This window comes from Homarus americanus, unplaced genomic scaffold, assembly GCF_018991925.1.
Source record: "Homarus americanus isolate GMGI-L3 unplaced genomic scaffold, GMGI_Hamer_2.0 scaffold50924, whole genome shotgun sequence".
NCBI lineage: Eukaryota > Metazoa > Arthropoda > Malacostraca > Decapoda > Nephropidae > Homarus > Homarus americanus.
This window is the reverse complement of record NW_024718094.1, coordinates 5,897,050-5,969,138: the sequence shown is the minus strand read 5'-3', so window position 1 is coordinate 5,969,138 and position 72,089 is coordinate 5,897,050. Positions and strand designations below refer to the sequence as shown.

The following is a 72,089-nucleotide window of genomic DNA, read 5'->3' as shown; positions in this document are numbered from 1 at the left end:
TGAAGACGATGGCTTAAATATATGAGCACGGTGGTTTAATGCTTTGAGCACAATGGTTTAAATTTAAAGTGTCATAGTCAAAGGGTTAAACCATCGTCCTCAGAGTTGACACTGTGATGGAGAGGTGGTCAGGCGGGGACGACCTCTACCTTTTCAAGCCCGACTCTCCACCGCCTCTGTTGACCTGCTCGCTTCTACGCCCTCAACTCATGAGACATAAAGGCAAGCATGAACTTAGCATGCTTCCCTGTTGGGCGCTGTAAACGCTTCTGCGCTTCACCTTACACAAGGATGTAGGGGGGTGCCCAATAAAAAAAAAAAAATGCTCGACTCGCCTCACCCTGTATGTAACCCCGTGATTTATGGTGAATATCTTGATACCAGATTTTCCGGGTTATCTTGTGAATACGTATAATGCTTTCGGACTAAAATAAAATTAATCATAAGATCTTCAAGAATTTGTATGTTCGACTCTAAATTGATTCCATACAAAGAGGCCCAACAAACATAAATATTTTCCCTCTGAGCACCTTAAGACCCTGGAGATTTAGTGGGCTCTACTGACTGCTGGATATAAGAGAACCAGCAAATACTGTGGGCGTCTGAGTGAGAACAACTAGCTTGGGAGCAGAGCAGTTCATCACAGTGAACAAGAAGCCTTCAACCTGCAGGGGAGGAGGGTGGTTAGAGGGTCACCCGTCTTGAAGAGGAGCACTCTATTGTCGGCGCAACACTCCTGGAGAGAGAGAGAGAGAGGCTCTTCACTCCTCAGTAATACTTCAGTGTCTTGGTGTTCCCCTCTAAGGACTCAGGGAGTGTCTCCCACGGACCTGTGTTGAGGTCACCGGACAAACTGGCCCTGACCTACTTGTTCACTGGTTGGCTACATGAGAAGACGATAAACTTTACTACCTCGCGTCTCCTCAGGGTAAACATACAACAAAAACAGATTACTCTTTACCTCAGTGTGTTTTGTGCCGTCTTCAATACTGAGTGAGGAAGAACTTAGGTACAGCGCCTCATTGAATTTAACAAGAACTCTGCTACTTGGTCTTGACAATAATAATAATTAACAAGAATAATGGTACTTATAAGATATGTATCTTCTGATAAACATCCACAAAATAAATGTCCGGGCTGCACCTGACACATCCTCACTACTTGAACTCATACTTCCACATGGAGACGAAAAAAAAAATCCCATTGCAATTAATATCTAATTTGACTAGAAACATTTACGCTTGTCCGTGAAATTACTAAATCCCTTACACGTCTCATTACCTTGTGAACTTGTGAGACCCGAGAACCGGTTTGCCCTGGATGCTGGTGGTAGCAGGTCCTCCTCACAGCCTTGGCAGACTCAAACCATACAGTAATTCTTTCCCAGGGCAGAGAGCGACGCGGGGATAGAGGGTGCTGGTGGGGGGTGTAGATTGTGGGGATGGAACGGGTAGGGGTGGATTGCCTCACGGATATTGCTCACCAGTTTAACTTGACAAATTGGATGAGCTCGACTGAGGGAGGTTGTCAGTTTGAACGCCTTTGACTTGAATGACTTGACAAACGCATTTTTGGGGCTGTTGACTTGAGAAATTTAGCCAGCTACTGAATTATATGAGACGAAAGATAATTGACTTTAAATTTCTCAATCCTCATACGAGAATGACTAATGTTGATACTGGTTAGATAAGAGGAGGTCTTTCTTGTGGCGCGTTGGTGTGTGTTGAGACGGCGTCACCCAGGAGCAAAAACATAATCCTCTCTCATTAAGTTGTCAAAATAATTCGACCGTCTTATTTATTCTCACCAGCGGTTTGACTTGGGATTTACAGGTAGTTAATGATGAAGCTCTTGATTTTGTTGAGAAGGCTGTTGTAGTTGTTGGTGGACACACGGAACACTGACACACGGAACACTGACACACGGAACAGTAACACAGAAGGTGAGAAGGTAGGGGGTGGAGGCCACGAATTAAAAGGTGAATGAGTCCATCTGTACGTGTTATCATCATCGTCATTATTATTATCATTATTATTATTATCATCATCATCATCATCATCAATCAACTTCATCATTATTATCATCGTCAATCAGTTTTTATTATTATTATTATCTTTATTATTATTATCATCATCACTCAACCAACCAACCATCATTATCATCATCATCATCATCATCATCATTCATTTTTCGTCGTCATAATCATCGCCAATCATATAACTAAAAAGATTTTAAGTAAATTTGAAGAAGTTTAAGTAGTTTTCTGCCTCGGTGAGAGAGAGATACCTGGTATGGACATGAAATCCATTGAGGATGCGAGTCACGGCAACGTCTGTGTGTTTTGTGAGTCTCCACATGTAAATATAATCTCAGTAACTGTCGTACAATAAAAGTGCACACACACACACACACACACACACACAGACACACACACACACACAGACACACACACACACACACACACACACTGTACTCTCAAGCTTACCTCCTCGCCTTGTGAGTATGAAGGGAATGAACCATTACTATCCTGTGGGTTATGGTAATACATAAACTACCTGTACAAGCAACACATTATTTTTTTACACCATTTTCTTTCACCTCTTGTGTTGAAACGCTGTTGCTAAGACTAAAATATATATAGCAAATTTTGAGTGTATGTTGTATTCATGACACATCCTACCACATTGTGAGCTGATGCAGGTAATGGGTTTTTTTTTTTATGCACAGGTAAAAGTTGATACGATTTAGAAAACGAAATAAAATAAATAAAATATTGTGTGTAGGAGAGAGACCATGTGTAAGTGACTCGCCCGGGAAATGAAGTTACAGAAGAAGGTTTAATATATGTATGTATACAGTTTGGTGTGTGTGTGTGTGTGTGTGTGTGTGTGTGTGTGTGTGTGTGTGTGTGTGTGTGTGTGTGTGTTTTGTTAGTCTAATGAAGAAATGAATTGTTTATAGGACATACAAATTTTTTACAAATTCTGTATTTTATTTCTGTACCAGATGAATTATATTGTTGCGTATTATCAGCGTTGTACTCATTTTCATAGGAGTACATTAATTGTATGTGGTGTTTGTACTCAGTGTGTAGCCTAACAGGATTTATCTTCTGTGGATGGGTAATGTACTCACCCGTCTCTGTTTACTTGGAATATGTACTGATTGTACTCATCATCCAGTAACTTGAGTACAATGTGTGTTGAGGATAGTCATGATTCGTAGTGTAATCGATCACTTTACTAACGACGTGAGAATGTACTTAGCAATTTCCCTTAAGTTCGCATTACAATGTAGTTTCTAATAGATTTTAAGGGTATTTTTTTTCTCGCAATTACAGGAACGATAACTCATAAATTGCGTTAATTTTTCCCCTATATAGTATATGTTTAAAATATATCGTAAGTAACCTCGCTGAAGCAACGACCTTGTGATAACTTCTCCAAGGCTCGTAAGTTATCTCTCTCTCTCTCTCTCTCTCTCTCTCTCTCTCTCTCTCTCTCAATACTGTCGTAACACTATTAATTCATTCGTTTAACATGACTAATTATTATAAATTCCTAAGTTAATTTTTACTCCGACATGATATAAGAGAATTTAACTAACTGGGTCACTGTACTTAACTAATTCACTACAGCTAACGGATTCACTACAGCTAACTAGCTCACTACAGCTAACTAGTTCACTACAGCCCGAGGGAAGGTCAGTGAGGAGCATTACGGATAAAAGGTATGTTACTTTATCCTCTCTTCTTCCTCCTCCTCCTCGTCCTCCTCCTCCTTCTCCTCTTCTTCTTCTTCTCCTCCTCCTTCCTTCCTCCTCCTCCTCCTCCTCCTCCTCCTCCTCCTCCTCCTCCTCCTCCTCCTCCTCCTCCTCCCCTCCTCCTCCTCCTCCTCCTCCTCCTCCTCCTCCTCCTCCTCCTCTTCTTCTTCCTTCCCCCCCTCCTTCCTCCTCCTCCTCCTCCTCCTCCTCCTCCTCCTCCTCCTCCTCTTCTTCTTCCTCTCCTCCTCCTTCCTCCTCCTCCTCCTCCTCCCTCCTCCTCCTCCTCCTCCTCCTCCTCCTCCTCCTCCTCCCCACAGTTGACATATAATGATTATAATGATACATAAACCATTAGATCTGTGTGTGTGTGTGTCTGTGTAATTGGCACTTCACATAATTAGGATGTAGTGATGGGTTTTAAGGCTCTAAGTAACATAAGAGCCCATCAGAGCTACACACTGCTTGATTGATAGTCTGATTACCACTTTTAATGGTCTGATTGTCACCGTGATTGATCTAAATGGCGCTCTGATTGGCGTGGTCTTATTGACGCTCTTGATGACATTGATTGGCGTTCAGATTGATGTGATTTGCCGCAATTTTTTTTTTTTTACGGGGATTAGCCCACCCGGGCACAGGTCACTGACCCACATCGGGGGGTGTAATAATAATAAATAATAATAATAATAATAATAAATAATAGTCATAATAATTCATAATAAATAAAATTTATGATAAAACAAACAAAATAAAATAATAAAATAATGATAATAATAATACAGTAACTGTAATAATAATAATATTAATAATAAAGAACTATAAATACAAAAATGAAAAAAAAAGATCAAAACCGAGAAACAATATATGTATGTTGTGTTGTCAATGGTAAGAGAAACAATTGAGACCCTGCAATTGTGTGTAAATGAAGCAGAAAATCAATCATCAACCTGGGACTTGGTCACATATGGCAGCAGTGCTACCATTAGACAACACATTATGCCTAATATCTTCCCAGGCGGTAGTACCTCCCTGAGTGGTAGCTGCCTATTACCTACTACCAATATTGATGACCTGATTGGCAACTTGATTGACATTAATTCGCTCTGATTGGCGTTCTTGTTGATCTGACTTCATGGATCTGATTGTCATCCTGACTGACCATAATGGCGCTGTGATTTAAGTTTATTAGATGTAAGATTAAATGAATTTCTGATTGGCGTTCTCGTTGATCTGATTGCCACCTTCAGTGATCTAATTGGCGTTTTTATACTGATTGGCGCTGATTGGTGGTCTGATGGGCTCTTCGTGATGGCTGGCCGAACAGTGGATAAAATACTGACTAGGCGAGAATATTTTCCCGCGTACAAAATGCCTCTGTACTTGCATTTATGACTAGTTAATAAAGTGTTTGTGGTAGATGTATAGTTAACTTAATAAAGTGTTTGTGGTAGGTGTTAGTTAACTTAATAAAGTGTTCGTGGTAGGTGTATAGTTAACTTAATAAAGTGTTTGTGGTAGATGTTTAGTTAACTTAATAAAGTGTTGTGGTAGATGTATAGTTAACTTAATAAAGTGTTGTGGTAGATGAATAGTCACTTATTTAATAAAATGCTTGTATCTTATTCACTTTTATTTACCGTTTCATTGAGCCAAAGAAAGACAACATTATTAGCGAGGACTGGGACACGAGGCGCCCCTCCACAGTAACTCGGCCGTCGGTGTCAGTAGCCGTCGGTGTCAGTAGCCGTCGGTGTCACCAGACGTCGGTCTCACCAGCTGTTGGTGTCAGTAGCCGTCGGTGTCAGCAACCGTCGGTGTCACCAGCCGTCGGTGTCACCAGCAGTCGGTGTCACCAGCCGTCGGAGCCTCTAGCGATCTGAAGGAGAGTTGTGAACCCTTGTATGGTAAAGGCAGTGACGTGACCATGTAATAATAATATAGTGTCGTAGCTTCACTATTGAACCATATCTAGGGGTCCGGACGTGGGAACCTCCACTGTATGAACTTTCCAGAATCCGTTATTATTTTGGTAATTGAACTAATTAACCGCGTTATCATATCTCAACCGGGGATTCATTGGAGAGGCTTAAAAGCTCGCCGGACATGGTGTAACTATGTCGCTCTTTCAACACCAAGAGGGCGGGTACCTAGCGCTGAGACTCTACACTAACGTTATGATATAGTGTTTTGAGGTGAAAGATTAACGTAGGAAACTTTGAGACGAGATTAGGGTGTTTGAACAGTGGGGGAGGGGGTGTGAGTCGCTATGTGTGGGGTCATGACAAAGCAACCGGAAGTAAACCCAACCCAACCCATCTTTAGGAAATGATACTTTTCCTTAAATTTTGTCTGGAGTTAATAAACGTGTCGAGTTAAGGTATAGCTTCAGTTATAATGTTATTTTTGGAAGTTATTATATTATTATTATTATTATTATTATTATTATATTATTATTATTATTATTTTTATTATTATTATTTTGTTACTGTTAATTATATTATTGTTTTTATTATTTTTTTTAGTTCAGGCCAGTCAGTTATTTTTGGATATTAATTTGGGTCAGGTTACCAGTCAGTGAATCTTAACCCTGGACTGTTCTTTATTGCCTGACGTACGTGTGTGTGTGTGTTTTTTTTTTATGGAGGAAGAGTGGCGATGAAAAATGGGAGTAAAAGCAACAGTAAACCGAGAGAGAGAGAGAGAGAGAGAGAGAGAGAGAGAGAGAGATGAATGCAGGAACCGAACAAGAGAAAAAAGTCTCGTGTTATCAAACAAGGGGGAGGGAGAGGGGGAGATATAAACGTTATAACACTAGACAGGATGTAGGAGGTGGTGGTGGTAGAGCCATATCATAAGACACACAAAACAGGAGTCCATCCCACGGTGGAGGACAGTGCCGGAAAAATATCAGTCATCATCTTCTTGTTTGCGTTATAGGAGGCCTTGGTATGTATAGTAAGTAAATATAATACTAAAGACAAATTATTCTTAACTCGGCCGGAAAATCAGTATAATTTAAATCATACTTAAACAACATAATATTTTTGCATCTATACTGATTTGAGATTAAAGTATGATGATTATAAGGAAAAACAGTTTAATATCTTTCAATTTTAAGTATAATTTAATTTTAATAATTTAGAGAATGCTAATTTAATCTTAGGAACGTATTTTTCTCGTGGGTTATAAACTGTAAATAAAGGGACAACGAGGCTAAAGATATCCTTAGGTGTGTGGTGTGTGTGTGTGTGTGTGTGTGTGTTGGTCGACGTGGAGGTATCTGTATATATAATGGTAATTGTTTGTTTTCTGGGAAATTAGTTATTTTTGTTAAAATTCGTCGTTTTTCATAAAAAAATAATAAAATAATTAGAATTTGCTTATTTTGTGGAAAACGCCTATTTGATAAAAAACGCGATTTTAAAGAAAATTAGCGCACACACACACACACACACACACACACACACACACACACACACACACACACACTCACACACACACACACACACTCACACACACACACCTCCACTTTGTGAAGGACGACACTAATTACTCGTGGTGCCAGGCCAGGTAACACCCTCATTGTCAACAGGGAGGATGGACAGGTGTCTTTTAAATCGATACCACCTGATGACAGAAACGCTGGTCGATGAGTGTTTATCTGCACCTCATCCATCCAACCTCTGTGTGAGAGAGTTACTAATATTTAACTAATAACAGACGGTAATATAAAAGGTTTACTTAGACTTATCGTCAATGACTAAGGAATTTATTTATTTTATGTTATTTCCTGTCAATTTTTTTTGACCTTGGATCCGAATCTGCGCGGGTACTGAACCATGAAATTATGTCTGCTCAGGCTTGGTTGTGGATGGACTTGGGGCGTGAGTTTCAATAACCAGCTAAAAATAATATGTATCCAAGCTGAAGGCACCATTTTGGAAATTGAAAGACACCAAACTTTAAATATATAATAATTTAACACATTTTAATTCTATGTAAATCACTTTTAATTTCAAATACTCTTAAGTTCCGTCACCATTGGGCATCAGTCCCTTGCTCAGAAAACATTTTTAACTGGAAATAACCTAATAAATAAACTCACGGAACACCCTGTGTGTATATGGGTCAATGAGTAGGTCGTGGCAGGGAGTGTTGATGGAGTGTCTACTGTATATAATTATGATTATGTCGGAATAAACTGGGTGATGGGGATGTTTGTATGATTGTTTATGGTGAAGGGAATAGTGAATGATGGTGATTGTGAAACAGTAAAGATCGTATATGTGGAACAGTAAGATGGTTAAACAAAGGGGACATTACAAAGGTACTCAAACTATCCAACCAGGAGCGAACTCGTAACAATGGTTTTAAATTAGACAAATTTAGATTTCGGCGTGAAATAGGTAAACACTGGTTTGGAAACAGTAGTGGATGAATGGAACAAGTTACCAAATATCATCATTAACTCGAATACGCTGAATAGCTTCAAACATAGGTTGGATGCTTATATGAGCAATAGGGGTTGGGTATAAACGGGACTGCCCAGTATGGGTCAATAGGCCCGCTGCAGTTTCCTCCATTCTTATGTTCTTATGTTATGTTCTTATTTGTGGAACAGTAAGATTTATGGAACATTTAAGATAGCATCGTAGGAACGTTATAATCAGTCGGGTCCACTTAGCGCACGGCCGAGAGAGCATCAGGGCGACCTTGTCCTTTCACTGATATGGATCAAAACACAAGAGGTGGAGTACTGTCCCTCAGCCCGGTGTAGTGGAGGAGGAGGGGAGTTAAAGATGATGAACCACCTTGTAGGCTGACGGGGCGGGCGCCTAGCAACAGCGGGAACGACGTAAGATTCGACACCTCATATGACGGGTTTTTCTTTGACCAGTTGTAATAGAATTTTGTTTGTGTTCCGTAATGAATTACTTCAGTATAGCACGAATATGGAAAAATAATCTATATGGTTTAGTACATATATGCAAAACACTTTTAGTAACTTATTTATTAAAACTATATAAAATGTTCCAAGACTCATTAATTCAGTAAAAAAAAATACATATATATGTAGGTGTTCAGTAACGAATTGGTTCAGTATTCTCGGCACTAGCACCACATGTCCGCTAAATAATAATATGTATTGAAGATAGCGACCGTTATTTATGATAAAATTATAAATAAATCACTGACTACCCTGTGATTAATGCCATTTTAGTCCGGGAGTCTCACAAGTGTCGGGCAATTCGTTTAATGAAACATTACGAGCGCCACCACCACCTGCCTTTGCACCTGTAAACTATAATTTTTCCAAACACTGCCATTACGAATTCAGGTTGAAGATTCGAGATTCTTCACCTATTTTTAGCTGTTAAATGCAGGTAATTTCTTGGCAGTAATAAAAAAAATGAATACTTGTTTTGTTGTTGTTATTAGAAGGGACTAAACTTTCATAAAAAACGTTTGTGTGGTGACGCAACTTAAAAACGTTTGTGTGGTGACGCAACTTAAAAACGTTTGTGTGGTGAAGCAACTTTTGACAGACCAGCAGAAAACTCAGTGACCGACCTACAGTAATTTGGTTCTACCACCCACCACGAGGGACAGTTGCTCCGTGTTGACCTTATCCCACCTCTCTCACCCTCACCCGTGACCTAGCTCATAGTGTGGGTTTCATGTCGTTAGTTGGGGGAAGGGAAGGGGGTGTGGGTGATGGTTCTCTATAAAGACTATTAATTATAGGGTTATATTAAATTGTATGTCTGGGTGAATTAAGTACTCTCCCAAAAGCATCCCATTTCTCATCTCTTCTCATGTCTCTGTATTTCTGTCTATGTTCATTAAGGCCAGGATACATATTTCCATGTTTCTTTGTTTTATAGTTTGAGGTTTATGTATCATTTGAGGATTTAATCACCGTCTTCCTTCATCCACGGGTCAGCACTTGTGTTTTGAGACAGTGGATAGATAGATATAAGCGGCATATACAAATTTACAATGAATCCGCGTGTATATAGACAATGCTGCAGATATACATAGATAATACAGTCATTCTGTAATATACCGTATACTGTATTTATGCACTGTAACTATTGATACACTAACTCTTGTTTGTATAAGATTTTTTTTCGCTACCAGAAGCAGTCGTCCTTAATGTGTGTGTTGCTCGACATAGTTCAGTGTTGAATGAGAAGTAGTGAGTCTATTGAACCTTCATTTAGTTCATTTTCTCTTGCTTACCTCGTTCATCCTTTCTTGCCCAGGTGTTATATGGTGATGATGATGATGATGGTGATGATGATGATGATGATGATGATGATGATGATGATGATGATGATAAATAAATTAAGAGCATTCGACGACCTGAAGATTCGCCCCGTTCAAGTTATTTCACCTGGAGATTATACACGCTAGCCTAACCTAACCAGCCCCAGGTAGCGTTAGGGTAGTTAATCTTCAGGTGAAATAAACTATGGGGAGGCAAATCTTAAGTTGATTCGAAACTTCTTCCAATAAAAACGATCTTTGGCGCAGTGACGTCATCTTAGTGTTATCTTTTTATATGTTTCGAGTATTTGGGCTTTATGTACCGTACCTGTAGGGTTGTAAGTCGCATACCTAGGTACAATAGAGTCTCATTAGCTCTATTCAGTGTGGCAGTCTTCCCAAAAACAGCTACAACAAAACAGGCGCAGTAATTAACAACTCAAAGTCTCTCTCAGTAAGGGCTTTTAGTTTAACAAATTTATTGACAAAGCTTCGAGTACAGTTTGCCTAGTCTGAGTAATTCAGTCAGGTCTTGACACTGAGGGTATCACTTCTCACTGCCACGCAGGACAGAGGTTCATACACAAAGAAATGCATCATATTCATGAACAGTTAATATATATATATATATATATATATATATATATATATATATATATATATATATATATATATATATATATATATTAAGGGCGAGTCGAAACACGGTATAATTGTTTACATTCACTGCATCCCTACCATACTTTCTGGACCATTTACAAGTGAGATGTGGCAACAGTGTGATGTCTGCTCTGTGTATGTTCTCATAGTTGGGTAAAAATGAAGTTGTTTGGGGGTCGGTGTTATCATCAGTATTTTTGTGGTAATTTTACGTGTGTAGTTCCAACGAGACTTGATTAGTTTATGATATTTGAATAGACCTTCTTCGTTATTGATGTTAGTGGAATATTTTTATTCTCAATAATCTGTCGGTACTTTTTTCCCTTTCATTATGTTGTCGGGTCACCTGAAGATTAGTCACCCTTGCTTACTTCACCCGACTCTAACACGAGGGGTATACTAACCTCTCTTCATTGATGCTGTTGTGTGTATAAATCAGGCCTTTTGAGGCAATATCGGGTGTCCATAGTTTACCTTACATGCTCACCCGTGTATGAGTGTAGTATAAAGTACAGGGTATATCAAAAGGAATTAATCTCGTCTCTGTGGTTGGATGATGAGGCACATTGTACAGTATCTTGGTGGATCTGTTCTGGTCCCTTGAGTATTAAGTCAAGCTGGCTAACACGACAGCTTGTTCACCTTCAGCCTTAGGTTCCCCTGGCCATCTACCCAGTCAACTTACACGTTTGGTCTATACCTTAGTATCAACCTACACACCTGGTCTATACCTTAGTGTCAACCGACACACCTGGTCTATACCTTAGTGTCAATCTTCACACCTGGTCTATACCTTAGTGTCAATCTTCACACCTGGTCTATACCTTAGTGTCAATCTTCACACCTGGTCTATACCTTAGTGTCAATCTGGTCTACACCTGGTCTATACCTTAATGTCAACTCTACACACCTGGTCTATACCTTAGTGTCAACTGTCTAGACCTTAGTGTCAACCCACTACCTGGTCTATACCTTAGTGTCAATCTTCACACCTGGGTCTATACCTTAGTGTCAACCGACACACCTGGTCTATACCTTAGTGTCAATCTTCACACCTGGTCTATACCTTAGTGTCAATCTTCACACCTGGTCTATACCTTAGTGTCAATCTTCACACCTGGTCTATACCTTAGTGTCAATCTTCACACCTGGTCTATACCTTAATGTCAATCTTCACACCTGGTCTATACCTTAGTGTCAATCTTCACACCTGGTCTATACCTTAGTGTCAATCTTCACACCTGGTCTATACCTTAATGTCAACCTCCACACCCCATAACACATTTGGGTTACCTTCTTACCAGTTGTGATTTTTCTTTAAGATTTTCACGATGGAATACAACTAGGTGGTCTCCGTGTCGTTATTTACACTTACGGTAGTTACGTTTACAAACTTCTCACACTTAGGGAAAAGACTGAACGTTCACAGGTTTAAGAATCCATAATTTTTATGGTATATGCGAGCCAGTTACACACACTCACTTCGCCGGCTATGAGGCATATATACCCTGTGAGACTTTAACGTAACCTAACCTGACAGTTATACACAACACACCCACAGTGACACACTTACAACACACCTTACAGAGATACATGACACATCTACACAGCACAGTCAGCTACACGATTTACCTACGAGTTATAACACACCACACCTGACCAAGTGATATAATTCCCAGCTCCAGATGGTGTTCTCAAGGTGGAGCACCTCTCCACCTCCTACACCACCAGGTTGTTACTCAACTCGTCCCTCGATTATGCGGTTCAGTTCTGGTGCCCTTATTATAGAATGGATATCTATTCACTAGAGTCGGTGCAGCGAAGAATGACGAAAATGATTCCGGGACTTAGAAACCTTCCATATCAGGATAGGTTAAAGACACTAAACTTGCATTCCCTAGAAAGACGAAGAGTGCGGGGAGATATGATAGAAGTATTCAAGTGGGTGAAAGAAATCAATAAATGTGATATAGATAAAGTTCTTATAATATCCGAGCAGGATAGGACTCGGAGCAACGGATTCAAGTTGGATAAGTTTAGGTTTAGGAGGGAGAGAGGAAGGAACTGGTTTACAAATAGGGTGGTGGACGAGTGGAACAAGCTTAGCAACTTTGTAGTAAGTGCTGGAACGCTGGAAAGTTTCAAAGGGATGCTGGATAGATTCATGGATGATAGAGAGTGGTAGTAACTCTCGACAGGAGCTGCCATGCACAGGCCAACCGGCCTATTGCAGACTCTTTATTTTCTTATGTTCTTATGTTCTCAGCCCAGCCCATTTAGTCTTAAGTTGACTAAGGTCAAGGTCTATGGCCGAGGTCTACTGCCTCTGGCCTGCGTCGTCACTGAGAACACGTTTCCTCCCAATCACCTGGATTACGCAGTTCAGTTCTGGTCACCGTATTACAGAATGGATATAGAATCCTTGGAAAGAATCCAGAGGAGAATGACAAGATTAATCCCGGGCATTAGGAACGTTGAGTATAGAGACAGGTTAAAGCATCTTAATTTGCACTCCCTCGAGAGACGTAGAGTGAGGGGCGACCTGATAGAGGTGTATAAATGGAAGTCAAGGCTAAACAAAGGGGACATTACAAAGATACTCAAACTATCCGACCAGGAGCGAACTCGTAACAACGGTTTTAAATTAGACAAATTTAGATTTCGGCGTGAAATAGGTAAACACTGGTTTGGAAACAGAGCAGTGGATGATTGGAACAAGTTACCAAATATCATCATTAACTCGAATACGCTGAATAGCTTCAAACATAGGTTGGATTCTTATATGAGCAATAGGGGTTGGGTGTAAACGGGACTGCCCAGTATGGGTCAATAGGCCCGCTGCAGTTTCCTCCATTCTTATGTTCTGAAGTTGTTGTTGTTGTTTGCACGAGAGAGTCCTTTCCCTTATTTGTGAGGGAAGGAAAACTTAAATACATAGTTTAGTTTTTAGTTAAAATAGTTCGTGTCTCGTAAGTCTCACACCAAAGGGGAAATACGTTGCTTCAAAACACAGGTTGATTCTGGATGAAACTGAACACGTTGCCTTAACTTTCATTAGCACGTCATGAATTATCTTGTGTTGCATTGGTTCTTGGATTATATTTGTATTTATTCATTTCCACCACTTGTCATCTTACTACTCGTTCAGGTCGTCGATCTGTGTTTTGTTACGTATTATGTTATTTTACGACTTTTATTGTCAGTGTTAGTACAGTAGTAAACCGGGGTACCGGGGGAAAACTGGTGATGCTTGGTTCATACTGGATAACACCTTTCTCACATCCGACCCGGGGATCGAACCCTTGGTAAGAGGCAACGACAGTGAATTTGCTTCTGTTTTTTCATACATAAATAGTAAACTAACTTAGATTGTGTGTATTGTACACTCCCAGAGGGCGTATGATATACTCTGGAGGAGGGTGTTGGTGACAAATATATACTCGGGTTACTTGTGTATGCCTGTGTGGGCTGGCACAGTATTGGCAGTATAATTAGTTAACGCTGTTGACCGTTCACCAGCAGTTGGGACAGCGACTAGGACAATCTGCTCAACCTGTATTGATTGTCCTGTTAACTCGGGGTTGTGATAGCTGTTATTATTATTGTTATTATTATTATTATTATTATTATTATTATTATTATTATTATTTATTATTGTTGTTGTTGCCATTGTATTTTTAGTATTATTATTATTATTACCGTATTATTATTAATTTTATTATTATTATTATTATTATTATTATTATTATTATTATTATTTTGCTTATAAATTTTATCATTATTATTATCATCACCATTATTAATTACTGTCTTGTAATTAGTGTATTTAACTAATTACTTAATTATCCTTCCTTAATCCATCAATTATACATTAATTATTACTGTTCGTTAAGTTAGGTTGTTACAGAGTGTTATATCAAGGTTATTAATCCATTACAAAACACTGTAACAATTTGGTTTATTTGGGATATATAGATAGCATATATAGATAGCATCACCTTACCTAAAACTGAGATAGATTCGTTTGTTTTAGGATTACATGAACTTATAGTCGATTTAATTAATTTGTGTTATATTCAATACATTAAGTTACAGTGTATAATGTTGAGCTGCTAAGAAAACATAAAGTTCTTATTCTTATCCTAGCAAGTATGCCAATAGCTTAGTGGGTCAGCTGTTGCCAGGTGGAGTGTGGGAGTGGTCACCCGACTACTGTGTGGCGGAGAGTGTTTATTTATTTGCCATAATATAATAAATAAAACCCAGCATATTGGTGTTGTAGACCCGGTGTATAAGTAATGAAGGACCTGGTGTATAAGTAATGAAGGCCTTGGTATGTAAGTAATGAAGAACCTGGTGTATAATTGTATATCCAGTGAGCGTTAGGATCCAACGTGTAACACTGACTCCACCTGCCACTCTCCCGACAGATTCTAATGCCGTATCATTTGCCAGTGAATTATTAGTTACAATCCCGTAAGTGGTAACACGTTTTAGATAGTTGCTGTGTGATTGATGGTGGTTGTTGTTCAATTGTTGGTGGTTGTTGTGTAATTGATGGTAGTTGTGTTATTGATGGTAGTTGTTGTTTAATTGATGGTGGTTGTTGTGTAATTGATGGTAGTTGTGTTATTGATGGTAGTTGTTGTTTAATTGACGGTGGTTGTTGTGTAATTGATGGTAGTTGTGTTATTGATGGTAGTTGTTGTTTATTGACGGTGGTTGTTGTGTAATTGATGGTAGTTGTGTTATTGATGGTAGTTGTTGTTTAATTGATGGTGGTTGTTGTGTAATTGATGGTAGTTGTGTTATTGATGGTAGTTGTTGTTTAATTGATGGTGGTTGTTGTGTAATTGATGGTAGTTGTGTTATTGATGGTAGTTGTTGTTTAATTGACGGTGGTTGTTGTGTAATTAATGGTAGTTGTGTCATTAATGGTGGTAGTTTGCAGGTAGGTGTACGTGTCAGGAGGCTGGCAAGTGGATGAATGTCTTCGCCAATAGAGAACACTTCATACACGTCGACACAGACAAGGGACTCCATGAATCGGGTTCTGGGCGCGAACTAGGCAACGGAAACCAATATCCCGGCTTCCGTTTACTCACCTCAACTAACTTCGTTATCTGACCTAACTAATGGATGTGCTTTTTTCACACTTATAACCATTTAGTTTAAACCTTGTATATGACCCTCCCCCCACCCCGTACTGTGTGTAAAGGAATGTTTGTTTACCTGTTACTTGCCTCATCTTTGTCGTGCAGAAAATATCCACCAAAGGGGAGTGAAATTTCTTAGGCTTCTGTTTTAAGCGTCCTTGAATTGCTTTATGATAATGTCCACCTGTTAATAGATTTTAGGCACCAGTGGGGGAAGAGGCGTTACGTATTACATGGTCACGGCAGTTGTCACCTATGTTTGGGTTCTGATCACGGTGCAGTACTGGCGTCCCCCCCCCCCCCACACGGTGACGCCAGTGAGTCCGTGAACATATTATCACTTTAATGTTAATATATGACAGAGTTAAGTTTGTGTGTGTGGGGGAATAAGTGCCATGTATCTGACAAGTTGCTATCATTATTCAGACAAAACCCTACCTGATATCTGCACCATTTGAGAGTAACATTACCCGTAGGCCTACTTTACAACTAAACCTTTATTTGTATCATAGCTTAAGGTAGCCCTAAACTAACCTAACCTAACCTCTATGAAACTGTCGCTAACGTAGGAATTGCTGTCATTTATACACATATATGTTCGATGAGAATCACAGGTGTCGTGACTTAGTTTGTGGTGCCATTCACTGTAATTTCAGTACCACACAAACTGTGTTTATTATAAGTTATACTGACACTGATGTTAACTTGTGGTTGTTCACTGTGTTGCTTGGGGGGGGGACGGGCTGGTTGGTGTACAACTGTATATTGTATGTGAATAAGTTTTATGTGTCTGCTGTGTGCGTATGTGCTTGACTATGTAATAATAATAATAAAAAAAAACGGTTTATTAATAGAGTTGCAGCCGGTGACTGAAAATATACAAACTTACATGTGTGCGTGTGTATTCGTGTGTGTGTGTGGTTGTATGTACAGTATGTTTATTGTGTGTGACCGTGTGTGCACGTAGATGTACTGTACTTGCGTTTGGCTGTGTGCATTATAAATTTGTTACTGTATGAACGTACATATATTTGTGGAGTCTTGTGTGTATGTGCGTGGACGTACACTCATGATCGTGCGGTAGCGACAGATGTGGGGAGAGAACAAAAAAATATATATTGGTCCAGAATGAAAATTATTAATACAGACTCAGGAAACACATGATAAGACTGACAGACAGACTCGATAAATCTACCAGGATATGAAGTTTGGCAGTGGCAGGAAGCATTGATATTATTGTTATTACGTGTTATCCTCAGCATTAGATAGTTTCCGTGTCTTGAGGCTGCTGCTAGTATTTAGTTTGTTGGTAATTGCTTGTATCCACCCCGCAACCCCCATCACTTCTCCCTCATTAACTCCCCCCGCATGTTAAGTAAATTTTTAATTTTATTTATAGTATACTTGCAATTTTAAGTAAAAAAAACATGTACAGATAAATGTATTGATTATTAACTCGTATTTCTCACGCTGATGTATAAAGTGACGTCATAGATCACGCGAGGGGTTATATTGGACAGATCTCTGCCAAGTTGCCCAATGATACGATCTCTTGTGGAAAAAAAATATACATACGAGTATTCTAATAGATTACTGTACTTGTAATCCATGGGGTATCATTAACTCGTATCAGAACACAGGGTGAGACGGGTTATATACTGTACATTAGATTGCAGGAATAAGCTGCAACGGTTAGAGGTCGACTACACACACTAGACTTCATTTTATTCAATATTATATACAATTTGGTAAATATTAAATGTACAAAGAAAATATAAAGCGTTGAATCTCACGGACATCAACAGTATTCTAAAATGCGTGTATATAATTATGATAGATTTATATTTTTTTCTCCTTATAATCAAATCGTCATCCAAGTTTCATCATAGGCATACAAACTCTAGTACAGTACACGGCGCAGTGAGTCAGCTCTCTTGATGGTAACATAAGAAAACCGTCAAAACCTTATTTCATTTAGAGCAGTTTGAACAGATATTTACCAAATGTTGTTGACAATATATATACAAAGGTAAAGTGCTAATTTCAGTGACCAGGAGAGTATAAGGAGTTAGAATCCTTGTACAGTAGTGGGTGTTACGTGAAGGCATTCCGGGGAGTTCAGTGTCAAGCCTAGGAATGATATACTTTATTTATTTGATTTGTAATTTTCTTCCCTATAGTTTATTAGCATTTTGTCTGCAGGAGTAAATTAAATCAGGATAGACATAATATTTAGAGTAGACAAAATAAGGAGTATATATAATGGTGAGTTGACATAATGGGAAGTAGACATAATGGTGAGTTGACATAATGGGAAGTAGACATAATGGGGAGTAGACTTAATTAGGAGTAGGGTAAATTTTTCTTGTAGCAAGTTAAAAATATATTTTTCTAGTGTATTTGTGTGTGCTGAGACCGAATATGACCTTCCTTTTAACCACCTGAATAATATGTGAGGTAAGAAGCTTCACCGCTAATGCTATTTGAACGCATGATGTGTTTTAGGCGAGTGCTAAGAATAAGGTACACTGACAGTAAAACAAATGAAGAAATACTAAGATTAGCAAAAAAAAATAAAAAATAAATTAATACTTGAAATGTACAGAAAACGAAAGATTAGATATTTTGGTAATATAATTAAGGATGGAGGAATAATGAAAGAAATATTAATGGACAAAGTTGAGGGTAGGAGGGCCAGGGGAAGGCAGAGACTGGGATGGATGATTGAAACTAAAAACTGGGTCCTCAGAGAGATACAAAACGTTAGAGGATTGGTGAAAACAGCCCGAGAACGTTTAGAGTGAAGGACTGTGGTCGGCAACCCTCAGCTACAGTATGTGGACGGTACTCTGGTTGATCTTATTTCACGTAATCCCAGAATATCCCACTGCAGTCTCTTCATTTCCCTACAAACTTTTGCATATTTACTAACCTCATAATGTCATCACATTGCATGTTTCAATCTTTATTTTGTGTTTGTTCATTTTTAAACTTTCCTTCGTGTTTAATGTTTAAGGCTTTGTTTTGCTCGGACAGTACCTGCTAGCTCTCGATGGAACACTGCCCGAGAGCACTGGAGGCAATGTGGTTGGACCTTTTGGTGACAAGAATCCAGCAGGGACGCCCGAGAATGGTTTATTTTGTCTTTCCATGGTTTTTCAAAAGCAAGAGATGAAGTACATGCTACTGAAACGTGTCTAACGAAGACACCGTTCCACGTCCCTCGTAAACAGCGTGAAAGAATTAAGTTTAAGTACAAAAAGAAAATTATAAATGGCTGCCGTCGAATTTGACTTTACTGTGAAGATGCAATCACTATTTCCTTCGCTTGGCTGAGACCTGTGTGTCATCTCGCCCTTATGATCTCTTATTACCGTCTCTCTGATCTCTATAATATCTTCACATAAAAAAATAAAACATTTCCTTTCAAAGACAAGTGTATCTCTCCACATCTTCCATTTTTTTTATGAACCAGTTCAAAGAAACACGATCAAAGAAAATTGGTATAAATAAATAATATCAGACGCTGCTACAAAAAAAAATCGTCAAGGAGGCGAATCTAACCAGAGGCTGCCGAAAATACCTTTGATCCTACTGCACTAACATCCAGCAACCTCGACGAAAAAATAGCAGTTTGTAAGGGATTTCCTTCAAGAATCAACTCTATAAATGTAGAGTGAATGGCTCACATTGTTATGGTAGATATATCGGTTCTTATTCGTAACTTAAAACCGTAAAAAAAAAATTACGAAACGCTAAGGTAAATACTGTACGGACAAAATGGGTTCGCCTGGAGAGTAACACCGCAGATTATTTCATTTCAACATTAACCACTTTATACTAACCTTATCTAATTTAACCTACCCCCCCCCCCTCCCCTGTAACATAAGGGTGTTTAATCAGGTGATCAAAAAATAAATTAGGACTACATACCGGGTACATATATACAGTGACAAAACATCTTATTTATTGGATCGCGACAGTTTCGGAGCAACCCATCGATATCATCAGGCACTCTACAAAACAAAGCAATATATGGTTTAAAAACCCAGTGCAAGACATCAGTATACGTAAGATTAAATAAACCTAACGTTGAGACTAAACTGTGCGACATCAGTAAACCCAGACCCGCGATCATACATCCATACATGAGAAGAATTTTGTGAAAATAAACTATAAAGATTTACTCAAAAACTAGACGGTTTAAGGAAGTCTTGTTGCTTACTAAGGAGGGGACGGCGTTTATAGTGTGGTCATACAACTAACTAACTAACTAAATACCTAACTAGCTAACATAACAATCCTGACGTATTTCAGTGTGGGTTAAGCTGTAACTCAATCATAACTTAGCCTCATCTGTTCCCGAATTCACTCAAGCTCTTTGGGTTAATATTCCTGTTACCTGAAGACTGTACGGATCACCTCATGGTGATCCGTACAGTCTTCTGTACTCTGATTGATTAACAAAGAGGGGCCATTATATAGATGTACGCAAGTTACAATTGAATAACTTTACGTATTCCCCAGTGGCGTACCTGGAGGGGGGATCATCCTCTATCAAGTCCAAGAAAAGATTTATTTGGCAAATTTAATGTGAGAGTGAAAGGTTTACTGCATATGATGACCCAGCATATTAACCCTGCGAAGCTGGGTGATATGAAAATCGCTCGGTAGGTTCGCCCTTACCGCACGGGGTGGTGAGCGTGACCGTCTGTCAGTCTGTCTGTCGTCTGTCTGGCCTGCATCATCAAATATGAGATGAAAAGCCAATTTGAGAGTATTGTTACAGTGATTGAGATTGCATTGACCTTGCCCTTTTCTTCTCCTCATGATGAGAGAACTTTCTGCAGTTTGAAGAGTCAAGACCTTACGGAGTACAATGACTGTAAAACGGCTGTCACACTTGGCCTGTACAGCATCTCGGTTATTCTCGAAATTGTAGAAAACCTTTCTGAAGACTCCCGAACAACCTTTAAATTACATATCTACTAGCCTCTTTACTTTGCGAGGAAATATGTCTATGACTAAAGAAACAAACTTGTAGTCATCTGTTAAGACACGATAAATATACAACTTTGTAGGGCCGTTGTTGATCTTGTGTAATTCTTTACGTGATGAAATAAATTAATGATTAAGAAAAGCTAATTACCACATTAAGGATGAGGGCCACACAATGAGCCTAACTTGGTGCAGGGCGGATGGCTCTTGCCTCATCTCTCTGACTTTATTTTCATCTAGATAACGTGAGCTGACATTTGTTCTTTCTTGGCTGTCTAACTCGCTCGGAATATATTAACATCACCAATAACAATAATAAGTTAAATTATATCAAACGATGTCTGTCTCCCATAACCAAATCTTGACAAGGTAAATTAGAATGTAGAACTAGTAGAATAAATTAAACTGGAGGGAAAGGACCTTGAAATATTCCGATGGTTTAACTGAGGGAGAGGAGTTTGTCATTTCACAGGTCATGTGGCGGGGTTGACGCTGCAGTCTGTTGATCACGTGCACCAGTCAAGTATTTTTTAAGGAAGAAAAGGTGCAAGAATATTAATTGTCCAGGTTTTAATAAGTTTTGTGTAGGTTTGATATTTCCAGATTTTTTTAAATTATTTATTATAGATTTCTATCACCACCGATACTAAAAGGGGTTCCTGTTAAATTTTAAGATTAAATTTGAAGCCATGACCAAGCATATGGATACAGTCTACTTCATAATATGGTTAACTTATAAACACTACTGTGTATCTTGAAGTCATGTACCCAGAAGAAAAACTAATTCTCAAGTATTTTAATGCTCCTACCAGTCCTATCTTCTGCTTTGTCAAATATGTTCAGCTCCTACTGCTTGCTGTTTTTCGCCACTGCCACTGTTCTCAACCTTTTGGGGTAATTTATTGTTACTGTATATATTCTCTTTAAGTGTGGTCTGTCACCTTTCTTTTAACATCTAATAGTTATTGTTTATAAACAGAGACCAGTCTTGTGTTATCATTAGCAAGAATTTTCAACTGTATCAATAATTTTGTATGTTGCATGGCAATATTTATATTAAGAAGGGTAACTTATAATTGAATAAATAATAAAAATCCTTTAATCAATTATAATTTATTGGATAAATAAATGTATTCGTGTATTTTTAGTAGTAAAATTACACTGGTACTGTTTATTGGAACAGATTTCATTCAAATTTTCATTTATCTTTTCCTTTTATTTATTAAAACCAACACAATTAAAACAAAAAAAAACAATTGTTTTTTTTAAACAAAGGTTTTTCCTTTTGTTAAAAAATATATTTTTTTCTAACCGTGGGATATACTATACAGTGAGGGAAATCAATAAATGTAAAGACGCCGTAGTTAGCGGGCTGACCACCTCGTTACTATCTGACTATGTGGTGTTGGAAATGTATTATGTAATTTTAGTTGTTGTTGTTTTGTGTTTGTGTTTTGACTGGCTGCTCACATTATGGTTGTGACACATACCCTGTTCCATATTCAGTGGTTGGTTTTGAGAACAGTTGTGTAAAAGTAAAAGTAAAAATATATTCTGACGACCTGACTCCTGGATTCTGGTCCAGAAAGGTTGTCTATGGTCCGGTCGTGAATATTTGGGGGTGGAGTGTTCCTTTATGCACCTCCCACTTTCCCCCTCCCCCCATCCTCTTCTCCCTTCCCCCTCCCTCTCTACCCCCCACCCCCTCAAGTGAGCCTGGTGTGTCGTCACACCGGCAGTTTTTCTTCTGAGTCTGATGAAAAGAGGAGCGAGAAAAGAGAGGAATTATGAACAAGGAAGAAAAAAAAAAGAAATATGAAGGAGGAAAGAGAAGAGATGAAATGTGAACGAGAAATAGAGAAGAGAGATAAAGCCTCGTGGGTAAGTTAAAAGGTGACAGGAAGGAAAGCTTTATAGATCAGGAAGGGAAGGTTTGAGTGATAACAGATAGACGGACTGAAAGAGAGAGAGAGTAGTGGTGGTGGTAGATATTAATGCATATCCTTAACTCCTGATCCCGTGTGTAGGAGAACACTTTTCACACTAAGCTGGCCTGTAAGCCCCGCCCTTCGTCTATAGCTACAAATAGCCGATTGGTTCCCCTGAGCGTTTTACCTCCCCCCGGAATGCCCGTATATAAGTGCGTATTTATATCGACCTTTTATAGTAAATATTTAAAATTGTCTAACATCCTCTCTGAAGTGCTAATGCCTTGTAATGATTTGCATTTTGATAGCCTGTCACTGGTCTTTAGCTACTCTGGTTATCCTGTCTGTCAGTGGTCTTTAGCTACTCTGGTTATCCTGTCTGTCAGTGGTCTTTAGCTACTCTGGTTATCCTGTCTGTCAGTGGTCTTTAGCTACTCTGGTTATCCTGTCTGTCAGTGGTCTTTAGCTACTCTGGTTATCCTGTCTGTCAGTGGTCTTTAGCTACTCTGGTTATCCTGTCTGTCAGTGGTCTTTAGCTACTCTGGTTATCCTGTCTGTCAGTGGTCTTTAGCTACTCTGTCTGTCACTACATTTTATCCCTTTGTTTTCATTCGCCGACGAACCCACCCATCTCGTAACCCCCGCCGGCCCTTGTCGCTCGTATCTTCATAAGACCATATCATTAAATTTATTTGTATCCCCGTTTCGAAATGTTGGGTGGTAAAATAAATCTCCAGATACGTGTGTGTGTGTGTGTGTGTGTGTGTGTGTGTGTGTGTGTGTGTGTGTAATAATAATAATAATAATAATAATAATAATAATAATAATAATAATAATAATAATAATAATAAACGGTTTATTAATAGAGTTGCAGCCGGTGACTGAAAATATACAAACTTACATGTGATTTAGACATAATGATATGCGTTCAATACATTTACAGGTCTGTACAGTACATAAATCAGTTGTTTATTATTTTAACAATCGATGGGATGGTGCTGTTCTTATATCTTATCAGTGCGGGCTCTTATGGGCTGAATTTTGTTGTAGTAGCGAGGTGGGTGGGGGACTGCCGGTGGCAGGAGGTGGCGATGACGAAGATGGTGCAGTAGTCCACTGCTAAACCTTGCTAGTGCTTGGTGGTGGAGGTCACTGAGGGATGGCATTTCCAGGGTGGAGAGCGTTGTTGTAGCCGGAGTAGTCTGCGTCGAACATGATTCTGCAGGCCCTTTTCTGTACCTTCTCTAGCTGACGTTGTTGGGTAGAGTTGAGAGAAGACGACCAGGCTGGTGACGCATACGTTAATTTGGGGAGAATAAAGGCGTTGTATATAGTCCTCAGCTCTGGCGTGGGTGCCCCAAGTGACCTGAGTCGTCGTAGCATGTAGAGTCGGTACGAGGCTGCTTTGATTGTGTTGTTTACATGGGCCTCCCAGTTCAGTTTGTGGTCTATGGTAACACCCAGGAGTTTGGAAGACTGCAGTAACTGGAGAGGATGGGCACCCACTGTGACTGCTGGAGCTTGCACTGGAGTGGTGACGATGTTGATGTGCATGACTACGGTTTTGGTGTGGTTGATGGTGACCTTGTTCTCCGTAGTCCATGCCTGTAGCCTGTTCAAGGTGCCTTGTAGCGATGAGTAGTCCAGTGGTGTTGTCCACTGTAACCCCCACAGTGCAGTCATCCACGTACTTCCACCTGTGAGGAGTGTCCGACAGAGCGTCGTGTGTAATAATAATAAATAATAATAATTAACGGTTTATTGAAAAAATTCTGCAGCCCGAAGGCTGAAAATATACATTGGACATAAATGACTTATTACATACATTGGTGGTTTAACAAAAGCCTTCATTAGAGAAAGGTAAAGGAACATACAGTGAACATACAGATTAATGTAGGTGTTGAACAGCAAACATGTGGTGTAGTAACTCCCTCCCAGCTGGTGTTAGGAGGAACTCACGTGGTGTAGTAGTTCCCTCAGATGGTGTTATGAGGGACCTCCCGTGGTGTAGTAATTACCTCACAGATGGTGTTATGAGGGGCCTCACGTGGTGTAGTAACTCCCTCACAGATGGTGTTATGAGGGGCATCACGTGGTGTAGTAATTCCCTCACATATGGTGTTATGAGGGGCATCACGTGGTGTAGTAATTCCCTCACATATGGTGTTATGAGGGACATGTGGTGTAGTAATTCCCTCGCAGATGGTGTTATGAGGGGCCTCACGTGGTGTAGTAATTCCCTCACAGATGGTGTTATGAGGGACCTTACGTGGTGTAGTAATTACCTCACAGATGGTGTTATGAGGGGCCTCACGTGGTGTAGTAACTCCTCACAGATGGTGCTATGAGGGGCATCACGTGGTGTAGTAATTCCCTCACAGATGGTGTTATGAGGGGCCTGACGTGGTGTAGTAATTTCCCTCACAGATGGTGTTATGAGGGACCTCACATGGTGTAGTAATTCCCTCACAGATGGTGTGATGAGGGACTTGACGTGGTGTAGTAATTCCCTCTTTATGGTGTTATGAGGGACATGTGGTGTAGTAATTCCCTCACATATGGTGTTATGAGGGACATGTGGTGTAGTAATTCCCTCACAGATGGTGTTATGAGGGACATGTGGTGTAGTAATTCCCTCACATATGGTGTTATGAGGGCATGTGGTGTAGTAATTCCTCGCAAATGGTGTTATGAGGGGTGGTGTAGTAATTCCCTCACAGATGGTGTTATGAGGGACCTCACCTCACAGATGCCTGTCACAGATGGTGTTATGTCACCCTCACAGATGGTGTTATGAGGGGCCTCACGTGGTGTAGTAACTCCCTCACAGATGGTGTTATGAGGGACCTCACGTGGTGTAGTAATCCCTCACAGATGGTGTTATGAGGCCTCACGTGGTGTAATTCCCTCACAGATGGTGTTATGAGGGACCTCACGTGGTGTAGTAATCCTCACAGATGGTGTTATGAGGGACCTCACGTGGTGTAGTAATCCCTCACAGATGGTGTTATGAGGGGCCTCACGTGGTGTAGTAACTCCCTCACATGGTGTTATGAGGGACCTCACGTGGTGTAGTAACTCCCTCACAGATGGTGTTATGTCACGTCACGTGGTGTAGTAATCCTCACAGATGGTGTTGTAGTAACTCCTCACAGATGGTGTTATGAGGGACCTCACGTGGTGTAGTAATTCCCTCACAGATGGTGTTATGAGGGGCCTCACGTGGTGTAATAATTCCCTCAGATGGTGTTATGAGGGGCCTCACGTGGTGTAGTAATTCCCTCACAGATGGTGTTATGAGGGGCCTCACGTGGTGTAGTAATTCCCTCACAGATGGTGTTATGTGCGGCCTCACGTGGTGTAGTAATTCCCTCACAGATGGTGTTATGAGGGACCTCACGTGGTGTAGTAATTCCTCACATATGGTGTTATGAGGGGCCTCACGTGGTGTAGTAATTCCCTCACAGATGGTGTTATGAGGGACCTCACGTGGTGTAGTAACTCCCTCACAGATGGTGTTATGAGGGGCCTCACGTGGTGTACTCCCTCACAGATGGTGTTATGAGGGATCACGTGGTGTAGTTCCCTCACAGATGGTGTTATGAGGGACCTCACGTGGTGTAGTAACTCCCTCACAGATGGTGTTATGAGGGACCTCACGTGGTGTAGTAATTACCTCACAGATGGTGTTATGAGGGACCTCACGTGGTGTAGTAACTCCCTCACAGATGGTGCTATGAGGGGCATCACGTGGTGTAGTGTGTGTGTGTGTGTGTGTTTTCCTCAGCCTCTCCATATATTAAAGGCGGCCATGTACCATTCAGGAATTACGGTCTTCCGGAGTGGCAAAAAGTCCACGTTCAACTTTGTGACTAGAGAATTTGCGGCCGTTCGTGGTGGTCATATTTATATCCAGCGATCACTCTTGGTCGAGTCTTACTGGACCTTTACCCGGTTTGGGCGGGCCAGGTTCTTTTATCTCACTGACCTGCCTTCTACTCTAACATTTTGAAGCCCCTTCTTTACTTTTCTCCTCCCCCAACTCTTCCTTCTATCTTTCCTGCTCTCCCATTAGTCTCTCTCCCTTGCTTGCCTTCCCTCCTCCGTTTACCTCTTCCTTCGTCTACAGTATTCTCCTTTTTCCTTTCTCCTACCCTACCTATATCTCCGCTTTATGCACCTAATATTTCACCTCCTTTTTCTGGCCCTTCTACTCCTTTGCTTCTTCTTCAACTTCCTTCTTTATTCATCTCCTCCCTCCCCTAGCCACCTTCACCCCTCATCTCCCCGTTCTCCCGCCACATACGCATCTCCACCCCCTCCCCTCATCCCCATTGCTCGGGTTATTTCAGGCCTGAATGGGATCCCCGCCGCTGGGGCCAATCATGGGCTATTCACATTGGTCAATTTATATACCTCATTAAGGAACACCCAACCACTTAATCACTAGTCCAATTTCCCCCCTGGGACAGCTACACTATACCCCCGCCCTGTCTTCCAAGGCAGTAACTTGCTAAACCACAGAAGAATATAAGACTTCATATCTCTTCTTACTGTAACTTATAGCACGACCTTGTAGACGCCAAAGTGCGAGTTGTTCTCCGTGTGGGCGTTTACCTGTGGGTTTTCTTATTTACCACAAAAAGAGAGAGAAACGCATAATTTTATAAAATTATATAATTATTAATTGAAAGTCTCTTTGATATGTAATATTCAGCTGTAATTTATATTAGGCTTAATTATTGTCAAAACTACAACAGTTTACTGTACAGTATATACTTTATCAGGGGCTTGTTCATGACTAAAATGATGATATTAGTAAGTTAATCCTGCAACGTTGGTCAAGTTCTTATGATAATTTTAGGGGTTAACTACAGTAGGTTGAAGGTGAACAGATTTAGTTAAGTTGATGCTATAACTAATGCATTTTGTCGAGCCATCTCCCTAACATTCAGGTTCTACTTCTAGTTCTATTTCTTTCCTTATACATTACCTGTAGTTACACGAAGTAAGTATATTATTTGTCAAGATACTTCAAGTAGTTGTTTTATTTTGTCCATTATATAATATTTCATGTTATTTATTTCTACCAATTCTAAAGTCCTTTTCACTAGTCTTACTTCCTGAAAAATTATATTCAATCTCCATCACTATTGTATTACCATGTATTCTTCAACATCAGGCGTGGTGTAAATAGATAGAAAGATACAGTAAATAGAAGCAGTGAACGAGATGCCAGTTAATTTGGTCATTGATGGAAGATACTTATACGTCAAGTCATAATCCTCTCATCTTAGCCTCGACGTCTGTAAATGAGGCAGAAAGTCAGATCAGCAACCTGGGACTTGGTCACAACTTTTATGATGCCATATGGCAGAGAAGCCATGATGGAACATCTACTACGAAACAACCTTATAAATGACTGCCAACACTATTTTATGCCAGGAGCCTCCTACTTAACACAATTACTCAAGGTACTGGATGTTAGAACCTAAATTCTGCAACAGGGTGGGGGTAGCGGGGGCAATAGTGACAGTATATGCCTAGATTTTGCCAAGGTTATCGACAGCATACTCCATGGAAGGCTGAAAATTAAACTGGAAGGGTCAGGGATTCAGGAAAGTGTCCTCGCGTGGATCAGAAACTTTTTGCTAGATCACAAGCAGTGAGGTGGTGATTAATGGTACGAAATCGTCATGTGTATCCGTGACACCCCGCCCCTTACAAATGTTTGCGGACGATGCTACGTTATACAAAAAAGTTAGGAACAAAACAGACTGTGAAGAGCTGCAGAAAGATCTCTGTGAGCTTCAAATGGTCGAAGAAATGGCTGCTAAGATTCCATGTCACGAAGTGTAAGAGGATGCACCTGGGTCATACCAACAGTAAGGAGGCTTATTAATTATATGTCCCAACGGGACGAAGAAACTGCATTAATAGAGAATGAATACGAAAGGGATCTCAGGCCATTGTGAGAAGAAGGTGAATCATGCAACTAGATTAGTAGGTCTTATAAGGTCGTTGTTCAGATATCTAGACAGTCTGTCCCTTGTAACGATCTTCAAGAGTGAGGTGCTTCCCCACCTGGAGTACTGTTACCTTGTCTGGTCCCCAAGATATGCTAGAGACTGTCAGTTGATTGAAAATGTCCGAAGGAAAGCCATAAGACTGGTGACTACACTCCAGCACCTAAGTTATCCAGAGGATTAGAGCGCCTGCATCTCCCTAGCAGCCTAGCCTATACTACAGACGGGCAAGGGGTGACCTAATTGGGATGTTAAGCATCTCAAAGAGCACTACTCAGTCGAGTTTCCATACCTGGAGCTGGCAGACGCCCGCCCCACAAGGGGACACAACTTAAGGTTGAAAACGCTACTAGTCCAGAAAACTGCGAGGACAAACTTTTTCGGAGTGAGAGTTGTGAACTCTTCAAACAACCTGCCAAGAGGGTGTTGTAATGGCACCATGTGACTTCTTTGAAGACCAGACTTGACCAACACTGGAGAAGGTTCATATACATTGAGGAGCCAGTGCAAGACCAGTACTTGCCAATAGTGCCTAAGAGAGACGTGACCGACCGCCCAAGCGGCAAACAAGCCGATCAATGGTGAAGAGGATAAAAGTAAAAGTGAAACTTTATGCTTCCGGTATCTTCTCAGGCAGTAGTACCTCCTGTTTGATAGCTGCCTACTACATACACGTGAAAACAGTAACTATGATTAACCTGTGACTATTTACACTTGAGTTTAAGACAGCAAACATAAGGTAAATTCAGAAAGAGCGGTTACACAAATAGTTAACATGAAGCATAATAACATATGAAAGTAAACCAGTTCACAGTAGAGGTTATACAAACAACAAATATGAAAAGCACAGGAGTCACTTCACGAACATTCACAAGAGCACAAAGAAAAATATTAACCACTTGTCACTTACGAAAGTGAGAGGTTAGACCAGGGCTAGAATAATGGCTGAAATTACATTACTTGATACAGTACAGTATATGAAAAAAACAAATACGGCTAGGTAGTAGGCAGCTACCAAACAGGGAGGTACTACCGCCTGGAGAAATACTGGTAACATAATGTGTTGTCTAATGGTAGACCCTGCTGCCATATGTGACCAAGTCCCAGGTTGATGATCTGACTTTCTGCCTCATTTACACACAATTGCAGGGTCTCGATTGTTTATCTATAATTTATAACACAACATACGTACTTATATTGTTTCTCACTTGATTTTTTTCATTGTTTTTATTTCTTTATGGTTCTTTATTATTATTATTATTATTATTAGTATTATTATTAGTGTTGCTATTATTATTATTTTATTGTTTTATTTTCAATTTTGTATTATTTATTACAAATTTTATTTACTATGAATTATTATTATTATTATTATTATTATTATTATTGTTATTATTATTATTATTATTATTATTATTATTATTATTATTATTATTATTATTATTATTATTATTATTATTATTATTATTATTATTATTATTATTATTATTATTATTATTATTATTGTTGTTACTACATTTCCGCCCCCCCCGGCCCCGGTGTGGGTCAGAGTGACCTGTGCCCGGGTGGGATAATCCTTGTAAAAAAGAAAAGAAAAAAAAGAGAACAGTAAATAAGGTCATGTAATGCGAAGAGTAAATCAAATTACTGCAATATGTGAACACAGGAGGTGGTAAGGTGAGTTTCTTGGTGTGTTACTTTTACTTTTACTTTTATCCTTTACTTTTATCCTCTTCACCAAAAGGTCGGCTCGCTAGCCACCCGGGCGATCGGTCACGTCTCTGTCATGCACTGTTGGCAAATACTGGGCATGCACCAGCTCCTGAATGTACCTGAACCTGCTCCAGTGTTGGTCAAGTCTGGCCTTGAAAGAGCTCACACTCGGTGCCGTCACAACACTCTCTGGTAGATTGTTCCAAGAGTTTACAACCCTCACTCCGAAAAAGTTTGTCCTCACAGTTTTCTGGACTTGCGGCTTCTTCAATCTTGAGCTGTGACCCCTTGTGGGGCGAGCGTCCGCCAGCTCCAAGTAAGGACACTCAACTGAGTAGTGCCCTCTGAGATGCTTATACACCTCAACTAGGTCCCCCCCTTGCCCGTCTGTAGTATAAGCTAGGTAAGTTCAGGCGCTCCAATCTCTCAGGGTAGCTGAGGTGCCGAAGTGCAGGCACCAGTCTGGTGGCCCTCCTTTGAACATTTTCAACCAACTGACAGTCCCTAGCATATCTCGGAGACCAGACGGGGTGACAGTACTCCAGATGGGGAAGCACTTCACTCCTGAAGATCGTTACGAGGGACTGACCGTCTAGATATCTGAACGACCTTCTTATAAGACCCAATAATTTATTTGCCTGATTTACCTTCTTCTCGCAATGGCTCGAGAACTTCAGCTCATTGTCAACATACACACCTAGGTCCTTCTCACACAGTCTCAACTAGTGCAGTGTCTTCATCCCGTTGGGACATATGATACGCTTCCTTACCGTTGGTACGCCCCAGGTGCATCCTCTTAAACTTCGTGACATTGAATCTCAGCAGCCATTTCTTCGACCATTCCCGGAGCCCACAGAGGTCCTTCTGCAGTTCTTCACAGTCCGCTTGGTTCATAATTTTCCGAAATAACTTGGCATCATAGGCAAACATTTGGATAGAGGAGTGTACAACGTCAGGCATGTCATTTATGAAACAAACAAACAACAGCGGGCCCAATACACTGCCCTGTGGTACCCCACTTGTGACAGGTACAGATGACTATTTCGTGCCATTAATCACCACACACTGCTTGCAGTCATGTAGAAAGTCTTTATCCATGCTAGGACATTTCCCCAAATTCCGTACCCTTCCAGTTTGATTTTCAGCCTTTCGTGGGGTACACTGTCGAAAGCCTTGGCAAAATCTAGGTAAATATTGTCGATATTACCACCCTGTTCCAGAATATGGGTCCAAATATCCAATACCTTGAGCAATTTTGTTAAGCAGAAGCGCCCCGGCATAATATCGTGTTGCAATCTTTTTCAAGGTTGTTTCGTATTAAATGTTCCATTGCAGCATCTCTGATATTACTCTCAAGTACTTTACATATTATGCTGGTCAGGCTCACCGGTCTACAGTTGTTCGTGGAGTGACGATCGCCTTTCTTGAAGATAGGACTCACATAAGCCACTTTCCATTCACTGGGGACCATTTGTTCATCCAGGCATTTACAAAACAGGATCTTCAGGGGCTCTGCAAGCTCATTGCACAACTCTCTTAGCACTCTAGGATGCACCATGTCAGGTCCGGGACTCTTATGGACCTTTAGCCTGGACAGTTTATTTCTAATACCCTCTTCCGTGAACACAATGTGGGTCAGTGCTGTGTCGAATCGTCTGTCCTCAAACGCAGGAAGTTTAGTTGCATCCACTCTTCTGAACACCGAGGAAAAGAAACTGTTCAATGCCTCAGTTTTATCCTGGTCAGAATCTGTGTAACTACCATCCACCAGCCTCAGGTCTGATACTCCTACTCGCGTTTTTAATTTCGACTTTGCATAACGGTAAAACGCCTTTGGGTTTGACTTGACCTCGCTTGCAACCAACCTCTGGAACTCCTTTTCAGCCCTCCTACACTCTATCTTTTCTTGGTTTCTGACTCTTGCATACATCCTCCTGTCTTGCTCATCGTTTGACCCAACCCATGTCTTGAATTTCTGGGTTTTCTTCTTAATTTTGTCGACCACCTCATGGTTCATGTGTAGGGATCCCCTCGTATTCCTAGAAGCACTGGGTTTGGTCTTGGGTATATATTTATCGATCAAATGGGTCATTTTACTAGTTATGATATTCAGCGTAGTGTATGCGTTCTTGTACCATAATAAGTCAGGCACTCACACAACGAAGGTCTTTACGTGTGTAACAATTCTAGTAATTACACTATTCGGTTAAATTTCAATCATGCACCGGTCTTTCTCTCGCTCTTATTAATATGTTTTTCGTAATGTTTAGACAATTTTAAGACCATTCTCTTCTGTGATATTCCCGCCGGAAATTAAGGATAACCAAGATATTAATTTTTCAATATTACAGTATTATATTTGGTCATTCACAAGTGTCGCCATGTGTTGTTTATGTCTCACAGAGGTCTGACCGCCTCTCACCCAGTGCTCCTTACCTATGACCCGTTGTAAACTCTACTCTGTAATCCTTTTGCGCTACCGCTCACAGGATGAGTGTGGGGTGCACAATAAAGTAGCTGCTGTAAGCGGCAAAATAAAAAAATCAAATCCTTACCTCTGTGTTGGCTTCTTAATCACATCCCATGTGCAGGGGATGGTGTGGGAGTTTCTTATTGGCTATAGCGATGGGAGAATTATAATTGGGCAAGAGTTTTTTTGTCTTAGACAATGAACAATACGTGGGTGCGTCGGGAGCGGAGATTTGATTTTTTAGTACACTGTACCAGAATAACCAGATATGGCTGAACAGGTGGATAGAGCTGTGCTGACATTGTGATAAGAGATTATTTTGCTTCAATTGCAGAGTTTCATGAGAAAAATAGTGTTAGCTTAGGTTTTTTTATTATTTATTTATGTGATTTACTCGAAAAATAAAATAAATTTTCGCTAAGGTTGATGGGTTGGGTGGGGGGAGGGGGTCTCAAAAACTATTGATTTCCAGCTTAAATGAATATCAAATTCGTTTGAAACTCCTCAAATAACATCTGAAAAACATATTTTTAATATCCAAACAAAGACCGGTGCATTAGTGAAAATTTACCCACTATGTACTCTAACATTTAAAAAAAAATTACAGATAAAATTCTGTTGGTTTTTGTCTTCCGGTGCATTGCTGTTGTTATAAGGTTATTACAGGGGTCCCCATTTTACGAATGGGTTCAGTTCCTGAGGACGTTCGTAAGTTGGATTTGTACGCAAGTCGGAATAGATGCTATATACATACCCTACCTACAAAACAATGTTTAAAATCCTGCTATATCGTAGTCTAATTCCTTATATACATCTAAAATCACTTAATTTAAGACGAAAGAAGAAATAGAATGACAAAATACGTACAGTTAATGAAAGTAAAAAATATGTCATCAGATAAATAAAATACGTACTGTAAATTTCAAGTTTAACCACATACATATCACCAGGCGTTCGTAAGTCGGGTACCTCCTGTACTGCACTTTCACAACTAAGATCTTTATGTGCATAACAAGGTCATCAATTACATTATTCCATCAACATTTGAAAATTATGAAGGATAGAACTCTCTAGGTTACTGGTGTGAATGTGGAACATATTTATATAGGGCAACACAAAATTCTAATTGGTTATAAGCTACCTGGATTCTAAGCTCCGGGAACATGATGATTGGTTGACTGAAGTTAACTAGAAGGATACGAGAGGTTTCTACTCATTCTCATGAACTGTGAATCATTTGGATACATTAAATTAGACCAGCTTGGGTCAGCCACTGTTTTTGATACCAGTAAGAAACAGTACAATACTGTACAGTGCTTTACATACATTACACGAAATGTACATAATATAACAAAAACATGAAATAAATTAAAATGTACTGTAAGCTAAACATAAAATTTTTTACATGCTCAGTTACTCTTTCTTTTAGATGACCTTCCTTATTATATATTCCTCTATGCCACTACAGCTCATCACGGGAGATGCGTAATATGGCGGAGAAGATGCGCAGGGACAAACTGAACCACTATGTGAATGAGCTGGCCACCATTGTCCCTCTCGGCTCAGGCGCCAACAAGCGTATTGACAAAACTTCCGTCCTAAGATTGGCTGCCAACTTTATACGCATGCACAAAGGTGAGTCATGCTCTCTCTCTCTCTATCATATTGTAGTACAGGTACAGTTAGCTTGACAGTCTATGTTCATGTGATATTTGATTTTCAGAAATTGAAATCTTTTTATCGAAAGGACCTTGAGGTTTCTTACAAGTCGCATTCTTTACCTTTCTTTACTTTACCCTCTTTAACACTGATAACCCTATTAAGGTGGCAGCACACTGGGCATTTCATCCAAACATGTTGCCCGTTTTGCTGGCCGTTGGCTGAAACGCCCAGCAAGCAGCAGGATTTTGGCTTTTGCTAGAAATGGACTACCCGGTTTGGTGGGGATCTTTGCTGGCCGTATCAGTGCTCAAACGAGCTTCATGAGTAAAAATATAACACATAAACAGTGGCATACTTCTATTTATTCATCTCTTTAAAACTTCTTTAATACAGTATTATTAAATCACTATTCAGGGTCGTCTTTGACCAGCCAGCCGCCATCACTTTTAAGAAACTTCATGTCGCACCCATTGTCTTTTCTTTAGCGTTTGCGGACGCCTCACTTGCTTCAGCAATTGAAGAACTATAGCACAATCTTGCAAGACCTCAACTGCAGAAACAGGATCCATGGCAAACCTCGTCTAGTCGCTTTGTTTTTGTTGCGTGGTAAAACGCCTTTGGGTTTGACTTGAGCTCGCTCGCAATTTGCCTTTCGAACTCTTTTTCAACCCTTCTACACTCTGACTTTGCTTGGTTATTGGATCTGGCATACATCCTCCTGTCCTGCTCATCATTTGTCCTAACCCACATCTCAAATTTCTGAGTTTTTTTCTTAACTTTGCCGACCGCCACTGGGTTCATGTGTAGCAGTTTCCTTGTATTCCTGGAGGCACTGAGTTTGATCTTCGGTATATAATTTTCGACCTTTCATGAAGTACACTATCAAAAGCCTTGTGTTAGGTTCTGGAAAAAACATTTGTTTATTGAATTTTTGTAGAGCAAATATGGAAAATATAGGGTTTGGTTCCCTAATGACAAGAAAACCCCAACATCATACCCCAAAAACATGAAATCAGTTCATGAACAACAAAAAACTTACCTAACTGATAATAGATAGCACACAACTACTGTAATTTACTATCTAACTTTAAAAAATTAACAAAATACTGTCTTAATGAAAATATGCAGTTAAAAGCATTAAGACATAATAATGAATCAAAGTTTAACACAGCCACCATTTGCATAGATGCTGGCTGCTTCACACTTGGCCTCCCTCAAGCCTTGCCATAGCAACCAAGCCCGGCTGGGGACACTCCCCATCCCGACCCTTAGCAACGCTCCTCTCCCGTTCTAACATACAAAGAAATGTTTATTCTCTTTATGTTTTTCACCTAATTATAGTTATTTCTATTAGTTTTTCTGCACATTACTGTATGTTTATAGGATTGTGGGCATGTCCCATGATATGCCTCAAGGTTGAAGAAGCCACAAGTCCAGAAAACTGTGAGAACAAACTTTTTCAGAGTGATAATTGTGAACTCTTGGAACAATCTGCCAGAGAGTGTTGTGACAGCACTGAGTGTGAGCTCTTTCAAGAGCATTACATGCCCAGTACTTGCTAACAGTGCATATCCGAGACGTGAGCAAACGCCCAAGCGTCTAACAAGCCAATCAGTGGCGAAGAGGATAAAAGTAATAGTAAGTTTATCTACCTGTTATTACGAGTTGAAAAATGACCATAACAAACAGTAACTCCCTCCAGCTCATCCTGTTAACCCTCTGGTATTCTTGCCCATGGTCAAAAAGTCACCCCCTTGGAGGCTAGTGGAAGGAACTTAGGTGTTTGATAGGGCTGGTCCACTGTTCCAGCATTTCTGTTTACTGAAGGGGTGCTCTCAGTGTGAGATGCTGCTGAGTGAGAGAGGTTGTGCCATCACGGGAGCGCTGAGCAACACGATATGCATTGAAAGACCATGAGAGAGTTAACTCTCGATGGCACATGAAAATCTTTATTCTTTTTCAGGTTTTTGACCTTATGATATATTTTTTTTGCGCACCTTATGTATGTAAGCTTGTGTGTGCATGTAACTGAATAAAAAAATATGAAGGGTGTGCAATTGAATTTCTGCTGAGACCCAAATACATATAATCTTTCGTAACATGAAAAAGAGGTGGTAATTTAGGAAATTCATATGAGTGGATTTTCGTATCCCAAACATTCATATAGTGAGGGATACCTGTATTTGCACCACACTCAAGAATTTATGTCAGCGCATCTAACACCTTAAGTAAATGTGTCAAGCAGGAGCATCCCAGCATAAAACCATGTTAGCATTCCTTTATAAGGTTGTTTCACAGCCCTCTGGTAAGCCAAGGGTAACAGGTGGATGATCCTCAGGAAGAAAACTTAACCTGGCCCAGGAAAGAAAATGTCTGATTTTTGAGAATCTTTAGTTTCCTGAAATCCACATTCAAAGATTTGTACCTGTATTATATTGTATTTCATAAGAACAGTGTATATTTTGTTTAAATAGGCACTCTTGAGAATTTGAAAATTTTCATTACAGTACAGTATAACTTGTTTTTCTACTTAAAACCCAAAATCAAGAGTTGATATAATTCTAGATGCTTTTGAGCTTGTTTGTATATAAACACTCATTATGATATGAGTAACCAAGAATTGGTCTTAAGCTGCATAAATGAAGAGATTGTGGCCCACATTAAAGATCTCTTGGTGCAAACAGGCTGGGGAACAGGAGAAAAATTCTGTCAGTCAGTGAGGAAAGTCTTTCATATAACTGAGTGCTGCAGTAAAGATACAGTACTGTAGTAACAACATGTTTATTTCTTCAGTTCTCAAGGAAGATGATGATGACTCAGGACGGGCACCACCTATGTTGAGCAGCAGCGTCACCCACAGTCTAGCAGAAGTGAGTCCACCAATATCTGCTTTAGAAGCTAGTTTGTTAGATAAATAATGATAATTCAGGTTGTACCTCTCTAGTCCGGCAACCTCGGGACCTGACCGGTGCCGGACCATGGAAATTCACCCTTTTCCTGGATAGATAGTGACTTGTGCTTATGCTTGGAAGCACTAGCACCACTTTCTTTGCATCATGGTCTCTTTGAAGGCATATTGAAGGGTTAAATGTCGTATAGTAGCTTCTCAAATTTCGCGAGTTTTTAATTCTTAACGTATTTTATTGGAACACACACAAAAATAAATAAATAAAAATTTTGACGGCGGAAACTTGAATTTCGACGGGTTTGAACGGCCCGCCAACATGCAGACGACGTGCATAATCGTGTAAACAGCGTCATTTCTCATATGTACAAAAGATTCATTATTGTTTATTACTGAATGTCTTTTTATTGAATTAATGTTTATGTGTGCAAAATGAGCAATACAATTCATTAATAATACGTAGAATATTAAAACACACGAGGAAATGACACAGCATTGTTTTCGTTGATTACAAAACCAGTGACTGACCGGTTCTACATATAAAACTGAAGAAAATAAGACCTTGGTTGTAGCTGTAGTAAAATTAATATGGTTGTTTTAAGTAATGTTATTTAATGTTAATAAATGGAACAATAGAAGTAGCTAACGATAATGGTAAAGAGAAAAGAGAGATCGCTTATGTAAGTGCGCACACGTGAAAACATATCGTCATTACTTTACATAAGAATATGAAAGCAACACTTATTTACTGTTCATATATACTGTATTTTAATTAATGTTTCTGAATTTGTTTTTATTGAATTAATGTACGTGTGTGCAAAATTAACAATACAATTTATTAATAATACGTGGAATATTAGAGGAGACGAGACGGCTGCCGGCATTGTTTATGTTAAAGTCTTACGAAACCAGTGACTGATTGGTTCTACATATAAAACTGAAGAAAATAAGACCCTGATTTTAGCTGTAATAAAATTAATGTATGGTTGTTTGAAGTACCTGTAATGTTATTTAATGTTAATAAATGGAACAATATAAGTAGCTAACCATTAATGGTAAAAAAAAGTGAGACTGCGCGTATGTAAGTGCGCACATGTGAAAACATATCGTCATTACTCTACATAAGAATATGAAAGCAACACTTATTTACTGCTCATATATATTGAAGGGTTAAATGTTGTACTCTGTATAGACAAGCAGAGAGAGAGAGAGAGCAGCCGAACTGCCGGATGTAAACAAACCTTAATTTCCCGCGGCTTTGTTTTTTTTTTTTAGGGGATTAGCCCACCCGGGCATAGGTCACTGACCCACATTGGGGCCTGAGGGGCAAAAATTTAATACTCCTGTAATAATAATAATAATTCAAATTAAAAAAAAAAAAAAGCTGCCTATCTACCTATTGGACAAACTAAAATCGTTCCGGACCACAGAATGCCGGACTAGAGAGGTACAACCTGTACTGTATACAGTATTTATTTTTACAGCACTGTAGAGTACAGACAGATGGATCATGCTTATTATTTATTGATAAGCACTTAACTTAATCAATTTATTTCCCTTTTTTCTAATCTCACACAGGGTATCAGTACTGTAATGACATTTTGTATGTGGTAATTTGTATTTACTGTATTTAATAATAGTAAGCTCTGTTTATTTCTTAAGGTGGCATCACTCGGGCACTTATATGGCAATTTTCGCTTTTTGCTAGTGCTAGTGGAGGTTCTTTTTCAAGAACTTGTGGCTAGAGTTTTATCTGTGTATTATGTATTGTTTAGATGAACAGTTATTGTCCAGACACAGTAATTATAATATACAGTATTGTACTGTGTACAGAAAAAATAGTAAAAGGAAATGATATTCTACAACAGCTAAATTAATTCAATTGTTTACATCCTTCTCCTTGTCTGCTTACTAGCATCTATATTTTTATTTCCACGATGAAAATACAAATTAATCATATAAAACTTTAAATTATACACTGTACCCAGGTAGGAAATTTATTCTTAAAATATACTAACTAATGTTCATTTGGGATATTTCTGTTAATGCAATCCAATTCTGCAGTTCAGAACCAAAGTTTTTTTCTTTCTCGCTATCCAGGAATGTGTCCTCAAGCATTTCTTTTCACGTTTGTGCTTAATACAATACAATACAAAACAAGATTAGAGAACTAACAGTTCACCGTCAAAGTCTTTAAAGGCATCCATCTTGTTATTGTTTTGGATTGGTTCCAGCTGCTCCATTGTGGTTCCAGAGGCAATAGTACTCCTGTCATGTAAACAAACTTCCTACAATTGGAGTAAAACCACTGCTGCTAGTGCTAGGCGAAAGTGAAAAATGCCAGTATGATTGCCAGTTTAATTCCGCCTTTAATGGAATTATGAATAATAATGAGATTTAAGGTAAGGATTCGACTATAAAGCTGTGTTGTCTTTGTAGGCTGTGGGAGGATTTCTGCTGGTGGTAACATCAACAGGCAAAGTGGTATACATTGCCGAGGCAGTCGACCAGTTCTTTGGCCATAGTCAGGTAAGTTTAATTGCATGCATGGGATCATATCCAATATTTCCTCTATTTTTTATATCACAATTCAGAATGAATTTTCTTGTGTGCACCATTATCAAGACAATGTGTGTGGATAAGCCATGCTGGAGCAGTTATAGTTACTTCCTCTGTTAGAGAGAAATGGAGTGATCCCTCTGGTCCAGTCTGCATATGGGAAGCATTATTCAACTGAAACTGCCTTATATAAAATTCATAATTTGGTAATAAACACTTGCACATGAAATTCCTCCCTCCTGGTCTTGATGGGTCTCTCTGCAGCCTTGACACAGTGGATCATCATTTGTTGCATCAGGATCTTTGGTCATTTAGGGTGTCTGTGATGCTGCACTTTCATTGCTTGAGTCTTATATGTCAGACTGATCTCAATGTGTGATGGTTGGTTGGGCCCTTCAGACCCAGTCACTTTGCAGTTTGGAGTCCCACAGGGATCAGTTTTGAAACCACTTCTGCTTACAGTTTATACCAATAGTCTTGCATCTCTGTTGGATGTTCATGGTGTTGCCTACCAGTGCTATGCCGATGATACACAGCTTTGTGTGAAAATAATAAATGTCAAGGGTAATGAGAGATAATGAAATCCTTGATGTCTGATATTAAGATTTGGATGGTTAGGAGAAAACTTAAGCTGAGGAAATAGGAGGGATGACAGCATAGATGATTTTGGCTCTTAAAACTCCGGGGAAGTACAACTTAGTCTTGTTGATTGTGTTCATAATCTTGTAGTGTACTTTGACTCAAAATTGAATTTTAAAGGGTTATATAAATTCAGTGATTAAGAGTTGCAAGTTTCATATTCGAAACCTATATGCTGTTAAATAGATTTTGTATAGACCATGTCCTGTGACATTATTACATTCACTTACTTTGCCTTAGGTTGACTATTGTAACTCTTTATGGGTCTACCTACCTAATTATCTACTGAAGAAAGTTCAAACAGTGTTTAACAGGGTTGCCAGGCTTATTTTTGCTCTTCCATCGAGGACTCCCACTATCCCATTCTTGATCAGTTGCATTGACTTCCAATTAAAGCTAGGATAGAGTTCAAACTCTGCTTAATGACTTTTAAGACACTAATGTTTTGTGATCCTAAGTATTTGGCCAACCTACTAATTCCTCTGACTACACATTCCGAAATGATTTTGCTTAGTATTAATGATCATTCATGCCTTGAGAAGCCTAGAGCAGTATGGAATGTTCAATTGCTGCCTGATCCTTCTAGTATATTGTACCACACCCAGATTGTACAATTAGTTCCTGCATCCATGAAGTAGTCGACTTCTGTGGAGGCCTTTAAGAAACAACTAAAAGCTGTTCTTTTTTGAGAGCTTATGATCCTGAACAGCACACAGTAATGGAAAATTACAGGGTTTAGGAAGTATTGCAACTTAAGGGAATACAAATGGTAGAAGTCGAACTGTCACTTTTTGTGATTTTTTTTTTGTAGCACAGTATTTCCTTTTATTTTCAGGTCCTTGACTTTGTAATGTTCCAATTGGTAGTGAATTTTTTAGAAGAATTGGCACTTTTGATAAACGAAAGACCAGCTACAGTGTTATTATTACTTTACAGTACTGTACTGTATTATTATTATTATGTAATAAAACTTCTAATAACAGTGTAACACAGTGATGGGGAGAACAAATTATCTTTACCGTTACCAGCTGTGTAACTGTTGAGGTGACTGTTACCGTAAATATTACAGCTACTTGTGAAACTGTCATAATGTAATATATGTAACAACCTTCCTGGGTTATCACCACTTGTAACAATCACTTGTGAAGCACGTTACCTTATACAGTATTTTAGACATACTAAGTTATAGATAAAAGTTTATTGGATCTTCTGTTGTGAAATCCAATATGTTCCTTTTGTTTGTTTATTGTAAAAAGAGTTTCAGATACACTTTCAAAAAGGATTATCACCGTAACTTAACCACTGTAGCTATGAGTGTTAAATGAGGATGGAGGCCATCTTAAATAGTTCTGCTAAGTATGTCCTGTTGATGTTAAAGGTACTGTACTAGGTACTAGATGTTTGGACTCAAATTCTAGAACATGGCAGAAATGTCGATAATATATACCTAGATTTTGCCAAAACTTTCGACAGTGTACACCATGAAAGGCGGAGAATTAAACTGGAAGGGTACAGGATTCGGGAAGTGTCCTAGCGTGGTTCAGAGACTTTCTGCATGATCGCAAACAGTGCGTGGTGATAAATGTTACGAAATCGTCATGTGTACCATTGACTAGCGGGGCACCACAGGGCAGTGTATTGGGCCTGTTGTTGTTTGTCTGTTTCATTACTGACATGCCAGAAGCTATACACTCCATCATACAAATGTTTGTGGACGATGCCAAGTTATTTCGGTAATTAACAACCAAACAGACTGTGAAATGCTGCAGAAAGATCTCTGTGAGCTTCAAGAATGGTCGAGGAAATGGCTGCTAAAATTCAATGTCACGAAGTGCAAAAGGATGCATCTGGGTCACACTAACAGTAGGGAGGCATATCACATGTCCCATCAGGATGAAGAGACTGTATTAATTGAGACCGAATGTGAAAAGGCCCTGGGTGTGTATGTTGACAATGAACTTAGGTCTCAGGCCATTTTAAGAAGGTGATTCAGGCAACATTAACTACTAGGTCTTGTAAGAAGGTCGTTTAGATATCTGGAAGGTCCGTCAATCGTCACGATCTTCAAGAGTGAGGTGCTTCCCCGTATGGAGTATTGTCACTCCATCTGGTCCCCGAGATATGCCAGAAAGATTGGAATTCCTGCATCTACCGAGCTTATACTACAGACAGGCAAGGGGCGACCTAATCGAAGTGTATAAATATCTCAGGGGCACGACTCAGTCGAATGTACATAACTGGAACTGGCGGACGTCTGCCCCACAAGGGGTCACAGCTCAAGGTTGAAGAAGACACAAGTCCAGAAAACTGTTAGGGCAAATTTTTCTGGAGTGAGAATTATGAACTTTTGGAACAATCTGCCAGAGTGTTGTGGCGGCACTTAGTGTGAGTTCATTCAAGGCCAGACTTGACCAACCCTGGTGCAGGTTCAGATATATTCAGGATCCAGTATCTGCCAACAGTGCGTAGCAGAGAAGTGACTGACTGCCCAAGCGGCTAACGAGCCGATCAGTGGCGAAGAGAAAAAACAGTAAAAAAAAAAGTAAAAGTAAAATGGTGGACGTGACGATAAACTGTTTCACTGTCCGTGCTAATACAATATTAACATTACTTAAGGTAGGATATAAATTTTGGTGAGTTTGTCTGCCGAAAAATGCCTAAATTGTAATGTGGCCAATGACTGTGGAAAGGTTGCTCATGCCTGTTGTACAGTATTGTGTTATGCAGAATTACTGTACTGTGTTATTGATTACTGTATATTTTTCAGGTGGACTTATTAGGACAAAGTATCTATAATGTTATTCATCCTGATGACCATGAAATCTTCCAGCAGCAGCTCAATCCAAGAGGTAATTATTTGCTTTCTAGTTACAGTACAGTACAGTACTGCATAGTTGTATGGATACCAACACACACACCTGGATGTATATCCAGATTACTTTTTATGTTTGTGCTCTATAACTGTGGATGGAATGAAAAGTAATAGAGGTGTAATGTTGATGGCTGTCGTACCTTTACACAGTACAGTAATCCCGTGTTTTCTGCGAGTTTTTTATCGCGGTTTTGACCATTCACATTTTTTTTACTAAAAAATTATATATATATATATATATATATATATATATATATATATATATATATATATATATATATATATATATATATATATATATATATATATATATATATATATATATATTTCATTAGCCCAATAAAGCACGCAGATTTCTACATATAATCAACACCTCACCCCGCCAGGATTCGAACCCACGATCTTATAATTGTGACCGGGTAACGTTACCTCTGGGCGCCATAAGCTCGCTGAACAGGCTTTGTGTGAAATATAACAGAGTCTAGGACTGCTTTTAGTGTCCTGGTGGCCCAGAGGTAGCGTATCATATATATATATATATATATATATATATATATATATATATATATATATATATATATATATATATATATATATATATATATATATATATATATATATATATATATGATCAATATACAGTACATAAATACACTTACAGGTGTATTGACATTGGCAGTCCCATTTTAATTGCTCAAGGAAAGAAATAAGTGATTTGTTTCCTCTGGTCCCTTGGTTGGTTTAGAAATTAACAGGAACTGAGAGGAATTGAGACCAGTCCTGTATATTAACTTCCCATTATGTCTGAAGAGGATTTGAAGTGTGTGAGCTACTGAAAAATTCTGACCACTGACTGGATCCTCACTGGACCTCAAGTCGACCACTGTTTCAAATGGGATTAATTTGACCCTGAGCTGTCTGAATGGGAAGTGCTAGTTATAGCAGAAAATGTTATCACTCATTGTCTGCCTAGATATTGTGACCTGCCATTAAAATGCCTTGTACTCCTGCAAAAGGTGAATTCAGCTAGAATGTGTGTAGTGATACAGATCCCAGTTCATGAAATATAATTTTCAAGGTGAACTTTTCATTTATATTTTCAGAAAACAACCGGAGGTCCTTCTTTTGTCGTATGATGGAGAAAGCACTGACTCGTAATGACCCCGGCCGCTATGAAATTATTCACATTGTTGGTCACCTACGACCAATACCACAGAGTGCAGGCTTAATGTCTTCTTCTTCTTGTGTATTGGCACCATCTCCAAGTGGGACAAACACCTCCAGTGGTAAGTTATTACTGTATATAAATGAAATTTTTTTCACCATTCAAAAAAAAGAAGCTAAAAAAATATATTTCAGTGTCTTTCCATTTGTGATGCATCTTACTCTAATAACTGATAATGGCAATTAGATTTATTACAGTACGTACAGTACTTATTATCTAATGAAGAGTGTGGAGTTTAAATTCTTATAATGAGACTTAATACAGTATAAGGAAGAATGATCCAGTGACAGGAAGAAAAATAATTTGATGGGAATGTGAAGCGTAAAAAAATTCATTTAATATAACATTACATTATCCAGTGAGGAAATGGTGGCACATGAATGGAAGTAAATAAAAAAAAATCACCGAAGGAATAAGTGTAATTTGAGAATTAGATTGAGAATACGTGTAGGTACAGAGAAAGTGTTATATTAACAATATATGTGTTGACGGGGAATGTGTATGTTTGTTGTTTTGGAACATGCTGTCATCATTATGTAAGAATTTAAGTGTCCATCTGTATACATTGCAAATAGAACAGCAGTTCAAAATTCATTATATAGCATAGAAATGGATGAAATTAGGGTTTTTTCTTAAGTTAGTTTACTTTTTATACCCAATGATAACCACACTTATACCCTTTCCACGCTAACCTGGCCCATAGGCCACGTCCTTCTTCGATACTAATAGCTGATTGGTTCATAGAAAATTCAAACTAAATGTGTTCACACTTGGTAAGCAGACCTGTTATTATCTAAAATGTTCAATATCTGGATTATCAAAATGAAAATCATTTCAAGGCATTAGCACTTCGGAGAGGATGTTAGAAAATTTTTAATATTTATTATAGAAGGTCGATATCAATACGCGCTTATATACATGCAGTCCGGGAAGAGGTAAAACGCTCGGGGGAACCAATCGGCTATTTGTAGTTATAGACGAGGGGCAAGGCTTATGGGCCAGCAGTCATGCTGTGGGTGAATTTTTTAAATTACAGGATTATATCCCACACTGTCTCGGAGCTCTTATGTATATTATTTTTTTATTCCTACAATATCTAGGTACATTGTTTGTATGCCCATACTGTCTAGGTACTATCTCTACCAAGGCCATGTGTAACAGTGTGAAATATTGGCTGAAGACTTAAAGTGGTTATCATCAAGTATTGGCCGGCCTGCTGCTCTAGTACAGCAGAGTTACTATAATTGTGTCTCCCAATAATTCCATATGTGTTTTGTCCCTATTTATTATAGACAGGTACTGTAGTAATGTTATCTCGGTTGTGTGTAGAACATTAATGGTTCTTTATAATGTGTAAATACATAATGGGATACAGTATTACTGGGGGTCCCCGACTTATGAATGCCCGCCGATATGAACGGGGTTAATCTTTAAATTTACAGTATTTTATTTACCTGATGACTTATTTTTTTACTTTCATTTACTGTATTTTATCATTCTGTTTCTTCTTTTCTCTTAAATTAAGTGATTTTAGATGTATACAAGGACTTAAGTTATGATATAGTGGGATTTTAAACATTGTTCTGTAAGTACGGTATGCGCATAGCATGTGTTTCGACTTACGTACATTTTCAACAGAACCCATTCGTAACTCGGGGACCCCTGCGTATTAGATGAATTATACAGTATAAAGAAAAATAACTAGCTGGCACATATGGTAAAGTTCACATACTCGTCTCTCAAAACAAAACCTTTTAATTGCACTTAAGCATAAAAAATACAGCTACAGTCCACTGTTGTCATAATTTTGTTACATAATAAGTCCTGTGAGCAACCTAAAGCATTGCTTATACTGTATACCCTTGTAGTGAAGGACAGTAATTGCACCTCGCGTTTCCTTTGAGGTTTCGATGTTGATGTTTTTGCCTTCCATCCCATTAGTTGCCTGTGGATGAATCATATTACTGCAACCACCAAGTCATGTTTCTTTAATGAATAAAATCCCAACTTCATATTCATATTTTATAAACCTAAACTACCAATGCTGTACTGATTCACAGTTGTCCTCTTAGTAATGGAGAATATGCATGCACTTTGGTTTTTTCCCCTCAAACAAAATACAGTATTGATATCTAATAACACACATTGGCATTAACAGATAAATATTATATTATTAATGATTTAATAACACCTTATTTTATCTTCAGGTAAAAACAAGAATTAAACATACCATAATTTCAACAACAACTAAAATTAGTCAACACATTTACTTTCTAGTGGTTTTCTATCATACACAACTTGTATGGAATATCAACTCATCTGAAGGCCTTCAACAATGTTCCTCCCATGTTGCGCAAATACTGTACAGTACTGTATATTTATTTATCACTAAAGTACAGTAATATGTTGCACATTCAATATATTATTTGTGGTATTATTTATGAACTTTTATCATAGAACACTCTAATAAAGTACATCAAAACACCAGAAGTTATTGCTAATCATTTATTCACCAGACCATAAATAGGGTCTAGATATATTTTTACTGACTCTACATGGTTTGTATACCTGCCCTATCTATGTATAGTATATTGTTTACTGTACTGTACCTGCATTTGCTATACTGTACTGGTCTCTACTGTATATACTGTATATTTCCAGATCATGATGACGATAATGAGTCAGACGTAGATGGAGACAATCAGTCCTTAAAATCCTCTACAAGCAGAAGTGGAACACACATACTGGTCAGTTTTGTGCGTGTGGTAAAAGATCGACCAATCACAGAGCTTTCCCTCGTAGAGTCAACACAGGAAGAATATATTACTAGACATGGAATGGACGCAAAAATACTGTATACAGATCACAGGTTTGTTTGATTACATGTACTGTGTAAAAAAAAAAAAAAAAAAAAAAGTAGTACATATTGGCTTTTTAATTGTTCAAAATGATAAGGCTCTTTTCGTGTTATTCTCTGATGGTTCCTTACTTCTCTGAACCCTTAATGTTTGTCACCTAATACTGTACAAGTCTGCACCACAGTTATCTTAATAATGGCTCCTCTCTTCTCTACACCTCATAACCCAGGTATACTTAACAAATTTATTTTTATTATTATTAATTTTTTTTGCTTTCACTCTTGCCACCTCTCATGCTCTTGTCATTGGCTTGATCACTAATCTCAAAGGTTAATTTTTAAGGAACACACAATTCAAAGTAACACCCATAGATTTCTAGCTTGACACTAATAAAGTATTTTCATCCCCCAAAATAGGATGGAAAACACACAAACACTTCCAAAATTTAATTGATAAGTATAAGTTCGTCAGAAAATCACCACACATTTTCTGCAGGCATCCCTGACATCAACAGAGGAAAATAAGACTTCCATCAACAATTTATCTTACAAATACATTGTATTTCTTAATTTCAAACATCATATGTCAAAGATATAGTCATAATATTGTTACCGGTACCTAAATCCAAAATAGGTATTAAAATAATATTGATGAATTTCAGTGACTGTTTTGTTTTGATTTTTTCATATAAAGAGAAGTTTTGACAACAATATGTCTTGGCTACTACAATATCGTACTAGACTGGCAAAGTTCAGCTTGGAGATACAGTATAGTGGGTATGATTAGTGGTCAGTTACTTGTTATCAGTTGTTGCTGGCATATACCTAAGGGTAATACAGGTACAGTATTGCTTTGTGATTCACTAGAAATGTGCGACTTGATAATTATGGTAATCAAAAAGCCAACGTCATACAGTATATTTCCTTAAGAATTAAAGCGGTTACTTCACACAATGTTTTAACTTTTACCTTCTCCTCCTCCTTGCACACAGGAGGGGGTCTAGTTATGGATTAATGCACCTCACCATGTAAGGGTTAACAATTCATAAATGTTTGACACTTTGATTCCTTTCTGTATGTTGAATAAATATAATACAAGGGTTTGGTAGATGTGTAGGGAAGTTTCATGAGTAGGTGGTGGTAAAACTGGGTGGTCATTTGCCAGCCATCTTCGATTTGTCCACCTCCTGTTTCAACACAATCTGCTGTTGACAGAGAGGTGGGAGCAGCATCAGTTGCTAGGCATCTTTCACTGTGTCAGTATATACCACATGGTACAGCTTTTGTTCTGTACCCTCTCTGTGTTAGTTCTGTGTATATTATAATAAGTCCCAAGTATCCTTTGTAGTTTTTGGTGGTGCTGCAGCTAGCAAAGGTGAAAGAAACTAATTTGAAAAAATATAAATCTGCCCGCTTTCTGTCTGACTTTTCAAATCCCACCACCATCACTGTACCACTGTCTCCAAAGGTGTAATGAGTTCATTATCTTTGTTTGCAGTATAGATTATGTTTGTTTGTTTGTTTTTTATTTTGAATGTGATTGTCTTTCTACCTTTAAAACTTTAATTTTGTTTAAGACTCATCTTGTGATTAGGGTTGCACAAGTTTTAGAGGTACTGTACCTGAACTTAACCTTCAATTACCCCTGAACAACTAAACAATGTATTATGACCTCATCAAAGCGGTAAATTAAAATGAAATACAGTACAGGTTGAACCTCGATTTAACGGCATTTGCATTTAACGGCAATATTTAAAGATAATAAATTTGAATGGTCCATCTATAATTTCTACGAGTTCCTCTACCTGCTGCAATGCTCCCGCAGTGCTACGGTCATTTTATTTTTGCATTGAAGTCCAGACAGTTCTGTGCTCGTGTGACTCCCTTAAATTTAAACTTTCTTTGCACCAATTATGGCCTCTAAACAACCTGAAAACCCTACCCGAGTTGCTAGTGACCCACAGAAGAAAGAGTTTCCATGAATATTGTGCACAAGGTTGAAATATTACAGAAACTAGACCATGGAGTGTTTATATTTTTGCCCCCTCCTATATTTTGATTTAATGGTAGCTTGGATTTAATGGCACGGTCCAGGTTCTATCGATGCCGTTAAATCAAGGTTCAACCTGTAGTGTAATTTTAAAAGGGTATGTTGGAAGGACAGAGATAGCACACTTGCCTCTCATCATTGAGGCCTGGGTTCAGTACCCACCAAACATTGGGTGTTTTCTTCGAGTACTTCTGTTTCTTCCTGTTCTAACACGGGACAATAAAGTACAAACTCAGAAACGCCGTAGAAAAAATAATAATAATAAAAAATCGCTGCTTATCATCTTAATAGCTGATTGGTCGCTCTATCCAGTGTTAGTACGTACAGGATCACACTGGGGACCAGGAAACTTGTGATGTTTGATAGGATCACACTGGATAACGCCCTTCTCACATGTGTCTGGGCCGAGGCTCGAACCCTTGACATACTGTATTGGGGAGAGTTACACGTGTTACCACATTAGGTAACCCGACTACTGTACAGAGTACTTCTATAATTTTGATCCAAGTGTAGTGCATGTATTTATGATTACTGTACATTGATTACATGCAATATAGAGTGTATAAGCACTTTATACTGTAAGATAGAGTAAATATTTTGTTCCAAACTCTTGTAATTTAAAATGCTCCTTGTTTGGAAAATACTACTACTGTACAGGTATTGTCTACAACTTGTGGTGAATGACTTACCATTTATCTTTTACCTGTTTTTCAGAATATCTTTTGTGACAGGCTTGATGCCAGCAGAGGTTGTAGGAACATCGGCGTTTACCTATATGCATCCCGATGACATGATGTGGTCCATTGTTGCCCAAAAGCTAAGTACGTCCAAACCCTTTAAGAGTCTGTGGTTTGTTGTCAGCTTTAAGTAAATTGTTTTCCATAAAGGCTGAAAATAAGTTCCAGAGATGTATTGTAAATGAGGCCAAGTCAAGCCCCAAGGCTTTTTGCTCTTACACAAAATAAAAGTTAAAGACACATGTGGGCAGTGGTGGGCACAGCTAAACGAAAAGTTAGCTTCGCTAACCGCTAATCTGCTAACTAAAAAGTTAACTTCGCTAACGCTAAACCGCTAAATAGCTAAAAAAAATTAGCGGAAGCTAACGCTAACCGCTAACTTTTTTTATATGAATTTAGCTTCTTTTTTTTTTGGGGGGGGGGGCTCTAAAACCCTTAAAAACAGACCTAGAGAGCTGAAATTTTCATATGTTGTCTTGTGGCTTAGACATAGAGCTTTCCAAAAAGGTATAGCATGCCAAGATCAGATGATGATCAAGGTGTACACAAATAATTAAATGAACAAATGAAATTAAATATTAGTTTACATTCAAGTTTCAACATACACTTTATAATCTTTATTTACTGTACGAAAAGACAGAAAGTATTAAACGAATCCAAAAACTATAGTACTGTATAGCATAGGTAGCAAATAGCATCGTGCCAAGATCAGATGATGATCAACTTATCAAGGTGTACACTGTACACAATTTTACAAATAATTAATTTGCATTCTCATACAACCTATCGGCCATATTCATTCATGTAAATATGCAATACCAACCACATACACATTATACCAGTGCATTTTTACATAACTTATTGTTGGTCTTAGTCATGTAAATAAACAGAAAACTCTAAACTTTAATGAAAAGTAAGTTTTTAGAAAATTTTGTTTGGCACACACCTTGGATGACCAAATATATTGACACAAAAAAATCCTAATTAAATTAACAAATAAAAGAGAAATGAAATTATACATTAGTTTACAGTTACATTCTATGATTCTTTCAACATACACTGACAGCCTTTATTTATTGTAAAAAAAAAGTATTAAACTTTAATAATCGAAAAATTCCATTCACTCTGGCTGCAGTGGCTGTGCCATCTCCATCACCTCGACGTGATGCTGGTTGCCCTTCATAAACATCAGCCTTTCAAAGTTGCCATCTGACAGGGTGGCTCTCTTGGCTCTCAAGATATCATTGCACGCACTAACACGCAGTCAGCCAAGCGTGCCTGACTGGCTGTTGGAGACACGCGTCGCGGCGTCACACACTTACAACAGACAGGAACAAACATTCATAAATTTTGTTAGAGGACTTAAAGTTAGCAGAACTAAATTTAGCGGAAGCTAATTGGTCCGCTAATGGTTTCCAAAGTTAGCAAAAACGCTAATCCGCTAATGAGAAAGCTTCGCTAATTCACAGTTAGCGGATTAGCGGAACCGTGCCCACCACTGCATGTGGATGTATCAGATCTGAGACTTGAGGATGGTAATTATGCGGACTCAGATCAAGGTGGAAGCATAAAATAAATTATTTTCCACAGTGTTCACACGAGAGGATGCAAACAACCTACAGTACAGTGGTCCCTCGGTTAACGAGCACAATCCGTTCCAGCAGGATGCTCGTTAACCGAAAATCTCGTTAACCGAAACCATTGTTTCAATGGGTTTTTGGGTAATTGGTTCCAGCTCACCGAAAATTGCCTAAATTCAACAAAAATTTTAGAAATTGACACTTACCTTGAGGTGTGTATGTAGAAGGCTCCTGGATGATGATGCTGATGTGAATTTGAAGTGGGAAGTGGAGGAGGAGAAGGGAGAAGAGAAGGAAGTGGGGGTGGAGGAGAAGCATTTTACTGCTTCTTGGAAGGTGAGTCACCTTCCATGAAAATGTCAGGAACCTCTGGACTGACATTTTCTCCACCATGAACATCCTCTCCCCTTCTTGAAGTGGAAGGCTGAGGGCTAGCATCATCCTCTCTCCTTCTTGAAGTGGAAGGCTGAGGGATAGTATCTTGTTCCCTCTGCCTTTTACTGAAGAAAGTGTCAATTGTGGTCCGTGGGGCATCTCCCATCCTCACCATTAACTTATGTTTAAAGAAGGAGACCATTGAGTCCTCAACATGACACAAAGTTAGTTCAGTTTTTTCCACATTTGAGTGCTTTGAAGCCAGTTCCCTGAACTTCTCCCAGTGGTAAATTACATCTTTCAACATATGGTCATTACTTTCAATTTCCTCCTCACCACTGTCAGCCTCTAACATCTCATCCAGTTGGTTCAAGTCATCAGGAGTAAGTTCCTCCTCATGAGACATCACAAGCTCTTCGACATCATCCTCTTCCATTTCAAGGCCCAATGACTGACCAATGGACACAATCTCCTGGTCCAACTCTGTTTCTTCCTCAAATCCCTCAAAATCATGGACTACTGATGGCCACAGTGCTTTCCATGAAGAATTGAGGGATCTAGTGGAGACTTCTTGCCATGATGATACAATCAATTTTACAGCCTCCAGAATGTTGAATTGTGTCTTCCAGAACTGTTTCAGTGTTAGTTCAGGATCATTGGAAGTTGCCTGATGACACCTCCTAAACATTTTCTTCATGTACAACTTCTTGAAGTTGCTGATCACATTCTGGTCCATTGGCTGTATGATTGATGTAGTGTTGGGAGGCAAAAACAACAATTTCACAAAGTCAAATTGATACTCCAAAGTTCTGGCAAGTTCAGGGTCATGACCAGGAGCATTATCCATGAAGAGAAGAGCCTTTAAGGGAAGTTTGTTGGTGGTTCGGTAGCTCTTGACAGAAGGGCAAAACACATCAACAGTCCATTCATTAAAGAGCTGTCTTGTCACCCATGCCTTACGGTTGGACTTCCAATAAACTCCAAGCTTTGTTCTTACCACTTTCTGTTGCTTGAACACCCTGGGGTTTTCAGAGTGGTGGACAAGCATAGGCTTCAGTCGGAAATCCCCTGAAGCATTGGCACCAAGCAATAGAGTGAGACGGTCTTTCATGGGTTTATGCCCAGGTAAAGAGGCTTCATCTCTTGTGATGAATGTTCTTTTGGGCATCTTTTTTCCAGAACAGCCCAGTTTCGTCCACATTGAACACTTGCTGTGGAAGATAATTTTCTTCTTCCATCAGTTCTTTAAATTCCACTAAAAACTTTGCCGCCCCTTCCTTGTCAGCACTAGCAGCTTCACCATGCCTAACAACACTGAAAATGTCACTTCTTTTCTTAAATATTTCGAACCAGCCTTTGCTGGCCCGAAAATCTTCAAAATCTGTGCCTGAAGAACCAGGTTGATCTGTCTTTAAATGTTCGTAAATCTCCCTGGCTCTTTCACAAATGAATTCAGTAGAAACTGAAATCACCTTTCATCTGTTTTTCCCTAATCCAGATGAGAAGTAACCTCCCAGTTTCTGCAATTAGGGATCTACTTTTAAACACTCTGGTAGATTTGTCTCTCACTTTCACTTCTTTAAATTTGTCTTTCTGTGCAAGAATTGTCGACACAGTTGATGTCGACATGCCATATTCTTTGCATAGCGCATTTGTTCTTCTGCCTTGTTCATGTTTTTTATAATTTCCTGCTTTGTTTTTATTGAAATCGCTTCTCTTGATCTCTTAGGCCCCATGCTGGATTCAAACAATGTCAACACGTGTTTTATAAAGTTAAACTTGCCGTAAATAAAGAATATTTTCTTTAAAATAACACTGCACTGCGCTATATATTGTAAATATGTAAAATAAATTTCAAAATGACCAATAATTTGCTTGAAAACACAGAAAAAAGCTTTTAGTTGAAGAGAGTCTCAAGCAAGATGTTACCTCCACCGAAAACAGAGAGACTAACGCTTGTTTGGTGTGTTAAAAGGCTGGATGGCGTGCATAAAACTAGTGACTTTACCTTCAATTATGTTCAATAATTGTTAAAATGAATAAAAAATTTAATAAAAAACTTTTAAAATTATTGAATAGTATAAACTTCTTGATATTTACTAAAATAGTAAGGAATTTAAGCCCTAGAACCGATTACTGTATTGGCGGACTAATACTACAGCTGGTTGACCGCCAAGTACAAGCGAAAACATGTTGAGGTCAGCTCGTAAGAAACTCGTTAATCGAGGGATTGCTCGTTAACCGAAGTTAAGAATCTTATGGGAGGTAACTCGTTAACCGAAATCTCGTTAACCGAGGCGCTCGTTAACCGAGGGATCACTGTACCTGTATTTGAGGAAAAATGGTTTGATACAGCACTAATGTATATTGAGTTCTCAGAAGAGTGTATGAGAACCAAGTTGTCAAAGCTCAAGTCTCATAAGAACCTTGGCCCTGATAATATGTATCTCAGAGCAGAGGCGTAGCGAGACTATGTGTCACTTTGGGTGAGACTTCAGAGTGCCGCACCATCACAGCTACATCAAGGGATTTTGCTGAGAAGCTTCCTTGATAAAATTATTAGGCATGATATGCATGTGTCTGTCATTTATATTTTCAGTTAGTCTTTAATTTATTGCTCAGTAACAGCTGATGATGATCATCTGTATTTCCTGGATAATCTAAGTTGAATTTGTGCTGTTGCCAGTCATCACCTAAAATTAAACCCACTCTATAGGATCACTGAAAAAGTACACACCTAAGCAGTTTTTCTTCATTACCTCTTCGCCACTGATCAGCTCGTTAGCCGTTTGGGAAGACGGTCATGTCTCTGCTATGCACTTTTGGCAAGTACTGGGCATGTACTGTCTCCAGAATGTATCTGTACCTGCTCCAGTGTTGGTCAAGTCTGGTCTTGAAAGAGCTCACATTCAGTGCCATTACAACACTCTCTGGCAGATTGTTCCAAGAGTTTACAATTCTCACTCTGAAAGAGCTTGCTCTCACAATTTTCAGGATTTGTGGTTTCTTCAACCTTGATCTGTGACTCCTAGTGGGACAGATGTCTGCCAGCTCCAGTTATGGATACTCGACTAAGTAGTGCCCTCTGAGATGTTTATAAACTTCAATTAAGATATCCCTTGCCCATATATAGTATAAGCTAGTCAGTTGCAGACGTTCTAATCTCTCTGGGTAACTGAGGTGCCATAAAGCAGGCACCACAGTTTGGTGGCCCTCCTTTGGACATTTTCAATCAACTGACTGTCTCTAGCATATCTCGGAGACCAGACGGGGTGAAGCACCTCACTCTTGACCAGCATTATGGGGGATGGACTATTTTGATATCTGAACAACCTTCTTTTAAGACCTACTAGCTTAGTTGCTTGATTCACCTTCTTCTCACAATGGCTCAAGAACTTCAGTTCATTGTCAATAGACACACTCAGGTCTTTTTCACATTCGGTCTCAATTAATGCCGTTTCTTCATCCCATTGGGAAATGTGATACACCTTACTGTTGGTACGACCTAGGTGCATCCTCTTACACTTTGTGACATTGTATCTTATCAGCTATTTCTTCGACCACTCCTGAAGCTGACAGAAATCTTTTTGTAGCTCTCCACAGTCTGTTTGGTTCTTAATTTCTGGAATAACTTGCATTGCTTGCAAACATTTGTATGGAGGAGTGTATAGCTTCTAGCATGTCATTTATAAAATGAACAAACAGCAGTGGGTCCAATATACTGTCATGTGGTAGTGTGGTACCCTGTTTGTCACAGGTATACATGATGATTTTGTGCCATTAATCACCACATACTGCTTGCTGTCATGCAGTAAGTACCTGATCCACACTAGGAAACTTCCCCAAATCCCGTACCATTCCAGTTTAATTCTCAGCCTTTCCTGGGGTAAGCGTTAAAATCCTTGACAAAATCCAGATACTGACCGATAATTGTTGAACTACACGATAACGACCATGTGTGATCACCAAAGAACAAAACTTGGTACTATAGTGCAACAGGTGGCCATGAGGCAGTGCTTGGGTATACTGCAGCTGACAAGTGTGGATTATTTACATTGTAAATAGGGGGGTGGTCTCAATACATCATCATCGTTAAAGCCAAATACTGTATTGTAGATGGGAGACCGGTATACTGTATATTATCGATACTGTATTGTCACCCTGTTCCAGAATTTGAGTCCAAACATCCAACACCTTGAGTACTAATTGTGTCGAGCAGGAGCATCCTGACATAAAACCATGCATTGTCATCCATTGAATCTTGCTGCTATATAAAAAAAGGACTATTTTCCATACAGATTTTTTTTCATGCTATAGTACAGTATGGCCAGATGGGAGCGGATTTCTTTATTACTTGCATTCATCAGTTAATGGTCTACATCACCTCATTTTCAGTGTTTACCAGCAGTCAAGGACAAGGAATAGTATCGTATAGGCTTCGGTGTCGAGATGGATCTCACGTAACTCTACGATCTAGAGGATACCTTGAAGTGAATAAGCAAACAGGACAAGTTGAGTCTTTTGTTTGCATCAACACTGTTCTAAGGTGAGTAGGATTTAAAAAGAATATAAATATATAGCTAATATATTACTTGAATAGTCTTTGGCTCTTAGAGAAATACCACCTTAAGTTTTGTCTTATTAATCAATAACCCTAATTTTCATGTGTAGTGCGAGATAATTCATGGCTTAATATATATCAGTGTGTGTGGGGGCTATGAAATATATTGGTCGTGTTTGAGAAAAGAAAAAATACAAACTCAGGGATTCTGGCTAACGGAGATATCACTTGTACTGTAACCTCCAGGACCAAGAGCTTTTTAGTTAAAAAGCTCAAAAATGGGTCACTCTTAAGTGGGGGTGTTAATGTGTAGTATGAATATCATCAAAGAAAATTCTTCTTCTAGTGAGACAAAGGAGTCTTCTGATTTTCTTTCCCCTGTTAACTTGTATATTACTGGGCAATAGACTATATTTATTTCTGTTTCAGGAGCTGTAAGCTGTAATATTATGATTATCGCACCTTTTCTGTAAAAACAATACCTGTACTGTACAGTCTTTCTTTCAAAATCCAGTGATTGTTTTGCAGTATTTAGGATTACTTCATATTTACTATTTATATCAGTGTCAAAGAAGCTGAAAATGAGATTAAGAACCAGAGGAGGAAACTACTGCCCATCATAACCTCCCAGGAGTCTGATGATCATCTCAGCTCCATTTCATCCTCGGTAAATATGATCAGGTTTCTTTATCCGTATCTGCTGACCTTTTATTACACAAGGAAAAACAGACTGTGTCTGTGCCTGAAAACTTAAGCAAATTAATGCTTGCTGTATGAAAATTCAAAGTAATGAATTGATTGAATATACTGTTATACTAATAGAGTACAGTACTGTACTACCTAAAGTGTAACAACATTCAGTTAACTGATTATTAACTATTCCATATTCCTTTATATTATCATTTAATTTAAATAAGTCAATATTGTAATGATCTTTCATTTTCAGCTGCCACCTGAGCTGTTGATGGTACTGAAACAAATGATGAACCCAGAAACTGTACAGAAAATGATTGAATCTGTTAACTCTCTTGGAAATGTAGAAAATGAAAATTCAGATGTGAGGCTCACGCAATCAGATGAACCAAGTCCGCAAACTCCTATCCAGAAAGACACTGTAAATTCACCGAATCATCATGAAGAAGGATGCAATGAAGTCAATCCATTCCAGAGTAGACCAAAGAGATTTTGTAGTTTTGATGCATTTAGCTCTCCACCTGAAGGTTTTGATGATCAGTCTCCTGGGTTAAAAGGACATAGAGTCAAGACTGTAGATGAAGACCCCTGGTACAATCCATCAAACAAGCGGACATTAGTGGATGACATGAGCTCTGTTTCAACCAAAAAGTTCAATTTAGAGCGAGAACCTATTCAATTTCACACCTGTCCAACCCAACAGTACAGCTCACTCAGCTCTACTCAGTTGTGTTCCTCCACATCACCTTTGCACACAGACAATGGACTTTACTCCTCAAGTCCTGGGCAACAGTATGGCAGTGGTAACCTCATCCACCCTGAAAGTCCTCAACAATGTGGTACTGCTAATTATCAACAAAGCAAAAATAATCAGTTGTCACCTGCAGTGACTTACGAACCTCCTGGAACTCAGACTTATCAAAAAAGTTGGGATATACAATTTTCTGAAAACTGTAACCAAAATAATAATGGGTGTTTACCTTTACAAAAATCTTACAACCATAATATAAGAGGGGGTGTGATATCACCAGGAACCCTGAGCCAGAATGTAAGTCCAGGTATACCTTCACCTGGGAATAATGGCCAAAGTGTGAGTGGGGGAAGGAATCCTTCCAGTCACTTTGAGCAAGGAAGAAGTGCAGCTATATTCTCCTCTAACAACCACGAACAAGTTAGAAGTGGTAGCATACCTTCTCTAGACAGCAAAATCCAAAACAGTGATGGGAGAGGGATATCCTCTCTGGGCAATTATTCACTAACGAGTAGTACCTTACTCCCAACGGGCAACTATGAACAGAATAGAATAAACCATAACAAAAATTTAGGCAGCCACCAGCAGAGTGAAAGTGATATTACAAACCCTCCAAGCAGTCATCAAAAGTATAGAAGTAGCATGATCTTGCCTCCATGTAACTATCAACCACTGGGGAATGACAGCATAACCCATTCAAAGGACCATTCCCCCACATTTCCTCAAAGTCAGTTCCTCCCTCAGTATTCTCAGAATCTTAGAGTGCAAACCAGTCAAGAGCCACACCAACAGTATCATCATCAACAGCAGCAGCCTGTACCAGAACATTTTCAAACCTCTACTAATTTGAGACATGATCTCAAGTTTTCATCAACTCCAGAATTTGATATCAAGATGCAGAGACAACAGGTTCTGCAGCAAAAATCACACAATCTCCATGCTGTCCATGATGTTGGTGAGCCAACAATCAACCATATAGTTTCCCAAGTTAACCCAAGCCAGTGTCTTCCCTATGGTACAACAGTTGTTTCAGGTATGAAACCCAAGTTGTATTAAGTAGAAATGTTGATTCCTTAATTGTTGAAGACAAAATTATGCTATAAAATTTTGGCTCAACTAAAGTATGAAATTGATTTAAAGTCAGTGTGTGTGTTATGAAATGTATTTTTGTTTTACCTATGTATGCTGCCCTACAGCTAGCACATGTAAATTGATAAACAAATGAGGATTGCAAGTGTATAGGTATAGTGTCTTTAATTTTAAAGAATTTTCTAATTGAAGATTAGTATAAGAGAAATTTGTGGATAGAATTCACTGAGAAGCTTCTTAAGTTTGTTTCTAAGGGTGAAACTGAGTGGGCCTGTGTACGGAATGGTGAAATAGATAGAATATTTAGGAATGGTGTGGATTTGTGGCTGTGTGGGACTAAAAATCCTATTAAGGGTCCCACACAGCCTCAAATCCACACCGTGGACAAAGTTGGACAATCTAATCGGTCCCTCTCCCTGGGCTCCGCCTCAAACAGGTTTGGTCGTTTGTACGGATGCGTCCAAAATAGGATGGGGATACCATTCTTCAAAAGGGGAATTCAGTCGAGGGAAGTGGGGTGGGGGGTGAAGGAGAGGGTTTTGAGAATTGCAATTAAATGCCAGGTAGTGACGTGTCCTCCTAATATTACTTATTAAGTAATTATTAGATGTTTTAATTGGCTTTATGTTGGCCTGGTGAGTTAGCTAGGAATTAACATACCTAGGTAACATTGCTGAGCTTCGCATTCCGAGGCATATCACAAAAACTGTTTTTAGAAAAAAATTGCCTTTTTTTTTCAAATTTAGCGGTTACCCATAAATATGGTATGAAAGTAATAAGTAAAAAGAATGTTTCGCAGTGCAAACTAATAACAGTTTACACCAGCGGGTAATCCCCATTAGAGGTTCCCGGCGCCTTAAGCTCGTTGAACAGGCTTTGTGTGAAATATAACAAAGTCTAGTACTGCTTTTGTATCCTGGTGGTCCAGCGGTTAGCGTTCCCCGGTCACAGTCGTGGGCTCGTGGGTTCGAATCCTGGCGGGTTGAGGTGTTGATTGTATGTAGAAGTCCGCGTGCTTTATTGGGCTAATGAAATATATATATATATATATATATATATATATATATATATATATATATATATATATATATATATATATATATATATATATATATATATATATATATATATATTAAATTTGTTACAGGAGGCAAAGAAGTGGGATATAAATATGCTGTGACATCAGGGTCCCCCGAGAGTGGTTTGTCTGTACAATGTAGTGCCAACTTCCAGTTAAATACAGCACTTCCAGCCTCAGGTGAGTAAATTAATAAAGGACTTGTTATTATGATCAAATTTAACCGAGCAGGGTATGTTAACACTCTTGGGTTTAGGGAAGTGCTCTCCGGTGAGACGCTGAGGGTCTGGCTGGTCACTAACATCACAGCACGTGACTGCACTACTGTACACAAGAGATAATTGTACATAATGAGTCATAGCAAGCTTGCTATTTGAGATAAAATGTTGGGGTTTGTTGCATTAGCATTGTAAATAAATTATGTACAAACAGTTTTATATGACTAATCACGATAAAATATTTATATCTATATGTAAGTGCGAGTAGAACACAAAATTTGTGTTTATGCTTAATGGAAATGTTAATACATTACTTCATACTTTCTTTATTTCATGCTCTAGCAATATGAACTATATTCCATTATAAAGCATACATGTTCTGAAAAAAATAGTTATAGAAGCAGTTATGTCATTTTCACAAGCTATGAGAATAAGATTATGCAACCGTTTTTCTGAGGTTCTGTTTCACAGGGATGTTTTCAAAAGCTTAAGCCTGCTAAAAGACCTTTCACTTTTACATTCTTGACTGCTGTCAAGAATAGCCTGAAAACTTTTGCCACATGAGGAAATAAATGATACTTTCTATGAGCATTCAGTGCAGATTCTGCAGCTGAGCGAATGTTTTTTCTACATCAGGATGCTGTTCCACATACCGGGTATTAAAAAAAATTAATGTTGAACACTTGTAATTCAAGTCGGAAAGATTTAGTGTCGGGTATTTCAGATGGATAGGTTTCCGATAGATTTTTTCATGGCTTCAATAAAGCTTTCTGAGTCATGGTCTGCAACATTAGGATCAAGAACATCTGCAAAATATTTGAATGAAGATTTCTGATTTTCACATTTTAAAGTCAACACAGAAATTATCATATCTAAAAATGCATTAATTTCCATACAATAATAGGAATACAAATTATACTGAGCATTAGAGTTTGGATTATCATATTTTTTTTCCGTTTCCTTTGACGTTGGACTCTCTTGAACTCCTCTTCTCCATGAACATAAATATTTTTTGCAAAGTTGAGTGCAGCCTCCAGCAAATGTTTCTGAGCCTCATCATCACTACGTATTGACTGAAGTATTTTCAATGTACTTTTCATAAAGATAAGAGCTTCAGAAACATCTTAATCCTCAATTTGCAACACCTCTCCCATGTGCTTAGTTTTGTACATAACAGTTTTCATGAACATCAAAACAACAATAAAATCAAAAGTCTTAATACTTTTACTTTACTTTTATCCTCTTCGCCATTGATCGGCTTGTTAGCCGCTTGGGCGATCGGTCACGTCTCTGATTACTTTTCCTTTTCATTTATCTTCTTCACCAAAAGATCGGCTCGCTAGCCGCCCGGGCGATTGGTCACGTCTCTGTCATGCACTGTTGGCAAATACTGGGCATGCACCGGCTCCTGAATGTACCTGAACCCGCTCCAGTGTTGGTCAAGTCTTGTCTTGAAAGAGCTCACACTCGGTGTCGTCACAACACTCTCTGGTAGATTGTTCCAAGAGTTTACAACCCTAACTCCGAAAAAGTTTGCCCTCACGGTTTTCTGGATTTGCGGCTTCTTCAATCTTGAGCTGTGACCCCTTGTGGGGCGAGCGTCTGCCAGCTCCAAGTAAGGACACTCAACTGAGTAGTGCCCCCTGAGATGCTTATACACCTCAACTAGGTCCCCCCTTGCCCATCTGTAGTATAAGCTAGGCAAGTTCAGGCGCTCCAATCTCTCAGGGTAGCTGAGGTGCCGAAGTGCAGGCACCAGTCTGGTGGCCCTCCTTTGAACATTTTCAACCAACTGACAGTCCCTAGCATATCTCGGGGACCAGATGGGGTGACAGTACTCCAGATGGGGAAGCACTTCACTCCTGAAGATCGTTACGAGGGACGGGCCATCTAGATATCTGAACGACCTTATAAGACCCAATAATTTATTTGCCTGATTTACCTTCTTCTCACAATGGCCCGAGAACTTCAGCTCATTGTCAACATACACACCTAGGTCCTTCTCACACACAGTCTCAACTAACGCAGTTTCTTCATCCCGTTGGGACATATGATACGCCTCCTTACCATTGGTACGCCCCAGGTGCATCCTCTTACACTTAGTGACATTGAATCTCAGCAGCCATTTGTTCGACCATTCCTGGAGCCCACAGAAGTCCTTCTGCAGCTCTTCATAGTCCGCTTGGTTCTTAATTTCCCGAAATAACCTGGCGTCATCGGCAAACATTTGTATGGAGGGGTGTACAACGTCAGGCATGTCATTTATGAAACAAACAAACAACAGCGGGCCCAATACACTGCCCTGTGGTACCCCACTTGTGACAGGTACAGATGATGATTTCGTACCATTAATCACCACACACTGCCTGCGGTCATGTAGAAAGTCTTCTATCCACGCTAGGACATTTCCCCGAATTCCGTACCCTTCCAGTTTGATTTTCAGCCTTTGTAGTGTGGTGGAGACTGTTAGCTTTTGTCCTTGCTTCTGAATCATATTTCATCTTGGCATTTCTGATTTCCTCCAAAACTTCACTTGTCTCTTCATAAGATTTCCAAAAGGCATCCACTGACTCTGACCTGGCACTCCATCTTGTCTTTGATAGATTTTTTAATTGCAATGCACCTTCAATTTGTGCCAACTTTTCCTTAAAAGCTGCACGATGACTGGTTCTACTGCTAAATACATAGCAAGATTCCAGTACATCATACATATGTGTAATTAGTTCATGTGCATTGCAGCCATGCTCAATCACTAAATTAGAGCCATGAGGTAGACAGGGAATGTAAGTGATTGGTCTCTCAAGCATATCAGATAATTTCTTTTGAGCACCATTGTACTTTCAAGACATTGTTGCTGCACTAAAATAGGTTTGAAACCTAATGGTATGTGTGTCAATTTTACTTTCTGAAATGGCTTTTCATAGTTCACTAATTCATATGCATATTTCTTTATCTTATGCCTGGCATCATTATAACCGTTCAAAACACGATCCACTATGTTACCTCTTGCTCTTGCTACCAATGTGTGTGTGTGTGTGTGTGTGTGTGTGTGTGTGTGTGTGTGTGTGTGTGTGTGTGCGTGCGTGCGTGCGTGCGTGCGTGCGTGCGTGCGCGTGCAAGCTAGGGGGATGTAGCTACAGGGACACTCTTACTTGGCGACCGGCCAAATCCACGCACACACGTTCACTTCACACACATTCGTGCTCTTCATTTTTCTTATTTTATAGCAATATGTCATCTCAATGGAGATGTACTGTAAAATTTATATTACTATTTAATTTATGTTAAACTATTTTATATGCTCAGTATTTGACTATTTAATTAAATGTGCAATATAGCTATTGTTTAGTGAAGGAACAGGCAACATAGTTAGGCTTGCCTACCTTGGATTTGCCAACCATGGGGTTTTTGGGAACCTAATGCGAGCGTTGGTGAAGGACTACTGTATTTATTTATGGTTATTTTCACAATGTGGGTTAACACTTATGTACCATACATACAGGTTCAGTACTACTAACCTTAAATTTCATGTAATCAATGAATCAATTTAACTATAAATTAATCATAGGTATTCATTAACCAGGACGAGGCAATAGCTTCACGTTCTATAGTTTGCCCACTATTGGTGTAGTGGAACATCGAACCACTTTCTTTGTGGTCACTGTAATTTTCCCCTTCTAATTCTTAAGGTATATCAACCCTGCCTGAATCATCAGCAAGTCAGTGTCAACAAGCTTGTGAAAGCCAATTACATGGGCATTTAATCACTAATGACATAAGTGAGCAGGTCTTCTCCAGCAGACAAGTTCAACACTGTCAACCTCACAGTAAGGAAGGAGGTAAACTTTGGTTTATTTTCTGTAATTAATTTGTCTTTACTTTTGGTATCCAGTGTACTGGCCTGTATTGAATATTATCCTTTTGTCAGCTGCAGTATTTATTAGGATATCTAATGCAAAGTCTTCTTGACATACAGGTACATTGATCTGAACACAGCTCTACAGATTTCTGTACTCAGTGGCCCTTCTCAGATATTTTAGCTTGCATACATGCATTTGTGTGTGTGTGTGTATGTGTTCAAACATAATGGTGTATCATGGTAATATAAATTGTTAAGTTGATACAGTATTCAGTACATACAGCATATTATTTATATTTAATAGTACAATACTGTATATAACAAAACAGATATTAAAGGGTAATTATGATTACCCGGCGTTTAACTTCACAAGAAATTATACAGTACATATCAAATTTTTACCAAGGATTATCCTTTTCATTACTGTATTTTGTCTGTTGAGTACAGTAAGAATTTTATATTTTGTGTGTGACCTTGAAATATGCATATTGAGAATATTATCCCTAATCCCCATCCTACCTCAACTCAGGACACAGGATGGGTTCGAGGATTGATCCATATGGTACTCCAATAAGAAAAATTTTCCATTTCAAATGTATTCTCCTTATGGCCACTCTTTGTTGCCTCTCTCTGAGCCAGTGTTTAATCCTTTTCAATATTTTACGTGTGATGTCACGTGCCTTGATCTGAGAAGCTAGCCAAGCATGTGGAACATTGTTGAACACATTAGAAAAATCCTTGTGCAACTTATCCAGTAATAAGCCTTGGTCCACCTGGTACAGTATGTTGCTCTTTCAAGGAATGTGAGTAAATTTGTCAATTTTGGGGGGGGGTGGGGTTGAAACCATGTTGTGGTGCATTGATGAGACTGCTCAGATAGGTGTTGGGTGATGATCTCCCACAAAAAATTTTCAAACAGTTTATATATACTGTACCAGTATGTGATGTTAGGCTGTTTGGACGATTGTTCTCTGCAACAATAATTCTTGAATATCTGTGTGACATTGAATGATTTTCAGTCCCTAGGCACTTTTCCTTGATTTAGTGGAGTGCAAATCTCATTCTCTACCGCCTTCATCACCTTGGTCTATGCTCCGAAATGCTTCTGTAGCTATGAATACATAAATGATGAAATGGTTAAAAATAATCTGTGATTGCTGTCTCCCTTAATTCATCCTTCTAGGTACTGGAATGTTTTGCAGTGTCTCCTATGTGAAAAGTGATGCAGAGTATTCAGTTAAGCTATCTTTTACCTTTTGCCTTTACCCTCTTTTCCACTGATCGGCTCTTTAGCTGCTCGTGTGGTCGTTCACATCTCTGTTATGTACTGTTGGCAAATACCGCTCCAGAATTTATCTGTACCTGCACCAGTGTTGGTCAAGTCTGGTCTTGAAAGAGCTTACACTCGGTGCCATCACAACACTTTCTGGCAGATTGTTCCAAGAGTTTACACCTCTCACTCTTGTGGCTTCAGCCTTGAGCTGTGACCCCTTGCTGTCAGCTATTGTCCTCCAGAGACATTTTTTTTCATGCTTTAAAGGCCAAACAGTATATTTCATGCTTTAGAGGTCCAGTAGTATCTTTCATCTTCATTTTGTTCCTAGTTTATGTATATGTACAAGGACTTGGGATCCTTTTCTATACCCGGTATTCTGGGTCAACCTTTTCTCAAATCGTAGTTTTCCGGATCTAATTTCCTGATTTGCCATATTTAGGGCCCTTTTTAATATTAAGTGTTGATTTTTGGAAGATACAGCAATAAAGATTGAGGCTCCACTGTACTGTATTATACTTAAAGTTTGGATAAAATCATCCTCGTAATAACTTCAATATTTTAATTGAACCAAGTACAGGTAGTAAAAATTTCAGTTTTGTAAAAAACAAACCACAATACAGTACTGAATTTTTTGCAGTCTTTTGTAATAGCTAAGTTTTGAGCGAATAAAAGTGTGTAGAGGGTTAATTGGCTGACCTATCCAAACCTAACCTTACCTTTTTGACATGAGAAGAAAGGCAGAAATCCTGATGATGATAAACTGCTTTTCATTTTGCAGGTAAGCTTGTATGATGATTGGATCTCCGAGAACCAATCTTTGTGTAATATTAAAAGACTCTCACCTCGTGAACCAATAAAGCTGATACCACCGGTGAAGATTAACCTCATCACCAAAGGTTTTGTAAAGTATTAATTCTAAGAAATTATTTTGCTTAAACTAAAGCATATTTGTATATCATGGGCCATGAAATATTTCCATGTAAAATAGTTTTTCCCCTATTAATGGTGTACACATAGTTAATATAATTTGTTAATTGACAAACATCAGACATTATGTTTTGGTCAATTTTATGCAATAATTTAGTTCTTTACATAGATTTGTTGTTAGTTGGAATATATTTTTAATGCAGAAATAGTGAAGAACAATGGCATCTCATTTCTAAAAAAACAACAGCTATACTGTAGTTGTAACCCTTTGTTCATGTCTAACACATAGTGCTGAGGATTGTTGAAATGCTCTTGTAATTTAATCTTAATTCATTGTTGAAAATAGTCATTCCATAATTTTCAGATGAAAGTTTGCAAAACTGAGGCCACATATTACTGTAAAACATTCCTAAATAATCGGATATACATTGAATACCAAGTATACAGTATATATGTACAGTATACAAAAGTCATTCTTTTTAGATTTAAATTTCTGACATCTTTAGCTTACAATAGCTCAATCTAGCACATTTTATTTACAGTACTGTATATATTCATATGAAAGGCATTACCCTTGATTTCTTAAGATGATGTAGTTTATGCTGCTCATGGAAGTAGTTTCAACAGTAATAACATGAAAAAGACAACGATATACTGTAAAGTGTAGCTCAATAAAAATTTTATTTATTTTTATGGCTGAGACAGTCTTACTTTTGCACCAACTTACGGCATAGTCTTGTCCAGCGTGGGTATCACATTCTTTAATAATACTTTGTTAAGCAAATTCGCTTTGGGGAAACCTAATACCTTGTGGGGAAAATGGGGATAAGGAATGTTGAACAAAATATTCTTACCTAACCTCAAGAATGAATATGTACTGTATTGTACATGTACTGCATATTTATACATATGCACGAATATGAATTAAAAAAAAAGCACTTACTAATGTGTACATGTACAGTATGTAGCTGCTGAAATAAACTGATATAATGTACAGCAGGTTGCACCCACCAATGAAGAAAGAACCTTCATTACTGATAATTTGTTCATATAAGTTAAGTGCTTTTTTCCATGTGGTTACTCCATCAACAGCAGAGTCTATATATTGTTTATTTGGTCATTGATCCACACTTTTAATATTTTTATTTATTTTTTTCAATATAGGGAAGCTTTACACAGTAGGGCACATGGCTGACTCATCTATCCTGTAATGTTGACAAAGGGAGGCTGAAGTGTGACCCTCATGTGGCTTGTCCAAAATCACGTTGCTGCATCACCACCAGCAGACTGTTAACAGTTATGTGGCATCCTGTAGTTAACAATTTCGCAAATTTGTCCATTACCTCCAAGGTGTATCCAATGTGGCAAGCTGTTGCTTAGCTGCAAGCTATTTTGCAAGCATCCCACTTGTGAGCAGTTATTTTCATTAAAAAATTATTCTTTTTATACATGAACTTGTTTGTAAATGATCATTCAATAATATTATTATTATTATTATTATTATTATTATTATTATTATTATTATTATTATTATTATTATTATTATTATCAATTCAGACAGAGAGAGGACATATTACATCACTAATTATTATGAAGGCCATGACAATTATATTGTCATTGGTTAGCAAGCATAACTTTTTGCATTGACAATAGGATCATCATCGGTTCACAAGAGTGTTAAAGGTACACAGAAAATGCAGAGTTAAAAAAATTTAGAAAAATTACCAAAAGTCAAGTGATTTCTTATGCTCCTCAGCATTGTCCACAAAATGAGTTGCTAGCAAGGCAAGGGACCACTGCCTCAGAGGTGAGTAGTGGCAACTGTATGGCAGGAGCTACAGATCAGTCAAGCTAACCTGGATATAATTCAGATTGATTAGTGTTTTGAGAAATAACTACTGTAATCACATTTACAGTCGACCCTCGTTAATTCGGACTAATAGGGGGGGGAAGGGTGTCCGTTTTAGCCGATTGTCCGAATTAACCGATTTAAGGGTTAATATTGCATTATATTTCAAAGTCATTGTTTTCGTCACGATTTTATCCCACTTTCCGCTGTAATACGTACGTCATTTCAGCAAAAATATTACATTTCCGTGAATGTATTATATCAAGCACAGTATGAATAGAATATCATTGTAATATAACAATATTTTAACCGAAAACTAGTAAAAAAACGAATAACATCTCAAGAACATCGGAAGCTTAGGTAAAGTCTTTTGTTTTCGTCATGTATTTTATCCTATTTTACATTGAAATACATCATGTTTCAGCAAAACTACTATTTATTTCCGAGAATATATTCATTCAGGCGCAGTTTAGGTAAAATATTCATGTGATGTAACAGTTTTTTAACTGATAACGATTAGAAAAACACGTACCCTCTAGCCCTGTTCAAGGAGAGGACTGAGAGAAGCTGTTTGGTGCTGCAGACGATGACAAGGAAAATGATTTGGATGGATTTTAATGAAAATATTCAGAAATATGGTATCATAGTATTTATTCAAGTCAATAAGGATAGAATATTATTGTAATACAACAGTTTTTTAACTGAAAACCAATCGAAAAGCGATTACGGTAACATCTTTTGAACGAAAGAAAGCGAAAGTCATTGTTTTCGTCACGATTTTATCCCACTTTCCACTGTAATACGTACGTCATTTCAGCAAAAATATTACATTTCCGTGAATTCATTATATCAAGCACAGTATGAATAGAATACCATTGTAATATAACAGTATTTTAACCAAAACTATTAAAAAAAACAAGTAACTTCTCTTGAACATCGGAAGGTTAGGTAAAATCTTTTGTTTTCGTCATGTATTTTATCCTATTTTACATTAAAATACATCACGTTTCAGTAAAACTACTATTTATTTCCGAGAATATATTCATTCAGGCACAGTTAAGGTAAAATATACGTGTGATGTAACAGTTTTTTAACTAAAAACGATTAGAAAAACACGTGTACCGTCTAGCTGATACTCAACAGCTGGTGGTGCGTCATGTGTCGTTGTAAACAATAGGAGGTTGAAGTAGATTACCTGGTATTATATTAAGTGTGAAATATCAAAAAGGTTTTTATTACCGGAATTTTTTGTAGATCAATGAGAACTGTGATACCGTATATGATATGATAAGTTAGCCTGTGCTAAGAACTTCAACATAGACTACTGAAAGCACGTTGTAAGGTAATTTAGCCTATTGTAAGTTGGTGAGCTTCATTTGCTGAAGGAACTGCACAACTTTTCATTACTAATTGGTACATATTTTACGTTTCCTTCGTTTACTGGCAGTAAATGGTAAATATTTTTCATGTCTGAAGCTAAAAGTTGCATCCCCCCCCCCCCCACACTAGTGGTGGAGATGTTACATTTAACCAAAAAGACGCTGGTGTTTTATCCCAGCAGTGGGCGGACCAGCATTTTAGCTTAAGGTCCGCGTAGGTAATATTCCTACAAATAAAAAAGAAAAAAAGTTAGTTCAGATTTTGTCCGAATTATCCGAAATCCGGATTAAAGGGGTCCGAATTAACGAGGGTCTACTGTATTTAATTATGCTGAACGAAATCTGCATTGGGTAAACCTGCGTTGGACGAGACTCTACTGTATTTGGGTTGTTTCAGTCTTGCACTATAATGCTGATATGGTGTCTATCATTATTCTTCTCAAATATTTATCTTTAGAATTTAAATATAACTGATAGGAGGATGAATAAATCGTCCTTAAGGGGAAAATTTGTCCATCTTTTAAACATAAACTGCTCATGTTCATGATAGCTATGTTATTATAGCTTCACCATGTCTTGTGAGATTCATCAAGAACTGTAAATGACTTGTATGTGAATATTTTTCTTATTTTGTATGAAGAGAAGGTCTTTTTGTACTGTTTATTTAATATTAATATATATATATATATATATATATATATATATATATATATATATATATATATATATATATATATATATATATATATATATATATACACACAAGTTTTAGGTATTGATTTGCTTGTTCAAATGTGTAATAATTTTATTGGAATGTGATACAGAAACAAGTCATCTTTTAAGATTTCACTGGACTTGTAGTTTGTGTCCAGTGGCAGAAGTAAACCATATATGTTGGCAGAAGTGACCAGTATGTTCATGCAGACCAAATATCATATCCTTGTTCAATTATATACTGTAATTGTATACTCCTACTCTTCCTATATCTGTAGCTTCATTTTAAGGTTCTTGTAAGGTGGAGCATTGGTACTATTTGACAGTGGGATTTTCTGTGGTGCTCAGTAATAATCTCAGAAGGACACAAGTCTAATGACCTAATTTCAAGGATATTAATTGTTTACTAACTATGTAATTAAAATGCATTTGATATGTTATTAAAGAAATCTCTTGGTTTGGGATGTAATAATATTAGATATGATTTTATTTGGAGATGAATACAGTGGTCCCTCGGTTAACGAACGCCTCGGTTAACGAAATTTCGGTTAACGAATTGCCTTCCATAAGAATATTCAATTCGTGAATGAACAAAAATTCGGATTTTTCGCTTGCTCATCAGCTGGTAGATTGGTCCGCCAATACAGTAATCGGTTCTAGGGCTTAAATTCGTTCCCATTTGAGTAAATATCAAGAAGGTTGTGCTATTAAATATTTTTCAAAGTTTTATATTAAAATTATTAGTCATTTTAACACTTATTTAACATAATTGCAGTACAGGGAACTAGTTTTTGGTGCGCCCATCAACCACTTCACTCACCCACCAAGGCGTCTGTTTGTGTCTCTGTTCACTGGAGGTAACATCTTGCTTGTGACTCTCTTGAACATAAACTATTTTTACGTTTTTACAGTACAGTGCAGTGTTGATTTGAAGAAAATAATCTTGAATTACACCTAGTGAACTTAAAATGTTATTGGTGAAATGACGGCATCAAGCATGAGGTGATTTCTCTTCCATCCCCACTTCCTTCTCTTCTCCCTTCTCCACCTCAAATTCACATCAGCATCATCAACCAGGAGCCTTCTACATACACACTTCAAAGTAAGTGTACTTTACTGCAAATTTTTTTACTTTGTATGTAATTTTCGGTGAACTGGAACCAATTACCCAAAATCCCATTGAAACAATGGTTTCAGTTAACAGACGACCCTCTGGAACGAATTGAGATCGTTAACTGAGGGACCACTGTA

At 38.5% G+C, this 72,089-nt stretch overlaps 1 protein-coding gene across 1 annotated transcript; it reads left to right on the top strand.

The window, feature by feature from the left end:
• Positions 1-34,455: 34,455 nt before the first annotated feature.
• LOC121859162 (circadian locomoter output cycles protein kaput-like) lies at positions 34,456-68,876 on the top strand. The gene is made up of 13 exons (XM_042355909.1): positions 34,456-34,618; positions 37,439-37,515; positions 39,990-40,079; positions 43,516-43,597; positions 44,724-44,906; positions 47,507-47,714; positions 50,467-50,573; positions 56,840-56,990; positions 57,570-57,672; positions 57,952-59,482; positions 60,686-60,796; positions 64,524-64,673; positions 66,748-68,876. The coding sequence occupies exons 1-13, from the start codon at positions 34,465-34,467 to the stop codon at positions 66,759-66,761; spliced, it is 2,961 nt and encodes a 986-aa protein (XP_042211843.1). The 5' UTR covers positions 34,456-34,464; the 3' UTR covers positions 66,762-68,876.
• Positions 68,877-72,089: the final 3,213 nt, after the last annotated feature.

What these genes read in the sequence shown, in the direction of transcription:
- LOC121859162 (XM_042355909.1), top strand. Translation starts at nt 34,465, where the DNA reads ATGCGTAATATGGCGGAGAAGATGCGCAGGGACAAACTGAACCACTAT. An exon ending in CATTGTTGCCCAAAAGCTAA is followed by an intron (nt 50,574 to 56,839) that starts GTACGTCCAAAC and finishes CCTCATTTTCAG; the next exon opens with TGTTTACCAGCAGTCAAGGA. An exon ending in TGCATCAACACTGTTCTAAG is followed by an intron (nt 56,991 to 57,569) that starts GTGAGTAGGATT and finishes TATTTATATCAG; the next exon opens with TGTCAAAGAAGCTGAAAATG.